Below are 60,041 nucleotides of genomic sequence, written 5' to 3'. Positions count from 1 at the left end.
TTCAAGGTCTGTAATATCAACATGATTTATGAATTCGAGTCCACCTGCTCAACACGCACAATAGTTTTAACTCTATCAGACAGAAAACATGTGCTGTGTGTTACCAAGATGTAACTTAACAGAGGACATTTTCTTCCCATGGAGCATAACACGCTTACACAACTCATCTCTCACCACAACGTTTAGGGCCTGAGCTCTGGTTTTGGATCGGTTACATGTTTAACATAGAGCAGAATCACTTTTCTGCGATGGGGGGGGGGGGGGGGGGGGGGGTAATAGTAGAACAAACAGACAGATGACATAGTGACTGATCAGCTGACGTTGAAACAGACGTATGACATTGGAGCAGCCGAGAGGAGTGCCCAGTCAGCCCGTCAGGCCTGCGTGGCAGATGGACCACCATGAAGTGCAAGGACATAGCCAGTCTTTTCACAGGCCGCGGCCGCCGCCACCGCCACCGCCTCCTCCTCCTCCTCCTGCGCTGCAGTTAATAAGCACCTGTTAGACAACAAATTAACTTGTTGACTGTAAAAAAAAAAAATAAAAAAAAAATGGACAGCTTTATGCCTCTTTTTATGATAAGGGGTTTGATTATGGGAGCTGGTATTATCTGTTCATTAATGTACTCCACATTCTGATACCGGAGGGCAGCGGGGCGTTGAAAAGATATGGTGTTTATTGTATGACGATAAAGTGAAGAGAGGATGCCAGGAGGGAAAGCAAGCACGGCGGTGGTGGATTAGATAGTAGAGATGTTGTAAGGAAGAGAAGACATTATCATTAAAAAAAAAAAAAAAAAAAAAACGACACCTCACGAACAAGTCGACATTCACAGATTTCAGGAGATTCAAAGTCGATGAATGAAAAAATGTAAAATGTTAACTTGTGAGGTTATAAAGCTAGTAGTTTATCAATGTAGTTATAGTCAATTTGGCTGAGTAGCTATCTCACAAGTCAAACGTGTTCAAAATGTGTCCTTTAAAAAGGTCACACATTGTGTAAGTTCAGATTTGTTTTTATTATTATTATTACAAAACAGGTCTGTGCATTTTGAAGACTGGGAAAGTATAAAAAAACAACAACAACTCAGTCTACATATACATGCAGACAGCCTATACTCGGCAACAGTGCTGTTTAATCTTCGGCAAGTTTGTGATGTCACAACTTCATGCTCAAGTCATATGTTCATCCTCAAACATTGTATGTCAAACAAAAATGCGAGAAATTAAAAAGAGAACATGTACAACTATCTATAGATTGGTTTTTTTTTGTACGTAAAAAAAACAAAAATATCTTATGAAGATCAATACCGCAAATTAAATACTGGCAACAAAAAAAAAAAGAAAAGAAATTACGGCACCTTTTGTTTCTAATTGACCTTCAACAGACTGACTTTACATCAGACCTCCTGGTGTGTCACGACGAGCACTCACAGCTGCACATAATAAATGCTTCAAGTTCAGGGTCGTGATATTATGCATGCTGGCTCGCTGTCACACTGTACTTTACTGGCACACTTGAATAAAGCAGAGCCGACGTCAATGTGCCTCCGACTGTCATAAAGTTGACTCCAAACATTAAACTCGAACCTGAATATTTTTAACATTTGCCGACACTGTAGCTGCATTTTCTAGGACTGGTTGACAAAGCGGGTAGGCAGTGATGTGAAGCATATTCTTAGGGGGGTTAATTGAGACGTTTTTCAATATTTTAATATTATAAGTGATAACTTTAGTGTATTTACTCACATGCAGGTTGGAAAACCCCCCAAAATAACAGTGCGAAAGGACAACTGAAGTCATACAACACTTAAGATACTGTAAGCCGCCTACATATCTTATGTCACTCCTGCTTTTATGCAATGTTTTTTTTATTTATAAAAACGATTTATTCACTCCTTAATTACAACACGAAAATCTGATTTGAATTTGTCGTGGTTTCTCATCTCGCGTTGATATTCTGGCAACACTTGGAAGTTCACCATGTAGCCACGAGGTTGTATCCACCCACAAGACCTCTGTCACCTACTCTCTCTTGTTTTTTTTCACTTTGTTTCTTTAAAATCATATGTAAATGTGTGTTATTTTTTTGTTGTTGTTGCATTGTGGTTCTTTGATATGGTCATGTCTTCCATAAAACACTTTAAACTGCCTTGGTGCTGAATGGAGGATGTAAAAAAAATAAACCTGCTGTGCCTCTCAGTCCTTCCCATCTCTCTCCTATCTCATATATATATATATATATATATATATATATATATATATATATGAGTAGATAAAGGGGAATAAGTAATAATAAACACTTTGCATTACTGCATTTAAGGCAATCGAAGCACTTATCCAAAACTGCTAAAAGAATGGAAAGATGCCCTATAAATATGTAGATAGGTTGTTGTTTTTTTCCACATCACTGGAGGTTTTAAAAAAACGAAATAAACGTTCCTAAAATACCAGACTAATGTGCGTGGTAGAGAAAGTAGCTGAGGAATAACGGCGAACGAGCGAGATGGAGTAGGATGAGGGGTTGTTGTTTTTCTATTTCACTTTCGAAGTGCGATTTTCTTTCTTTCTTTTTTTTGTGCTGTGGATGGAGGTGGAGGAGAGCAGTTCAGAAATGTGGTGTGAAGCACTGATTCCTGAAGTGCAGGAAGTGTAAAGTAAAAATGATTTACTCGTTAGGTTTTCCAGCAAAAACAGAACCCCCCCCCACACACACACACACACTCCCCATATTTCTTTGTCAGGTCTCGACCAACAGCAGAACTGGTGTCTGTGTACTTTCAAAAGGTTACCCCCCCCCCCCCCACACACACACACACACACACACACACACACACACAAACAAAAAAAAACTATGACGTAAGGTACCATGCGAGTCCTGGCGGGCGCTGCAGACGGAGATGTTCTGGAGGTCTGCGGTGAGATCTACGAGCTCCATCTCGACCTTTCAGACACGCTGCCAGCGCGAGGCGAGGTTACCCCAGAATGAAAGCCACTCATGTGACATGTGGGATCTCCCCTGGCACGCTGTAATTCAACAGGATCGTTAATATCAAAAACAAAATATAACACAGGTGTAAGGGCCGCGCAATGCGTGCCAGATTACCGACTTTGTTGCCACAGTTGCTGACCGTATGTCTGCTGAATCTGAAGCTGCCGAGGATGAAGTTTCCTTCCCCGTTATGAAGGGTGACATAAAGGCGTAGACATTATATAAAATAATACAGGAAAAAAAAAAAAAATATGACGGCACACATGAGGACATACTGACATGAATTACTACCATCTATGAATTTACACAAAAATGCATCCAAAGTTGTTTTTCAAAGTCATAAATCTTTCCCTAAACGGTTTATGTTAATAAAAACTAATTCAAAACATATTTCTCACACATTCATTTCATTATTTGTACAAGTTTCGCTTCAAAGATGCTGGTCAACATAAGGCAGCTAAATGTAAACTCGTGTTATATTTACCTTAAAGTTCCACTTTCCTTGTAACAGACCTTTCCTCTAGATCTGCAGCCTGGACCATATGAGGATGTCGGTATCGGTGGAGCAGCACCACCTAGTGGTCTTATTATGTAGCATGCAACGTGGACGTGTCCGTGCATTTTTTTTTTTAAATCTTTTATTATTTTTGTAAGTTTTCTAATAATTACCAAAAAAAAAAAAAAGGAACACAATTATTTGAAAAGCAGATTTGAAAGTAGATACAACATATGAGGAGTTTAATCCCAAACAATGTCTCCAATAGTATAAACAAAAGAGGAAAACATCCTGGCTTTCTAGAAAAGAGCAACGTGACATACTGCTGCACCCAAACGGATCTGGTTAAATTGGTTTTTTTTTCCAATATCGGGTGATTTTATCGGGTGTTTGGGAGTTCAACTTTCATATATTGGAATGACCTAAAGACAAGAAATTACACAGTACAGGAACAACAATATAAAAAAAAAAAAAAAAAAAAAAGGAAACACAACCTGTGAACATTTTACGCCATGTGGCTTCTGTGACATACATAGTTATTTTGCATTGTTTGAGGAGTACAAAGAGTATACGTTACAGAAACCGCAGAGTAAAACCCAACTCCGGTGAAGTTATTTTTCAAAGAAGACAACAAAAACAAAAACATCCACGAGATCCCCCCCCCCCCCCCCCCCCCCTCCCTTCTCCCCTCTCCCCTCTCCCCTCCAGGTTTCAGTTCAACAATCTTCATCTACGTCATATCAAAACTGTCTCAACTGTACACGGGAAAGATTTGTTTTCTGTGAAAGGTCCTGGAGGTTTGCCTTTCTGGCACTTTCAGTATCAGAAGACAGAAACACAGCTTGAATATATTGTTCCAAAAAAAACAAAAAACAAAAAAATTCAGCACCGTAACACAAACTCGAAGTGCCGTCTTCAAGACCTTTACAGTTAAGCCAGGAGTTTTTCAGTGTAAAAGTAACGACACTTCTCCGAGTTGCCAGATCCAATGTGGCCGATGCGCCGCGGAGCGGAACAGGAACAGGAACACGTATTCGCAGATTTGAAACAAATTTGTATTTTTTTATTAAGCCTTCAACGAAGAAAAAAGGAAATATCAATGTCAAAGTCAATTTTGGACTTTTCTGAGTGTTATTTAAACAACACAGCCTCGACTTCAAAGATGTTCTGAGAAGCTTTAACTTGCTGCATTTTTTATTTTTATCCCCCCCCCCCCCCTTCACCCCCATCGCTAACAGGACGTGTGAATTGAGCGAAACAGTTCTGTCCTTGGGGTCCATTGTGAGAGGCTTAGAGCTACGCAGTGCACTGTAGAGGCAGAGGAGGAGGAGGAGGAGGAGGAGGAGGAGGGGGCGATGATGAAGAGCAGAGGACCATTAACCATGGGTGGTGTCATCCTCCACAAAGTCTTTGGCCTGCTCCGCTGTGATCACATCAATGTGACTCACCTAAAAAAAAAAAACACACACAGAGACAAACAGTTAATGAACAATCGATGCCTCCATTTTAGCCGCTCTAACTCAGCAGTAATTGTTTGTGGTGAAACCTTAAAAATAGAGTGGAATTTTTTATTTATTTATTTTTTTTAAGATGCTAATGTAATAAAAATCCACGTGAAGAACAAGACAATTCAATTGCATCAAATCTTGACGGGGAGATGGAACCCAGGTTGGTTTCTGTTACTACAATTAACGGATGTTCCCTTAACGCCTCACAGACCGTCAGGAGACGCTCGCGAGGCTTCCTGTCACTGCAACTCACAACTCACACGGGTGTGGCCAAAAAAAATAAATAATTCAGAAACGAGTTGTTCTAATGTTCAGATTTACTTCAGTTTTAAACCGACGTATTTCCAATCGTGAGGCTGATGAGATTCACTCCGGCGCAAATTTGAGACCTAAACTAAGTGTATTGGACTCTGCGGATCCTGCACGGCCGTCCGTGAGAAGCGCTCCTCGGGGTAAGATCAAACTTGAAAGATGTCCGTGCGATGAGGGAGAACCTCAGGTGGCACCGACGGACTTGAAAGGAAAGCCTCACCTTGTTTCTGAATTTGACGCCGTAGAACTTGTCGGCAGACTCGAGCAGCTCAGGCCTGAAGGTGGTGGTGATGAACTGGGCGTGTCCGGCCAGCTCCACGATCATGTCTGAAATGTTCACGCGTCACAAAACACATCACTCTCTCAGGATCAACATTTTCATTTTTTTTGTTTTTTTTTTGTTTGCAATTGACAATTTTCTAGGACAATTTCAAAAAGAAACCTTTTTATATATTTGTACAATATATATTGAGTTCACTTGTACAATGACACAGGAAGAACCAACAAACAAGGCATTTTGTCACCTATCATTTTCATAGGTTGGATAACCGAATATTTTTTTTGCAATATAAAAAAGAGCACATTTAGACATTTCAATCAACATCTCTTCAAAAAGGCCATTAAAACCAAGCTTTCGCCGAGAACATATCGTTTACGCTCCTTATAGAATGTTCCTGGATCGGGTTAGATTGAACTCGTGTCCGTTTTTCGCGGCACGTCTTGATATGTTCGATTCCCCTTCATTTCATCGACGCGCACGTTCGTAGGGGCGGCGTACCTGAGACGGCCTTTCTGTGCTGGGCGTCGAGGGCCTGATCGATCTCATCAAACAGGTAGAAAGGAGCCGGGTCGCACTTCTGGATGGCGAAAATCAGGGCCAGAGCCACCAGAGACTTCTGACCTCCGGACAGCTGCTGCATCTCTCTCATCTCGCCCTGCTTCCCCGTGAAGGACACCTGCACAGAGGGAACTCTTTCGTCACCGAGCAGCTCGTGAAACTCTTTTCGCCGGGTGATTTTGGATTGACGGATGAACCGTCTGCACCGTCACGACAGCGCTGAGAATGATTTGAGATCGATTCGAAGTGTGAAGAGAGTTGCGTGTCGCTCATTGCGTGACCCGGCTTCGCCTCGTTTCTGCTCGGTGGGGAGACGGCACCAGTACTCCTTAAAAATAAATAAAAAAAATTAAAAAAAAAATTCCATATTTACGGATTCCCAGACGAAAACTCAAGGGAACTCTCGAACACTAAAGGTACTTACGATACGTGACATGATCCGGATGTTCACCAGCGCCGTTGGAATACTCGCATAATGTGAATAATTTGAGACCAAAAAAGATTTTGCTCACTTTATGTAGAATAACTTTTAGGTGCAGCAGCTGCACATCATTTAAGTGCAAATAATTTGTTTTGTTTTTTTTGTTTTTTTGGTCAGTTCCCATACTCATTAGTGATATCTTCACACATTATGTAAATGCTCGAAGACTGAAACCGTCTCGTGCGTCATCTTGCGCAGATGGTCGAAAAGCTCCGAGACACCTTTACAGCTCCTTTGAATGAACGGCAGCTCGTTCGTGTCATTATAACAGCGAAATGTCTCCCTCACTCTCGCCGGCCCGCTGACTCCACTGGTTCACAGCTACCAACATAAGTTTACAGAGTGCTGCTCTGCTGCTGTCAAACATCCTGAATCCCGACCAGCTCCCTGCTTGGTGCGTCTCCTTAACCGGGCCGCCGTCCCACACGGTGATCTCAAGAGGGACTTGCGACACTAAAATGTCCCAAAACTCTGAACCGTGTGCCGATTCACTTCAGTCAAATGATGCTGGTTTCGTAGGGGAGGTCACGGAGTACGTTTTCATTTGTTTAAAAGGATCGATTTCAGGCGCCCCCGGCGAACACGACAACGTTCAAGTCACACTTGACAGATTTCTGGTTGCAACGCGTGACCAAAACGATCGTATTCTTCAGCCGTGTTGTGGCCTTTTTCTTAACACTTGACATCACGTTAAGTTTATCTTATCCTGATTACAACAACAACAACAAAAACAAATCAATGAAGGTGATTATTGTTGTTTTGTCTGTCTAATAATAAAGAAATGACATTCTTAGTCAATCCAGACGAAAAGAAAAAAGAAACTGGAAGTGAAAAAGCCCGTTACCCTGATGCCGACTCCAGTGAACTGGTCCACCGAGGGAACGCTGCTCTGTGACCCGGATCCTCTCTCGCTGTCTCCACCCCCCTCCTCGTCCTGAGACTGGCTGCCCTCAGCGTCACCTTTCTTCATCACCAACGTAGCTTTTCCACCCGGCACCAGTTTCTGGAAAACCTCGCTGAAGTTCTTCGACACCTGGGAGGAAGAAACGATGGCAAGAAATGGCACCGTGAAGTTCAATCACTTTACGCTCAAGTTGTTCGAATGCTCAGCTTGCGTGAGACCTGAAGTATCTGTATGATCATCTGAAACTTCAAAAGACTAAAAATATATATATATAACACTAAGACAGCACATATTTAAATGTAATAAGGATGGGGAAAAAAAAAAAAAAAGCTTCTTATTGATGTAATATAGTTCTATAAAATAATGGTGTTTTAACTGAAGCGCTTACAAAATAAAACTCTTGCTTTCTTGTATTTTGTCACTTTTTTCAGTCCGTATACATAAAATCTGGTGCCAACCTAAAACCATCAGCTGTGTCTCTCCTCACAAACTCATCATCCTAAAAAAAAACAACAACAAAAAAAAAACCCAGACTCGACTTGTCTGGCGACACAATGACTGACCAAAAGCAGCAGCTCGGTTCATCTCCCCGGAGGCTGTGGTCAGAGTGTCGAGGTGCACCGTACCTGTTTGAAGGTGAGCTGGATGGCCTCGTACTTGCGCAGCTCCAGGACATTCATGAGCTCCATGATGGACTTGTAGCCTCGGTCCAGCTCATCCTGACGCTTGATGAGCTTTTCCTTCTGCTCGGAGAAGTTGACAAACTGGTCCAGAGCTTTCTTGTTGACATGACTGTACTTCTTCAGCTCGGTGTTGCACTGCTCCAGTTTTCTGAACAACTGTTGGGGGGGAAGGGAGGGAGTGTTACATAACTTCATCATTAGCCGTGGGGAAGATCAGACCAGCAGTCTGTCAGGATATTTAAAAGTACTCCTCAAAACAGGCCCATTTTCAGAGCTCGGTCTATATTGCAGCTTGAAGGTATTATTTTTGGATCTATTATTAATAGTAATGTACGTTAGTAGACTGTGGTTTTTTTTTTTTAATTTTTTTTTTAATGTTGTTGCATATGATTTGATCCTTTTTTTAATTTTTTTTTTTTACCTTTCCTGGTAGAGAGCTTTTAAAACACACCAGATAAACAAACATGATCATTATCACAGCGAACGAGGGGTCAGTCTATCGCCCAGCCACCACGAGGAGCTCACGTTGAACATAAACGCCCGGCCCCCGCTCGCTGCGCTGACAAGTCACACAAAGTTTCTTAAACAATATGACCGTGTCCTCGGTGTTGACAAAAAAGCTCATTTAATTCTGAATAGCTTGCACTCGTTACTAATTTATTGTACGCTTCAAAGTAAACAGCTCAGCTCTTACTGACGGTATACAGCATTTGATGACCTTTTGTCATCAAGTCGCAACCCAACCTTTTTCTTTTACTTTTGAGTCACTCGAAGTAGTGCAGTATTACATAATGCCTTCACGTACTGCTAACACTTTAAAAAAAAAAAAAAAAGGGCTACAAATGTGCAACTAGGGCTAAAAACCCAATGAATTATATGGCAGGCATATTTCAAACTAGTTTAAACTAGCGATATTTATCAAGTTTCAAGAATCCAAACTGAATCGTAGGAAATATGAAAAAAAAAAAAAAAAAAAAAAAGGTCACTTGAATAAGAGCCGACTACTGACAATGTTATTTTTTTGTCGTACGGTCATGAACGACTGGTAGCAAGCGGCTACTGCATGCGAGCTGGGTCATGGGAAACGTATGTCCAACAAAATAAAAGAGAAGAATTTATGTCGACTTCAGAAGAAAACTTAATATTTAATAAATATTTAATAAGACTTTTCAATTCAGTGATTTTAACATTGTTAGAATTGTGTTGTTTTTTTCCCAACGCCAGAAAGTCGTCTGTAAACCCTGCGAGTGTTGGTGTGTGCTTCAGTTCCACATGTTGACTTAAAGGGGGATCTAACTTCAGATCCATTATTACGACTCATGAATCATGAACGTATTAATGACAGATTCTTTTCATATCAGGATATGACATGGCCTGGTTAAATTAAGAACCACTTTAGTCCAGCTCAAAAGCAGCACACTCTCTCCAAACTCTCCAACTATGAGTTCGTCCATCTGACTCACGAACGACAAAGGGAACATGAGCAAGTGCCATTATGACTTGGCCCCCTCATCCACTTTTGCAAATCAATGGCATCATCTTGCCCCGGAGCAGCGTCCCGTGGAGAAAGATTAACTATATGGAGTGTTTATGAGACAGCGTGAGGCTATTTCTAGCTTCGTCGGGGAGGGGAGTTGACACGCTCACACATACACAGACACACGCATTGTACATGCTCAGACACTTATGAAAGATGCAGCCAAGTCCACTCAACTCAAGGCTGTGATTTGTTTCAGTCAGCTGCCTCTGGGAGCAGACAGAGAGCACTAACTAGTGTCTGAGTCACTGGTGAGTGGGTGGGCTGTGATGGTCTCAGGCTTTATCCCCGAACAGATCGGGGTCTGGATGCGCTTGTGCACGACGAGGGAAGTGAAAGAGGAAGCACGGGAAGACCAACCTCAGAAATAGAAATAGCTCTTGCGTATTGTTAACGCTGCCGTTGTTATGGCCGACGTGTGAAGTCAAATCTAAGGTCACGTTGCGTTTCACCCTCTTCCAGCTCGATGTTTACAGCTCTTAAAGCTACTCTCGCCGAGCTCTACGACCTCATTTTCATCCAGAGTGCAGCCGTTTTCAGTAGGACAAAAAAAAAAAAAAAAAACACTCTCTGCCTGACACTGAACAGCAGAACCACGGTTATCAGCTAGCGAGGGAACATAAAGGAGCATTTATCAGCTGAGCCAGGTATCTCCCCTCAGGAGTTGGTGGACAGCAGAGCAGAGAACGCACGCAAACTCATTTTGGCCCTAAATCAATAAGGCGTACGACTCCGAATGAAGTCTGATGTTGCTCTGCGACTGCTGAACGTGTGGACGTGCAACGTATTCACACATTCGTCACTTCAACTTTATAAGTGAACGAAAAGGGGAAAATAGTTCGTTGCTGCTTTAACTGTCTGACAAATACGTTCAAGTTCAGTTAGGAGACATTACTGGAATACATGGAAGTCTCAAAAACACTGTACACCTCATGTAAATGATCCTGTTGTCGGCTGGTGGACGGAGGACACTTCAAAGCCTCGAGGCCGTTGTGTAATATTATTGACCACGGTGTGCGTGTACCTGTTTGAGTGTGAGGGTCTGGTACTTCTCAAAGGCCTCCTGAGGCAGCGAGCCGAGCTCTCGGATTTTCTTCATGCACTCCTCTTTCTTCTTGAGCAGCATGCCCTGTCTGTTGGTCATTTTCTCCAGCTCCTTGGTGTCGTGGTTGATGGCATCGTTCTGCTCCTTCTCAATGTTCTTCCATCGCTCCATGCTCTTTATGTGGTCCTTGATCTCTGCCTCGGTCTTGTCAATCAGAACATCCAGATCTGGAAAAGGCATCGGAGGAGTTGTTAAGAGCACAGTAGACGCGACGGGTTTCGGTACAAGTGAGACGTTAGTGTATGCATCACTGGGTCACAAAATGAGTAACTCTGTCGCACGCTGGATTCTCTGGTTTTCAAAAGGTACTAAAAATGTACTTTTCAACAAAAACAAAAAAAAGCCAGGACATCATTTTCATTCAGCAGTCCCAATTGCTCCATTTGTCTTTACAGCATTTAATCAACTTCCCCCACTTCATTATAAGAATGAGACAAAAGCAAATCAGGTTGTTCATTAAGACATAGGTGGTAAACTGTCAAATAGCCAAGAACAAAATGCTTGAATGTAATACTTACTTAAGAAAAGATCATTATGTGAATAGGTCTTTAATTAGTTATTGACAATGATAAAATATGAATCCACGCAAATTAATGCTATTCAGGAACGAGTACTTTCTCACAAGTGCTTTCTATCAACCTCATTTGAGTCACAGCACCACGAGAACATTTATAAAACTGTGCGACTGGGCCATCGATGCAAGAACAAACAAACCCCTCACGGTAAGTCTCACCATCTGTTGTTATTACCAACCTAATGAGGACAGTCTAAACTTTCTGTTTGGACGCCTCATTAAAACAATAAGTTACAACAAATCATTACATCTGTATCTGTTTGGAAGAAGTTCTTTGAACACATTTTGTTTTAGGTTTTTTTTTTGTCTGGCTTTTATTACAATAGTCACACAGATGTGTTATAATGGTCTGCATGAAATACAAGAAATGATGGTGTTGGCTTCAGTTGATTCTCTCAAGACGACTAAGGCTTTGTTCAGGCTGCAGATAAATCAGATTTGTTTCTCAAACCAGATCTTTTAGGAAAAATCGGCGGCAATAGAGACGATATCGGATTCGGTTTGACCCCGACATCAGCAACCTATCTGCAAGGGTTGCCGTGGTAACGACGTATGCGTGGCTACGCTGATAACGTGGCTTTCAACACGCAAAAGCAAAGTGCCAGCAGACAATTTATTTCAGCGTCTGTCTACTAACTGTTGTTCTCGTTGTCCTCCGTGGTACCAAACTCTCCACTCTGCTAGTGGGTGCATAGACTCAGCTCACTCTGCCCCTCTGAAAATTACATTGTCATTGAGTGTTGCATTACCAGTGACGCAAAAAAATATGATCTGAGCCAACCGAGCGTTTGGACTGAGACGCATCTGTAGAAATACGATCGCATTAAAACCACCTCAAATGTGGTTTGGATCCGATTTGCAGAAATTGCATTTCTTTTTTTCTGCCTGATTTTCAAAAATCAATCTGGATAAAATCTGGATGTGACAAAAAACCTGATTTGGGCTGGCAGTCTAAACAGGGCATAAGTAATATCTACACAACAATAATAGCTCCAAAATATTATTAGAATTGTTGCATTTAAATATTTCTAATATACATTTCATTCATTAAAAAGCTATTTCAAAAACTACGTGGTGTCCATAAGATTTAGTTTTCAAGGTGGGAGCTGGTACAACTGCCCAATACTATATATTGGGCAGCTCCCACCTTGAAAACTAAATCTTATGGACACCACGTAGTTTTTAAAATGGATTAGATTAGAAGAACAAAGTCAAATTAAATTAAGACCCAAAAATTGTGCGTCAGCTGTTATTCTGACCCATTGAGACACACATTTAATGACCACTGGGAACAACAACAACAACAACACAGTGCTGGCTTTTGATCAGCTCTGCTGGCAGAACTGGGGAATATATTGTGTTCAGGTGTCCTGCGGGGTTAAGAGTGGTTTTAAGACTTCCACTACCCTCCTGTTGTGCGTGTGGTGAAGGTCGAACAATACCTTCTGATCGGGTCAAAGTGTCTTTGACACGTTTGTTGATGCCGTCCAGCTCCGAATTTGTGGCTGTGAGCACTGTGCCTCCCTCCGTCTCTCGCAGCTCGTTCAGCTCCTGTGTCGATGCAAATCAGACATCAGCGTTGGAGCGTCGAATCCAAGACTCACTATTCACAACACGCCGTTTCAACACGTATTTACTAAATGATCCAACTGATGAAAACAAACTGAAGCTGCAGGTTTTATGCAAGAAACGAGATACAACTTACTTGAGAATATCGGAGAAAAAAACAAAATATAGATGAATATTACATTCTTGCATGCATAGCCATACTAGGAGACTGATGGCATGTTGGTAGGGTGTTTAAAGGGACAGTGTACCTGCTCCACTTGGTCAAGACGCTTCCGCAAGTTCTCATTAAGATACGTTTCCACTCTGGTCATGATGCCCTCCAGCTTGATTCTCTCATTCAGCAACTGTCTGTTATCCTGTGAGAGGACAAAGGGATCAACACGCAGAAATAAGTCATGTTCGGTCTTTGCTACGTGTAGTTCGACGAGGCGTTTAGCACATTCCAATTCCATATCTGAACGTTTATTCTTGCTTTGTGTAAATGGAAAAAAAAATGTGCTGCAATAAGCGATGCCGTCAGAGGAATTTGTCCAAGAGCCAACTTTGAATAGCTTCTTCCCTCGACGATATCTTTACTGCTCTAATGTGACAGCAGACTAAAAATGTTGCTAAAAACTGTGTATATGCAGTTTCTGGTAAGTCTTACCTGTTAACTATTTATAAAGGATTATTGTCACTGCACAGTTTGCCCAAAGAAATGGTGCACAAACATCCCTTTTGTGTGAATTCACTTATGTCCAGGCAAATGCAATAATAACAATAGCTCATAAATACAAAACCAAGCATTATGTCTCAACCAATATAATTCAACAACTGCCAGCACTGCAGAACCATACATGAAAGACTACACGGTGTGGGGGCGAAGTTGTTGCGCAACGCTAGCTGGAATGGCTTCGAGTTCATTGAGGGGAGAGCTGAGAGCAGCTGGCAGTGAAAGAGAAAAGAGGAGGCAATGCTGGATCACAGGAACATCCCACACACAGCTGCTGGCTGCTACTCTCACCTTAGATCGTTTGAATACAGTAGCAGGAGGCGGAGGGCGAAGGGAAACGGAGAAGAAAAAAAACAAAACCGCAATGTAGGTAACCGGCATATTCTCTGAGCTACACGTAAGCATGCGTGGATGCAGCCGCTATTTCAGCTTCAGCAGTGTCCTCGAATATGTTTTTTTTTTTTTTTTTTTTGGTAGTTTTTTTTTTTTTTTTTAAATCCTAGCTGCAGGATCTGTAAGTAGTAAGTGAAGTCAGAACAAGCAAAAAGGACAGATCCACCCATTGAACACTGGAAGTTATTGTTCCGTGTACTAGACATCATGAGATTAAAAAAATTATTTTAGTTTTCAGATTAAATTGAATTTTACCAAATTATCAGATTTTTTTTTTTTTTTTTTTTTTTTTAAGTAATTAGATAAAACACTACATCAATGGCCAAAAGAAGACTTTCCGCACAAAGGATCAATTGTGGTATTAAATATATAATCATTTAGAGTGTCAATATGGGTTATCATTAAAGCAGTAATTAATCCGAACTCTTAAAACCTTCAAGGAAAATTTGAATTTCTAGCTGAATTCGGGAAAAAACAGTCACAACAAATGTCCAAGAAAATACTACAATGCTTTTGGCATCAACAAGGAAAGTCCTAAAGACCAATCCCACTCAGAGGAAGCCTTTTATTTCAGTTTTAAATGATCTGTCCAGGATCTTCAATAAGCAGTAACTCAAGGCACTAAAATACTTTACCGCGCACCATTTAACATTTTCTCAGTTTAACAGAAATCCATCCTGGGATTTCACTGGCTGTGTGAAAGTGTGATAAACATCCTGCATGTACAGACGCAGATCATATTCTCCTGACCTGCTGCAGCTGACGAATCTCATCGTTGAGGTCATCCACACGCCTCTGGTCCTCCAGGCTGAGCTGAGAGAGCAGATCTGTGCCCAGCTCGGCCTTCAGCGACTCCCTGGTGGACTCCATGGCATGGAGACTGGCCTCCAAACTTTGGAGACTGCGTTGCTGGGAAAGGAAGACGAGGGAGAATGAATTGGAAATCAGCGGACGGCACAGAGAGACAATACTGGGAACAGACTGAACCTCCTTCACAGATCAATCAAAAAACAATTAGGAATTTAAACAATTAGGAACTTTCAGAATTAAGAATTGAATCCGGTTGTTGCCGCCTTTGAACTGTGGGCTTTTACACGAGCTTAAATCATGACATTGTAACAACACTACTGTAGTATTACCTTGGGCATGAACGTCTTCTCCGACTGCTGTCTCTTCTCCTTCAGCATCTTCATTTCCGACAGAATACTGTCTCTGGATGCCTTAAACTTCCTCTGTTGCGTCTCGATCTGCTGCATCTGGTTCATCAGTTGGTCAATCTCATTGTTGATGCGTGGAGGCAGCGGTTAAGGAAGTTCACGGCAATGCTTGGAGGAGCGTTTAGTTCTTTATAGTACTCATTTACCAAAGAACTGTCGACTAGTCGACTTCGGACTTTTCATTATTTGCCTAATTTCCTGTGACACAGTTTCCTCAAGGCTTCAGCTGTCTATTTAAGTTCTGTGTTAAGCTCCAAACCTCAGTGCCCGAGTACAACGACTGGATTGCCGTCAGGTAACGTTCAGTGCGATGTGCATTCAAAACATCAGTTTTGATTAGATTTTTCCTGAATGATAAAAGTAGAACTACAGCTTCTACAGCTGCAGCTCAGTCGCCCCAAAGAACAGCGAACATCGTCCTCCATCGCAGCAACATGACAAATGAGTAAAATTAATCAACTTTACAAGAGTGCTGATAAAATACGTGGTAAAAGAACAACCATTCAGACACAACCGTCCATGTTTTACATTTGGTTGTTAATAACCCCACTCCCTGTAACTGGCAGTGTCACGAAGAGATTCACAGTTTGATTCAGATTCAATAAAAACGCTATCAAACTGCAGTCTCCAGGCAAAGCAGACCGTTTTGTAGAAGCTATTAACATCAAAGTCATCGGGGCAGAGCTTGCTCGCTGTTTAGTGCAATCCAGAGCGCTTTAATAAGGTGATTGGGTTTGCAGGGGAAGATGGTGTCATCACTGATATCAAGGCAGGGGATTAAGAAGGCCTGCAAATTGTCATCATTAACCTAATTTAATAGACAGGCTTATTGATCTTCCGGGACGGCAACACTCCTCACGGAACTCAATGAACACCGACGCCGATCAATCTCGGAGGACTTTCCTGCATGTTGACCGCAGCGGAGTAAATAAGACGGCTTAAGAGCATCTAACGCTTTCTTGAATGTAAACAGCTGACATCAGCCCACTAACTGCTCTACGTCGAAATCCTTTTTAAAAAGAGAAACCTGCATTGATATCAGCAAAGAGCCCTCCAACTCTTAGGAAGAAATCTAGGTGCAAATTTAGTCACGTGAAGTCGCAACAGGCGGACGCGCGCTGCGCAACCTCAAAACGACGACGTGGTGGCAAAATGAAGACGGCTGCTCTAAATCGAAAGGGGTGAGCGAGGTGCGTCGTCGTAATCCCGCGCTTATCGACGGGGCAGCAGCGGAGAGTAGATAACAAAAAGGCTTTTAAATAATTGATCTGTCCTCTGACTCACTGCTGCGGGAGTGAAGGACGAGCACAGTCTCTCCCGCCCACTCGCATACGTTCGTAATCACCGGCCGCACACGTAGCGGCGGCGTCGATATTACCGGCGCTGAGTGAGAAGGGACACACCATCACGCAGGTGTGCAAACAAGACACGTATTCCTATCGGGGCGGAAGTGACCTTATTCATAAACACGCTTTACATGTGAACACAAATCCCCCCTGAGCCACTTGCTTTGCCTCGATGGGCTGCCGGGCGGTGAGTCACGGCTCTGGCCGATACGACCTAACAAGCGCTAATCTTTCTTGAACCGCTTAAAGCTCGTCACTGCAGCAGAGTCAGCTTCCTGCTGGCTTTGAGGTAGCCACATAACCCAGATTAATTTAATCCATCTTTTATCTTTTCTTTTTTTTTTTTATACAGGCTCAGCAATATGACATCACCCTGTAGGTGTTATGACTGTTATCAGTAGAGTTCCTTGTTGGTGGGAAAAGGTCTTGTACACTGCCCGGTGGCAAAGGAATTCAAATATTTCTTCAGCAGCAAACTATGGTCGTAACAAAATATTGACGGCCAAAAATAACTGATGTTTGCACCTCCATTTTTCCAATAATAGTGCCAACAGTTAATCAAACCTGCTGTTTAATTTCAGCAGACCGACACTAAAGCTAAAGCCTGATTTGTAGCACTTGCCGTCCTCAAAGTGTCATTCTATGAAATCAAAAAAGTAATTAAAAATGAAAACTAATTTGGTAAAGCTTGTTTGAAGTGAAACTCATCACTTTGAGATTTAATGGGGGAAAAAAAAGAAGGTGATTCTATCCTGAAAAATTAAATGCTTTCCGGAAACTGACAGATAAAAGAAACGGATTTCTAACTTCCGCCACTTTAAAATATTAAAATTGGCGGAAGTCTTTTAAGTCAATAATTAATTTTCAAATGGAGAATCCTCTAGTTTGATGTCAAACACTTTTTTTCCCCTCGGTATTCCTTTGTGACCATGCCCATTTTGCTATAATCAATCATTCTCAAAGCAGTAAAAATTGTCTCTGATGAATTGTTCAGTTGGTGACGCTTTTACAAAACTGTATGACTCACTTTCCAGCATAGTCGTCCTAAACTCAGCCAACAGAAAATGGGTGATAATTAGAAGACGTCTGCAGCACAGCTAGCCCTGCAGGCTCTTTTTAAATAATTTAAAATGATTTCGCTTGCGCTCCAATTTCTCCTCCACGGAGAGCGCGTCGAGCCAAGATTTCCATGCGCGCATTACTGCTGTACCGCGATGACGAAACTCATTTCATGCTCAAACAGGAAGGATATGTTCGATGTTCCTGCGTAGGTTCTCGTTGAGCTTGGCCTCCAGCTCGCCCAGCTCCTCCTCAGCCTTCCTCATGTCTTTCTGCAGCTCCAGACGAGACTTTCTGGTATCGTAGTAGCCTCCGGTTAGAGCTCCACGGTGGCTCACTTGGTCACCTAGCAGGTCACAACACAATGTACTAAATTTAAGGAACACACTGTATAAAATGCTACTACGGTATTAGCCTCAGTGTTGTGTTGTCAGCGGACATTTACAATTCTTTTGACATTCATGAGGACTGTGTAATTGGAAGGATGAGAGCCAAAACATTTACACAACAATACTCCTATTCAACATTTTCCAGTCACATGGACCATCTGGAAAAGATGTTTCACAATGTTTTTAACAACTTCTCCGGAAAAGCAATGCGTCAACAAGATACCACAAATATTGCAGATGCAGTCAATAACAAAAATGTAGGCTACATGAGCCCGAAGTTACCACTTCCAAAATTCACCAGTTAAATGAATACCAATCTATATAGCGTTAAACTGACTCTCATTTTATTCATATTTTGGTTTAACACGAACAGAAGCTCGCTGATTTCCTTTTGACCCGATACTCCACGTCTGTTTTGGGTCGGAGCTGCCGCCTTCCTTTTTATATTCTCCCTCCCAGTACTACATACGTGGGAGCTGTACTGTGCATCGCAGGTTAGCTTACCCTCCAGAGTTATACAGTCCATGGTGAAAGCTCTAGCCAGCTGGGTGGAAACCTCCATGCTACGACAAATCAGCGTCTTTCCAAACACGTGCTTGAAGGCCTTGTCGAAGTTGGTGCTGTAGCGCAGCTTGCTGATCATGGGGATGGCATCCTTATGAAGCAGAAACAAGAGACAGATTTTTACAAGCATCCTCATCAAGCAAAAACTGTCTGTTGAATGGGTAATAAAACTTTAATGACTGGAAAAATGTAGTATGCTTATTATGGCCTGACATAGCACTGGGAGGATGCGTAGAAAGCACATGAATACGGCTACTTTCATGTTATTGTTCCAGTGTTAGTTCTCCCCATTTGCCGGCTGAGTCTAAATTTACTACACAAGAAGCACGTACATTGGTCTCCGGGTAGGCGGTGTCCCTGACGTCCAGCTTGGTCAGTGGCAGGAATGTGACTTCTCCAGGCAAGTTCATTTTGTTGAACTCCATGAGTATTTTAGTGCTGACCTCGTCAGTCTCCACAATGTGGTAGAACAGTCTGGTAAACACAAGTGCTCAATTTTACTACAAACAACCATCAAATATCCGTACAAAATATTTTAATGTGTTCTGAAAACTACTAAACAATGGAGCTTCTCTTTTCTTTCTTTTTGATTGAAATTAAAATCAGTTATAAAGTAATTATAAACCTCAAGTTGTACAATATACTGACACTACAGACGAAGGAACGACTTAATAATACCCACATTTTCAAACGCTATATGTTTTAATTGGTACGCTGGCTTCCAGTGCAGCACCGAGCAGCATCCTGCTTCTCATACCCACAGGACACATTAGCTTGCAGAAAGTGGAGCCCCTGGTCTTTTTTCTTTTGAACTTTCACACCATTAAAATGTCTGGCAGCGAGATTTTCACGATAAACAACACCGGGAGCTAACAGTGAAACTGTAAAAGCAATACGCACCTGGTCCCAGCAGTCACCTCCACACAGGTGTAAAAGGCAGGCTCGCACTCAAAGTTGTTCATGACGATACCGTGGTAACCATTGATGACATGCTGGTTGATGCCCTTCCGACGGAAATGCTCAAGGACCTTGTTGATGCTGTCAATACCATTCAGAATGGCCTGGAGGAAAGAGGATTTATTATACATTTAATGTTACAAAATAAATGAATCATCATCATAAAATAACAGATTTCTGACAAAAACATCAACATATATAAACATTAATTTAACAGTTGTAAGATTAAAAAAAAAACCTTCCCAATAAAATACTTTTATGTTTGCATAAGTGCCCATTTTAATTCACAAAATGAGCCATGATTGCTGCCGAACAACAACATTATTGTGAAAGGATTCATAAACAGATGAAATCTTTTGAAATAAAGAAACAAACTGCATGCTGAATAACAAAATGTGTTTCTACATGCAGCCTCCATATTTATGGTGGCTGATATTGAGAGGTACTGACAAAAACAGAAATACAATATTAATATTCTCATTCTGTAAAATGAAACTAAACTATACACTTCAAACATAAAATGTGAGCGAGGATGGATCGAGTCCATCAAAAGGATGGAGGGAGACAGGATGAGTCAGCCGGGACCAACGTAAGAAAAATACATGCAGGAGGTTCGTCCATGAAGGTACAAACAGCCTCTTTCATTTCTGCAGAAGTGATATTTGATTGATGTATATGCCCAGAAGAAATGACTGGATGTGGCAGAGAGGAGTGAGTCATATGTAAATTTAGCTTGCTATCAGAAGGTGCCAGTAGTGAGGCAGATGAATGATTCCATTTGATATACCTATCCTGACAACTGGCTGAGTCACAAAGTGAGTCCATCTCAGTACTCAGTGGGCTCGCTTTAAGAGCCAGGCGCTTTTTTTTTTTTTTTTTACTCTGGATCCGATTTATCTGCACTTACCAGTTTCCTCTATCACAGTTCTTCAGCAAGTCAGTGCATGTGTGATGGTTTAAGAGATGTCTACCTCTAGCTGACAAATGTCATCCGCATTAAAAAAAAAATTAAAAAAAAAATAAGGAGATAAGGGTGCGTGTGCACGAGTAAAAGGATTAGATTCGGCGTTATTTTCAGTCCTCTTGATACAGAAATTCCATTTCCTGTCCTCGCACACAAACACACAGTCGTATCTTTCACTCGGGTCCAGACGGAAGCATTAGGCATCCTGTTGTTCTATTATGCAAGTCAATAATCACGCAGTCATGCACAGTGACACGGACCTTGCCGGTGGCTGCTCTGAGGAGCTGCTGTTTCTTCTCCAGGTCCTCTCGTTTGGCTGCCAGCGCCTGCTGCTCCGCGTTCTCCTCACGCCACAGGTAGCTGGACAGACACAGACGCTCACACACTGGTACACTTATGTCACCAGAAAAACTCAAACCCGACTGCACGCCATGATACTCGCGGAAAAAGTCGCTGGCGATATGAACACCCAGGAAGTGGAACATTATGCTACGCTGGCCGTGTCCTTTAGAAATGTTTCTGATGTGTATTATTTCACAAGTATTGACAAACAGCTTGCAAAAGGAAACTTCAGTAGACTTTGCACCGAACGGGTGGTTCACTTCCGAAAAATGAGGTAAGCGGATAAAGCAATCATCGCTTTCATCATGCTTTAACATGATTTATTGACATTTCTAATTTGTAACAGACACGACTGATTAATGATTTGCATGCACGCAATGCAAAGTGTATTAAATATTCATTCTTTTCACGTCCTCATTACATAATATTGGCTTTTGTCTGAGATTGATATATTCACTCAATTCTTGTTAAACAATCACATTTAAAATGATCAAAACAATACAACTGCAAAATAGTCCCCTTGTTGTTTTCATTAGGGTAAAATTATCATTTGTCATATTTGTTGTTACAGTGCTAATAGCCTGCAGCTGTGGAGCCTGCATCTATTAAAGCTGTTTTTATTCTGCTTTTTCACCCATTAGATCAAATGGTGGATCACAGCAAACTGGAGAAACCACGATGGATTCAGAATCACGCATAAAATATTCATGAAATATGTGTAACTTAGTGATAGCAGGCAGGGTCTCATCGCTTTTAATGGTTTTCAGTTTTACAAAATGTTCAGAGTTGTGCTCTTTAAACTCAAGGCAAACTGTTGCTGAGGCTTGCATGTGAAAAGAAGCAGGGAACGAAATACAATCTTTTCACCGTTAACCTGCTCCACAACTCTTCCACACTGAAGGACCTTTTATAAGCAAAAACCTCTGCAAGTATCATCCTCTGCGTTCCATAAATAAACCTCATTGTTTAAGTGGCCGGCGAAGGCCTGCTGACGTTCACAGCATACGATAAGCTGGTGTGCAGCTAAAGGTTGTCAAGCAGAAACAGCTTATTGGCTTAAAGGAAGAGTGAACAATTCAACCTTTCAACTCAATGCAAGCTGCAGGCATGACTCACGTAAAGATTCAGATACATCATGTGATGCTGTACTGCTCAGCACAACAAAAATAAAACCCATGAGGCCAAATGAAGGCTGTTTTTTTTTTTTTTTTTTAAATGAACTGAAAGATGCGAGGTCAAAGAGACGGTTAGATGGAAAGATGAGGTTCTTACTTTCTTTCGCTCTGCAGCTCATCTTTCTTGTTCTTCACTTCGTAATACTTTTTGTCCAGTTCCTCGACGCGGGTCTTGACCTCGTTTAGATCTTGATCGAGTTTCTAAAGACACAAGTTGAAAGTGGGTCATACTGACTCCCCCTGCAAAGAGGTCACATCCAAGCTGCAGAAATCGTTTACAGCAAAAAACCCATTACGGCCATTTCCAAGTCAATGAGGAATAAAATGAGGCAAAACGTTACCATCAATCTTCCAGCTTCGTTTGCAAAATTAAAAAACCATTTCAGCAGCCAGATGTAATTTTGCGCTAAAAAACTGTGAATATGTTCAAGTAGCGGGAGAATTGTACGGCTAATAATTCCAATTGCACAGCTACAAAAGATACTAAAACCTCACTTCAAATCTTTGCCATGCAGAACTGGGGGAGTACTTGAACAGTTTCGAGCCGTCTTACATTGTACTGCTCGAGGTTCTTCTCCTTGTTCGTCTCGGTGTCCTCCAGGTCTTTGTGGATGGCTGCAATCTGCCTCTTTTTGTCATTGATGGCCTGGTCCAGAGACTTCAGCTCCTTCTTGATCCACTTGTCTCTCTCCTCCTTGGAGGTGAACTGACTGCCGCGGCCCTGCTTGGCGTACAGGTCGGTCCTCTCCTGTGTAGCTTGGGCCAGCCTGGAAGGAGGCGAGACCCACGGAGCGGGTTACAGATTCACACCACCAAGTTCAAACAAGCAGCTGCATCGGTAAACGATCTGAATTCTACCCGCTTCCCAACAAATTGTTCATGCAGACATGCTCACAGTAGACGGTTACATGTTTACAGCTCATCTTTCCTCTACTGCTTTTGTTTTGATAAGTCATGTCATTCAGAGTATAATCACATGTAATCAACATTTTGTTGTGTCCTGTGAGAGGATCCGATTTTGAAAGTACAGACAGGTTTGATATATTATGGAGGTGCTTAATAGGAACACGAGGGGGAGGAAAAAAAAACAAAACTGAATGGAACCTCTTCAACTCTCGGTATCAAAATGTATTCAATATGCGATGATGTGACTCATCGAATTATGCGCGGCCACCAGCTGCTCGAGGAACCGCAGCTGACAATGAGTCATCCCTACCTGGAGATACCCCGCTCCTCCTTTTCCTTCACCATGTTGAATTTGGGTTCGGTCTCCTGCAGCTCTTTTTGCTTCTCTTCAATTTTCTCGAGGAGCTTCTGACGCTCCTTCAGCAGACGTTTCTGGAAGAGCAAGAACAGACCACGATCTAATAAAACCTCAAAATGAGAGATCTCTCAAGAGAGGAGAATAAAAGGAAGAGATAATATAATTAGAGAAATATTACTGGGTAATACAACGACGGAAAATAATATTCCTCAGTAACAATGATAATCTGTTGAGTAATTTGTGATAAATGGATCTATTCTGTATTTGGCGTAGACCTCGACTGCAGAATCACCCTATTAGGCCACAATAATACGGTTACAAACATTACATAACACATTCATTGTTGGTAAAGGAAAAATGAGGCGAATGTCCCCGTAAGATGAGAAAATTGTTGCAAAGAACTGTCATAACAACAGTGATTTGAGAATGAGTCAGATTTCTAAAGCTGGATAGCCATTAAAAAAAAAAAAGAGATGAAGGCGACTTGTGCCAATGAACGAAGAAAACAAAACAAACCCTTTCCACCAAATCATTAAGGTCGCTGTGCCATCCCAGAAAATATACGGTAAACCAAAATCTGGGTTTGCAAGCTGGTAGCACGAACATCCAAGCTCACCAGAAAGCCTGTTGTAGTAACATCAGTTCAAACCGCGACAGCACTTACTCGCATCTCAGTCATTAGGCTTTTCTGTGCCATTAATCACAGTAGTTATTTGCCACTTTGTGATTCACACTTCTCTAATTTACATATTATGATTTGACATGCGCTAATAAAAGTAAACTGCCAGTACCAGTGTGCAACAGCCAAATGTGGTGCTTTTTTTTTTTTCTTTCTTTATTTTTTCTTTAGTACGTCCTGATGGTTGGCTGTCCTCCCACAGGTATATAAAAAAAAAAAAACCTCTATATTTTCCCCCTGGTTTGATCAGCCGCCTCAAAGCTGATGAAACCAGGACCACCCGCAGCCAGCGAGGCTTTTCATTTTGCTCCAATAACTTTTGGCTTTTGTTGCGCCAGCCGTGGCCAGGTGGGCTTTAATCCAACCACCAGCCAGCGTGCTGCCCGGGACACCATCATGCTTCACACACAAACTGAGCCAATAAAGCCGTTATGTATGATTATCATCTTCATACTCACACGTGCACACAAGCGCGCGCGCACTCATCACGAGGCCATATGGAGAGCGATCAGTGCCAACTCTATAACATGATTCCTGGCAGGAAGTTTTGTGTACAGAGGACCTGATGGCACAGAGTCTGATACGCGAGCTGCTGCTTACTCTGTTTTGGTTCTCAAATCCTCCCACAGGGCATCTGCACACGTTTCTACACATTAGGGCTAGAGGGACGTGTACTGATACCCGCTGCAGCGTTACATAAACAAAAGCTCGCAAAATATAATATTCAAAATGTTAAATGCCATGAACTGTGTTCTACTGTTGCGTGCAGTAAATGGAAGTAAATTGTATTCACACACCTTAAAACAATACATTTCTAATACTAACAGCTGTAATATACAATCTATTACCCAGCCAACATGCATGAATACCGAAAGAGCAGTGACGGCAACCTGAGACTGAAAACATACAAATTTAAGTGAGTGCCGACACCATTTCAGAGTTAATTAGGATATGGCGTTAATAATCGCTTACGTCACACATTTGTGGTTAGAAATGCGTCAGTGGTGTGATCTTTGTATTACAGCTGGAACCGAGTTAATACGGTTGTACTTCAAAACAAAGCCTGGTGAACTCCCTCCAAACGCAGGTGACACATAAATGGCGTATTTTGGTTGTGCATTGTGCTTTCCGAGACCGAGCCGCCCCGGTAGGAATGTTTATTATGGTAACGTTACACTGTTTTCAATCACTGCTCATTTAAATACTCTACAAAAATAAAAGCTTGATGCAAATCCAAATTACACAAACGATTACAACCAAACTACACTCGCGCATTCCAACTATCCGCCTCAAAACTGCCCACGTAATGATGCTCGCAGCACAAGATCCAAAACAAGAGGACTCATCGTCATGACAAAATATTACGGTCGTCGTGACAGAAGACGCCCCACACACACACACACACACACACACACACACACACACACACACACACTCAAGCAGAAACTTGTAATTACACTGGATCGCTCCTCCTCTCAGTCAGTATGTTCACATTGGCCATCGGGTTGATTTGATTTCTTGTGAGTTTTGGCGTCATGCTAAAGTTTTAAACTTTTAATAGTTAAAATAAGATTTTAAGACATTTTACAGACTTGAATTTCAAACTATCAATTCTATACATTAGGACAAGCTCTTGGAGAATGAGTCTGAAAAAAACGTAACTCGGTGCTTTTTGATTAGTTATTGACGTGATGATCAATCAACAAGAAATGACTTGGTGATAATATTATAAATTAATCATTTATCCAGTAAAATATAAATTTGCTGGGCACAGTGTTCCTGTTTTGTTTTGCCATTCTGGGAATAATACAACCATGAACTGAATAATTCGGATTATTTTGTGACGATTGGTCAGAATAGGTCCGTTTTAAGACGACCATCCTTCTCTTCATACAGTGATGGTGATGGTGAAGAGAGAGGGCGATTGTAGTTGGTGCAGCGTCACGTGTTCAGTGACGCAGATGGGAGGCTTCCGTACCCTCTGTTCGCTGTTGCCTGCCAGCTCGTCCTGCAGGTCCTTGGCCTTCAGCTCGAGCTTGGTCCTCTGCTTGATCTGCTCCTGGCGCTCGGCCGACAGCTGCTCCCTCTCCTCCTTCATGGCAGAGATCTTAGACTTCAGCTCTCGCACAACGCGCTCCGTCTCCTACCGAAAAGGAAGCCAACATACAGAAACGGTTCGTGAAAACGACCACTTACTTCCTCTGCGGACATTAAATGACGGTTCAAAGCCACCTGCTAACAAAGACCAAGAGGAAATTAGGTTGTGAAGCTACAATTCAAAAGCGGTTGATAAATGTATTCCCATGCTTTTTGTGTCTAAAGTTTTTAGCAAGTAGGGCTCGAAAATAAATTCAGTGATACAATTTGTTTCATCTCCACACAATCAAACTATTACAACATCATTTGGCGACATTGAGATTCACAAACTAGACTCGTCTGACAAAGTTGAATCTTACCCAAAGCTGTCAAGTGTGACACAGTAAGAGCAATAACATTTTAAATGTCTAAAATTTAGACTCCCTTAGCACTTGATGAGCGATAACGCTGTGACGATTACAACAATGTTAATGTTCTTCCTCCAGATAAGGATTTCCTTCTTGGTGATGGAGTTCGTTACCTCGACTTTGTCTCGGGCATCCTGCTGAGCATCACGCAGCTGTCTGGATTTGTCTCCACAAGTCTCTCTCTTGCTGGACAACTGGAAAACACCCAAACAAAATGCAGACGTCACGGCACTGAAGCAATAGGGAAAATGTTTTTGCTGCACAGCATAGAGAGAACATAAATCTTCCATTTGTTCATATTTAAACGACGATGACTCATCTTCTATCACTGAGCTGTCAATTAGGTCTCATTGTGCGTCAATCAAGTTCAGGATATTAATATTTTGTATAATTGTATATATGTGATATTCTTAAATGATACCTCATCCAGTTTGGCGCGGGTTTCGTTCAGCTCCTGGTTGTAGATCGTGTACTCCAGAGCTCTTCTCATCTTGTCCCACTTTTGGTACTGAGCCAGCTCTTCCTTCTCGTCCTCCAGGGTGTGCAGACGCTCCTCGATATACTTCAGCAGCTCATTGATCTTCTCTCGCTTCCCCTCTGTTGGAAAACACACATTTGGTTGTTTTGTAAAACATTCACTAACTGCAGACATCATTTGAAGGCATTTTTTTGATACGAGTAATTATTTCACTACGAATGTTGCGACTAGAAAATGTTGTAAACCGGCATGTTTTTTTGTTTCGGTACAGTGTGTACTGAACATACTTTGCCTCAGGCTAAAAAAAAAACAAACTTTCCAAGTACATATTTTTGAACAGTAAAACATTTTAGTTAAACTCAAACATGTGCACAAAAAAAAAAAAAAAAATCATTCACAGCAGTCCAAGATATAAATGAACGGTGTTATGAAGCTTTTACCCGTCTCCTTCATGAGAGAGATGCTCTCCTCTTTGCGTTCATCGTACACCCGGGTCCCCGCCACCTCTCTCAGCAGCTTCAGGCGCTGGGAGTCGGGTGCTGTGGCCATTTGATTGATCTGCACGAAACAGTGAGATTATGCACGAGATGCAACAGCAAACTGTTTGGTTTTCCTGTCAGAAAGCTACATTTGGCTGCTTTTTTTTTTTTTTTTTTTTACAAATCAACACTAATTCTGCTGGTACAGCAGGTTATGATTTTAAACCATGAGGCCGAGCAAACAGCATTCATTTTTTTCAGCCCTGCGTGGACACTGCAATTTATTACACTGCACTGAAAAAAGACAAAAAAGAAAAAACACATCGCAATAAAGAAGTGTGAGGTTGGCACCCACTCCTTTCTCACCTTTCCCTGCTTGACGATGTAGTATGGGTTACTGCGAGAGAAGCCGGCACTCTCCAGAAGGTTCATGACATCATTCTTACTGCAACAAGAACCGTACATTGAAGACATGAGATCACAGAGTTGTGATTTCCTGTGATTACAGAGACGTGGACAGTCGAGCCACTGCAATACTTACGTAACCATCTTCTTGTCCAAGAAGTACTGGTCCTTCTTTGCGCCGATGACGCGGCGGAGGGAGACTTCTTCTTTGTCAATCTGTGAGGGAGAGGTGGGGGGGGAGTTTGTATTAAACACTGTTCAAGTTGAGAATCACACGCAGCCGCAGAATTGGCTGGTTATGTCACAGTATTACCAGGCTTCCCAATTACGGTTTTACACTCGGTAAAAAACAGCCCATGGATTTCTAGAGTGTTATAAACATCCGTTCTTCACCATCAAAATAATGAGCACTGTGTGTACTCGAGGCTGAATGGTTCAATCAGTCGTCGTAACTGTCATCATTCATTTTAGGGGGGAACTCTATATAAAATTAACTTCATTATACAGCGAGTGTAACACTTCCACTGGAAGCTCGGACTCAGGATGTTGATTTAACGATACACAGTTTTTCTTTTTTACAATGACTCTAAGAGTCTTGGTATAAACGCAAGTGAAAATTGGACATAATACTCCACAATATTTTTTTTGAATCTGGGGTTAATTTGTTAAAAGCATTGTGGGGGGGAAAAAAAACAAAACAACCTGTGCCAATATTACTGGACATTCAATTATATGCGCATTTAAGCTTAAACTGACCAATTCCATTTACCAATTATTCATCAGGTACGGACAGAGAAGACAGAGTCTATTTGAAATGTTTACTGAAACGATTTGAACAGTATCACGATGGAAACAACCAGCATGTCAGTGATTACATTAATACACAATGTTTGCCATTCCTACCGGCAGTCGGTTGTCAGAGTTGTCAAATATAATCTCCACAAAAGCCGAGATGACACGTGGACCAGTTCCCTCCTACAGTGACAGGAGATGAAAAACATTTTAACATAATGGCTATTGGCATATACATTCATCAACAGCCTTGCTTCCCATTGTGCTTCAATCTTCTAAAACGTGAACTGTTAATTTTAGCAGCTAATCCCATTAAGACTTTTATACTTCACATGCATTTCGTTACACTGGCTTCTACCAACGTAAGCATGGTTCACGGGATATTTCTTCACAACCACGATGTCAATCCTTTTCATGATCTGGGATCTGTGTCTCACAATTTGCCTGTACTTACGTGGAGCAGGGCCAGGCGCTGCTCGGGTCGCAGGTGGCTGAATTCATCACTGAGCACAAACTGGATGGCTAAAAGAAAATAAAAAGAGGGCAGTCACAAATTGAGACGAGAAATACGAACAACACGGAGCAGCTAACTCTGAATGTGAAATGGCAAAATTCGTTGGGGCTCACGTACCATAGAAAAAGTTACTTTTTCCGGACCCATTTCTTCCAACTGTAACAGTGGAAGAAGAAAAAAAAACAAAAAACCACAATGTTAAAATGGCGGCTTGTTATAATGGCAAACTTATTTCGGTCTGCCAGCGTGTGTAGGTGCAACTATCCAAGGCTCCAGCATGATACAAAACGATGAGTGAAAGGTTGAGATGAGCACAAACTCACCGATGACGTTGTGCTTCGGACTGAAGGGGTCCACCACAGTTTGATCCCTGTAACTTCGGAACCCCTGAATGATGACCTGCACAAGAACCAAACTTTATTAAAACTATGGATGAGCGATATGAACAAAATCAAATCACCATATATATATATTAACAAATACCTTGATATGACTATTGCAACAATATTGTAGGCCTGACTATTAGTGTTTTAACAAAATACTTGCAGTTTTTTTTTTTTTATGATTATTAATCAGTAATGTTGAAATAATGACAAAGTGGGTAAAGGCAAAAAAATAAATGATTCAACTGTTTGATAAGTTTAAAAAAAAAAAAATGGCAGCACTTTACTGTGATACAGCCTTTTGAAACGAGAACGAAAAAAAAACAACACAACAATTATGACATATCACATTGTTACGCTTTAACGATATCCAAAATCTAAGACGTTATTAAGTCTTATATCACAATACGATCAAATATCAACATATCGCCCTACTTAGAAATATCAGTAGAAGTTGTGGTGGGAAAATCTTTGGTGCGTTAAAAACAGAAAAGCTGCTTCACCATACGTGTGGTTCATTCAAAATTACAACCAAATCCAGAATCACATGACAAGACTCAACATGTGCAACATGTGCAACACGTGTAACATGTGTAACATGTGTTTGCGTCGCAGCAACAAAACGTTATGTGTCAGTTATCTGGGCCTCGACTGACGGGCCCTCCCCCCCCCTTTTTTACGGGCTAACGTCGGTTTCATTCAAGGACCTCAGCGGGCTCATACGTTTTGATAACAACATTAACCATTAACCATTTTTGACCAACACAATACTCGCCAAAAAAAAAAAAAAAAAAAAACGTTCAGACGCGCGAGTTTAACGTTAGCTCCGTGCCGTTAGCTTAGCATCCCGATAAGTGGGACGGGACAATTCAAGATGAATCGCGCCCGCTAACATCGGCGAGCAAGCGACTTCACGAAAGCCGTCTTTAGGCGTGCGTTTGCTACTTTACAAGCTGGTCGACGTTTATACTTTTCGTGGAAAGCCTTTCGGTGTCGACGGAAAGCTCATTCCGCGTGATTAACGCGGCGTTAGCCCGATTCATGTTCGGCCGGAACGAGTCGGCACACACGCACCGCTTACCTGTTTGATGTACATGGCTTTGCCTAAAGCCGGGCGTCTCCTCGGCAGAATTTGGAGATAACAACCCCCCGCCCTCCTCCGCTAAACGGGAGAAGCCAGGAATTAATAACCCAGATTAAACGGTGCAATTATTGCATTTAAAATTTGTAAAAAAAAAAAAAAACAAACAGTGCGGCTAAAACAGAATAACATGGAAAATGGCGGCGGGGGAGTGGGGGGGGCGGGATAGAACGGATCGTACCATTTTGTGAAAACGGAGTTGTAGCGATCAAAGATGTACCAAATTGTGCACGCAAATGATTTAAATTAGACAAAACTTAACAATGGGGGGAAAAAAAGAGACAAAAAATTGTGTTCTACATACGCTTGGTCACGACGTATTTGTGCGTCAACAATAGGTTTGACACTCTTGCTATTCATTTACCTCCCTCTTTATATATGTGGTACAGTCTGCCTGTCCTCTGGGCGCCAAACACGGAGTCGTTGCAGTCTTCCTGACAGAGAAGCAGGATTATAGATATGATAGATTGTATATAGCTTCTACCAAGTAGTCAAACAAAACAGCTGTTTATTTATGATTATAAAACATTATAATGTCTGTCATTGGACGTCACATTACTGCTCTGTTGCTAACGGGAATTTCGACTTTAATTTATCACCTGTTTGTTTTCCAGACTTTCAGACAATATTGAATATTGTCATTATCGATGAGCTTTATAGATTATATTCATTTGATGGCCAAAGATGTGTGCAATATGCAGTCTGCCTGTAACAAAGAATACAAGCAAGGCTGCTCATCTAAATCTGTTTATAGGAACAAATTCAAAGTCACTGCAGGTGTCACTGTTGCCTCTTCTTATTGTTTTCAAACCTGCCTGGACATTGTTTATTCTTTGAATTGTTGTGTTCCTGTTTTTGGGGAACAGGTGTGAAGTAGGTTACATGAAAAGGTACACTTGCAGTCTTCTTTGACTTCTCTCTTATGTACCCACCAATTATACCACAACAATGATTACATGACAACATCATTTTTCGTGGTGAAAACATTTATTAAACACATCAATATCCACATTGTTGAAAAAAAAACAGACAGTAATTTTCAAATAAATTAAGTTTAAATGCCTGACTGTATTTGTGAATAGGCAAGTAAATCACAATATCAACCTAAGGCATGTATATTGCAGTTTATCATCGTGCTGTGTTGATTCATCACTGCAGTTCAGAACGCAGAAAACAGCATCGACATCTGTAGCCCACTGATCTTACTGGCCTCAAGTCCTTTAGAGAGAAAACTATTCTTGTGACTCTTTGTTTCTGTTGCTGATCTCCAATCTGTCTGCTCTTCTGGTTTCAACACCAGGCACACAGAGAGCATTGAATTTTTATATTTTCAAGTAAGACTACAAGCAGTCAAAGTTCATTTTTAAGGCAGCGCAGTTATTGGGCTCAGTGTGAACTGGTGGTGGACCGGGGCCTGCAGGCAAGAGGTAGGGAGGGAGAACAAGGATGGCTCAAAGTTTTTGGTGTTAAAGGTGGTGGCGAAGTCATTGGCAAAAAAGGAGGCGGACTCCGGGGCACAGGGTGTGGCTGGTTCAGGTGTGGCAGCGAGGGCCGGGGCGTTGGACAGGACCTCTGACTCAAACTGCAGCAGCTGACCCATAAAACTGAAGTTGGGCGAGATGACCGCCCGGCGCTGCTTGATGATGTCGAAGGCTGCATCCAGCCGCAGCTGCTGTGTCCTCATGATGTAGGCCATGCAGATGGTGGGTGAGCGCGAGATGCCAGCTTCGCAGTGCACCAGGACCTTCCCCCCTGATTGCTTCACATGATCTGGAAGGAAAAGAAGCAGACAGGTCAATGCTAACGATCTGTGGAGAGACAGGGGCATGGTTTCTCTTTTTGATCATCGGCAAAATCAAATACGATAAAGATCTTGCGTCAAATAATTGATTATTAAAATGACAAAATATAGAACACGGCGTTGTGTCAGGTTTTATTTTTGGTTTTGATTTGTGTATTTGTAATTCATATTTTTAATATGATGAAGAGGCTAAAATAAATCAACTGTAAATAATAAATAAAAAAATAACAATTTAACTGTGTAATTATTGCCTACTCTTTACCCCCACTCACTAATTCATGTGAACACGATCGAGTTTCTCTCTCTCTGTTTCTGTTGCTGTTTCTCTCTCTCTCACACACACACACACACACACACACACACACACACACACACACACACACACACACACACACACACACACACACAGACAAGAGCAGCAGCAGGATATTTTGGACAAACAGGAACATCCAGCTTGTCAGTACACCTAATTTAGCAACCTAGAAATGTGCACATATCCTATACTGGTTTCAGTGGTACACAAAAAGGCACTTGTGAGGCTTGTCTTAGTCACGCAGCTATATGAGATTTATTTTTTTATTTTTTTGATCATGCGCTGCTGTGGGGGCGCAGGGTGCTGCTGCAGTGTTCACTGTGGCACAGAGATGTGTGTTCTAATTTAGAGCTGCCGCACTCCTACACAGTCATCAGTATGTTCTGAAGCCTACACGCAAATCCACTCTCACATCTAAATGTCCCGCACGACACGTTTCAAGATTTCGGTAGTCATAAGAAGTACTCCAAACACCTACATGTCTCTTTTTTTGGTCTGTGTAAGTCTGCTCTTCCTGCAGACACTGAGTTCCACAAAGCCACCGACACCTACACATCTCTGTCAAGTACATAGAAACATTGAGGGGCCACTTCTGACTGTTCCTGAGAGCCACTGCAGGCAGAACGACTGATTTCTGACAGCTCCGATCCTCGACAAACCCCATGAATGAATCATGGGCTTCCATCAAGAGAGGAGGCTGCAATGAGAGAGGGACAGCTGCGGTGGGTGTTTTAATGACCATCCTCTGGCTGGAGACGTCATGACATGCTCTAGGGGCTGTTTTCAGGAGGTCAATAATATTTATTATCTCCTCCCCGGCTTCACACCAGTCGCTGGGTCAGAAGGGTTTCCGGCCTGCTGATTGATTTAAATTGGACACCAACGGCTGTGATTATTTGTGTAAACTGCACTCTGATTTTTGGAGACCTTCTCTGAATGTAGGCTAAACCTGCACCTGGAACAATTTGCTGCCTTATGTAATATACATGATTACTCAAAAACACCCTAAATAGACTGCCTCCCTAAACAATGCCAAGCGCCAACAATAGCAGCCTCCCAATACAGGTCAACCAAGCTGCCTGTGGGTGAGCTTTGTCCTTGGTTATGCCTGGCTATAAATAGCCATCAGCACATTGTGTACATCTTTTGCTGCTGCTATTATCCAGCATCTCTCTCCTCTCCCACACACTCTGCCCTGCCAGCCTCAGGTCCATCAATGATTCCACCTGCTAGCGATAAACAAATGCACTCCCTTACTGTGTATCAAGACAGCTAGCACTTATCCTCCACCCAACCACCATAAACAACTATGTGTGTGTGTGTGTGTGTGTGTGTGTGTGTGTGTGTGTGTGTGTGTGTGTGTGTGTGTGTGTGTGTGTGTGTGTGTGTGTGTGTGTGTGTGTGTGTGTGTGTGTGTGTGTGTGTGTGTGTGTGTGTGTGTCAGTCAGCCTCCAGCCTCCTCTGCCCGGTCATTACTAAACAGGGACAGCTCAGCCAGTTGTCACACTGACTGGCCACACCCGGCACCGTGTGATTTGGCCTGGGAGGCAATGACGGCATGGGAGCGTCTTATTCGAGTTAAGACGTGGGGGGGAGGGGGGGACTGGGGAGGTTGGAAAAGAACGAGGGGGGGGAAGTGAGCAAATCCTGAATGAAAGCAGACAGGCTGGATATGCTGGAGGGGGATTGAAGGCTGACGATCAAGTTAAATTGATTACAGCAGGGTTCCTTATATCCCTCTATTTGTGAGTGGCAGCAGGTGAGAGGCAGCGATAAGGTCGGTTTGAGGCTTATTTGAGGACAGAAATAAACACACCTATGTATAAATGTCATTAATTCTCTTGGTTGTTGTTTTTTAGACTCCTTTAGGGGATGTTGCAATAAAAATACACATTGGCTGGAGTTGATCTTATTCCTGGATAACACTCCATGTTGGTGGTGGTATATTTATTTCCCTTCCAAGATGGTTTAAGTGAGTGCACTATTTTGAGAATTAAGCTTAGAGACTTAACTGCTTTATATGATAAACGATCATAAATAACTCTATCCTGACACAACCTTTTGGATGCACCAGAAAAAAAAAAAAAAAAAGTAAAGAGCTTCCACAGAACGAATTCCCTTCAACTCACCTATAAACTCTATGGCCTCCTGGAAGTGGGAGCTGATGTCGGCCATGTGGTTGTCCTCCACTGGGATCCACTTGTAGTCATAGTGGCCCTTGGCCGGCTGCAGGTCCCTGCGCGACACGTTGAGCAAGGCCGTGATGTGAAGGTCGCTGAGATAGTCCTGTCTGGAGGCGTGGTAGGCACTACCGAGGTAGAGGAAAGGCAGGATCTCTACAGGTTTACCCTGAGGTGGAGGAAAGGGGGGAGAAGAGAGATGTGAGTCAAGTTCATAAAGAATAGAGCACACGGCCTTCCAATGAGACATAACACTCGACTGCTAGCCTTGATGCGTTTTCTTTTAACCACTCAGCCCTGAGAAAAAGACACCAAGTGTCCAAGCACCTGCCGGCAGAACATTATGTTCATTTGCAGAAAGAAAAAAAATGCACATAGATGCATCAAGTGAGAGGAGTGCCCCTTTTTATGTTAACCCGCAATGTGTCAAGCACAGACAGACGCAGTAGTGTTCTTTGAGATCTGAAGCTGCCACATGCTTTCTATTTGGCCAGTGGACAAGATAGACGAAAGGTCAGAGATGAAAGGCAGTTTTTTTTTTTTTCAGATGGGGTGTGCTGATATCAGCTGGACATCATTGAGTGGCCGTTTTCTTTTTGAGCCACATATATATATATATATAAAATATATAAAATATATATATATATATATATAAAAAGGCAGAGGGAGCAGTGAAGGTCAGAGAATATCATGAGTAAATCGAGAAAATGGTTTGATGGGCTGATGCCAAATATAGGATTTCTCTCATGTCCCCATGGTTTAGATGTGTATGTTTTTCTTTTTGGATGAGGTTAAAAATAAAAAAAAATAAAAAAAAACCTAACAGTAGCTGTGCGCCCTGTGGCTGCGTGGGAAAGCACAGAAGGAGGGGAAGTAAAAGGGTGTTTCCATACCTGATCATAATCTGGTTTGTGGTGAGAGGACTTCTCGCTGTGGCAGTTGACTCTTTTCTCGGTTTCAGTTCCGCTCTGGTCAGTGGTTTTCACCTCAGTGCAAAGTTCAGGGTATTGCGAATGGAAAGTCTCGTATCCTCCTGAGAGAATCAGGACACAAACATGAACACATATAAGTAAATAAGCTTAGAGTAATACTACCTCTACTACCCTCCCTCCCCCCCCCACACACAGCTTGTGAAATGGCAGCGTTTATGAAACAGTCTTAGCACCGGATTATAAACCTCTATAACCTGATTATAGCCGCGTAATTAATTACAGGAGCGCGCACTAAAGGACCGGTAATCCGTTTAGGCCAACATCCTGAGGACGGAGAGGTTGACAGACGGGGATGGATGTGTTCCAACACATTCTCACGACCAAGGGATTTATTTAGCTAAAAGAAATAGTTCACAAGGGACTAAATTTTCTTGTTCCCCCCCCCTTTTTTTTTTTTTTATTATCAATGAAAGTCATTGCATCCTCCAATTTGCCTGCGTTTCTCCCGCACTGACTCATCCGCTCCACTGACGCATGCAGAACATTTATGTCTCCGAGAAGTGAGAGAAAAATGTCTGCTGCTCTCAACAAAGACAAGTAAAATATATTATTTACGACACAGCCTTAACACTATCAGTGTTATTTGAAAAATGTGGCTTTGATAACACATTCAAGATAGGGGCTTGTCCTCCTCTGAAATAAAATGTTCTCTTATTCAATCAGTTATAAATTTAAGTCTTAAGCTTATTAAGATTATAATAGGCTATATTTAAATTTCCCTTCTTGTGTAAATCAAAATTGGCCTATTAGAGAAGCCTCCTTTTTTATTCTACGGAACAAGAACCATGTAAGAAACGAATGAAGGTTCGATCTAAAGGGCGATTTTTTTATTTATTTTTTTATTTTTATATATATAATTAAAGACATGATTAAATAAAAAAAACGTTCCTACACAGTTTGATGAAACGTGAAAAGGTGAAGCTGTGAATCGTCTTGCGGGCTGTATTACATGTCTGCTTTCAAAGCCTACAGTTGAAATAATAACTAAGCAAAGTGATAGAACATCTTTACTTTTTTCAACAAAAAAAGAAATGAAATAAATTCCACAAACTCTTACCTTTCAGGAAACAGATGTTTGCCCCGCTCGCTAGATGGGAGAGGGTGTTTATTACTATTTGTGCTACACTGTCCTTTTTCAGCTTTTGCCAGTGGGACGTCCGGTCGTCCAGAGCTACGATAGCAGAAATGCTCCCCTCCCGAAGCCGAAACAGAGCCCTCTCGTCCGGGATGACGAACTGCAGAGGCACCGGTCCTCCTCGGGATCTCCGGACCACCACTGAGTTGAGATTGACATTGACAGAGCTTTTGATGTTGGAGTTTGTAAATGAGAAGTAAGGGCGGCAGTCCACAATAAGGCAGCTCCCACACTCCTTCCTGATGATTTTCCTCAGATGCCGGCAGTCAATGCTGGATACTTTCATTTTGACGCTCAAGAGTTGTTATTATTGCCTAAAGAATGAAACTGGATTTCGGGCAAGCGAAGAGCCCCGTGCGCGTCTGTGTCTACATTTCCTCCAAGGGGATTCCGGCCGATCAGTTTTATGTGAATGGGACCTCCGGCGCGTGACGTCAGGAACCATATATGGACACCGGCGAGGTGTGATCTCGGGAAAAAGACGCCCACAACTATGACTCGCCTGTGACTCCGCCTGCGGCTCTGATAAATAAGAGACCCTACTATTGCGTTGTGTTTGATTCAGCCATTGCTCACAGAGTGTTCTCTGTCGGCTGCAGCACCTGTTCTTTCGTTTGCAGCTTCCACCTCGTGCTCAGCGATCATTTAAACCCAGAGCGTTTAAGAGGAGGAATTTAACAGGTAATTTAACAAATTCAACTGTGAACCCCACTGACCAAAAAAAGATGCAGTGTTTTAGGAAGTCACACATCCCAGCCAGGATGACCAACCTCTCTATGAAATAAATAGAGATGGGCTATATTTGATGAGTGACAAAGAATGCATCACAATCCAAATTGAGGTATTACAGGAATATCAAACCATGCAATCTATAAAACAGCTGCAACTGTAACACTATTTCATTTTTAGTCTCTTGATGTTTATTAGCTTAATGAATAAATGGTCAGAAATGAATGAAAGATGCCCAGCGAAGTTTGTTCTGACCACATGGTGACGCATTTAGCTCCACTGTTTCATCTGACCTAAACTCAAAGGTTAAGAGAAAAGCTACAAGATTGGATGGTTTGCCTAATAATAAAGACTTTTTTTGTTTTTGTTTAATTTAAGTAGTTGTAGATTATCTCATAATTACCAATCATCTCCTACTCAGCTATCCAATTAATCATTTAAAGGTTTCAGCTCTAATGGGATTTGACTGTCAGATCAAAAGAATATGAATGTTATGGCAGATAACGTCACTGTTGTTCACTACAAACACATTGTACAACCACACTGAGACAAAAACACACAAAAATATGTCCCCGATATGACATCAAAGACACATATAATCACACTGCAATGCCAGTCTCACAATAATAAAAGTTATCCTATAAGCATATCAGTGAGAACCACTCCCATTGTACTGTAAATCACCAAAGGTGATCTTTTAAGTCTTTTTTTTTTTTTTTTTTTTTTTAAGGCGATGAATAATCTTTCATGTCTTACTTAATGATATGGGGAATTTCAGGGAGAGCTCAGACGACAAGAGGCTGACAAAAGCAACTTCCGTTTAGTCCCATGTATAGCCCAGTGAACCCGCCTTATATCCCTCAGCATGTAAGCCTAATCCTCCAAATGAATTAACAGGTTTAAACGTCACACACTGCCTGACTGCACTCACATGACATGCAATCAATTCCGACACACAGCTCAGGGCATGTTTGGGTTTGGTTTGCATTCAAACTACGATGACTGCAGCTCTTAATCCAACCAAAACCATTTTAAATTTATTGTATGTCAGACATAAAAATCACAGAGCAATCGAGTCGAAAATGCAAAAAATGACACAAAAGTGGAACCAATTCGTTGTCAGCTTTGCTTGTTTTTTCTGGATTTGTTGGCAATAAGAAAAATATATATATAAAAAAAAAAATTCATCAACATTTTCCTTAAATAATTAAAATGTCATATCTCTTTTGTTCAATCCACATAAAAACTGCCCACGCATGTTACGGAGATGAGGCACTGAAAGCCTCATCGGGAAAATGAACCCAACAAATAGGCGTTAAATCGTGTTGTGTCTGCTATGAATGCGTGGGAACGATGACAAGAGCAAAACAGAGAGAAAGAGAGAGAGAGATAGAGAGAGATAGAAAAAGAGAGAAAGAGAGAGAGAAAGAGAGAGAGAGAGAGAGAGAGCAGCCCTGAAGAATGGACCGATGGCGAGACAGACTCAGCGACAGCTCACGACACAGACACCAGAAACAAACAAAACAATAACAAACAAGAGAATAGACGGTTCTCTCGACCACACGAAAGTCTCATTCAGTGATGGAGAAAGGACTCGGCATGTGGCGCTGCGCACAGATAAGTTATCTGTCTGTGATTGGCTGAAGGGGAAGCTGAGGGTGGATGAATGAGTGCAGTGGACAAGATAGATAGATAGATAGATAGATAGATAGATAGATAGATAGATAGATAGATAGATAGATAGATAGATAGATAGATAGATAGATAGATAGATAGATAGATAGATAGATAGATAGATAGATACAGTAGATAGATAGATAGATAGATAGATAGATAGATAGATAGATAGATAGATAGATAGATACAGTAGATAGATAGATAGATAGATAGATAGATACAGTAGATAGATAGATAGATAGATAGATAGATAGATAGATAGATAGATAGATAGATAGATACAGTAGATAGATAGATAGATAGATAGATAGATAGATAGATAGATAGATAGATAGATAGATAGATAGATAGATAGATAGATAGATAGATAGATAGATAGATAGATAGATAGATAGATAGATAGCTGGATGGATGGATGGATGGATGGATGGATGGATGGAGAGATAGAGAGTTGATGTTGGATGGAGAGATTCCTGGATGGCGGCAGAGGATTAGAGGTGACAGCAGGCAGCGTGCCGTATGGTCCAGTCTAATCTGGGCTAGTGACATCATGGCTGACGAGCGGGTAGGCCCACCATCCGTTTCCGAGCCCTCATTTCATTACTGGGTTTGTTAGTGCCGGCTGTAAAGAACAACAGTGGACCCAGAAGAGCCAAATTAACACTGCGCGTGGTCAACTGGCTTCCGACTCGAGGCTCTCAGTCTGGTTCCTCCATACATGTCCTGTGTTTTCTCTCTTCGCCGTCTCTCCCGTGCTTTTCCCTCTTCTCCCTCCCTCTCACATGAATGCTTTGTACCCACACATAGCACTCTTAACAGGATTGCTCCAGTGACTCTGTAGTATGGCTAATACATTAAGGAAGCAGGTAGGCCAGTTTTTTTTTTTTTTTTTTTTTTAAACCACCCACAATCTCGCTGGCAGAGAGCTGAAGTCGGCCGCTCGGCTATCAGGACTCAACTGTGACTGCGCCCAACGCAGCGGTTTCACTGAGTGTGTAATCCGCGTGGTGATGTCACCGGGTCACAGGTGCGACAGCTTTTTTTTGTTTGTTTGATGCTCCAGGTTGAACTGATCTGTGAATACATGGAGATATGGCCCATCTATTATTGTCAACCAACTCTGATTAATAAACACGAGCTAAAATAATAAAAATGAACAGGCACAAAGAGATTTAAATGTGATAAGTTTCTGTCGTCCTCTATGAGGGAAACTGAATATCTTTTTGGACTGTTGATCAGACAAAACACGAAATTTTAGGCCCTGCGATGGTGCATCACGTGAAGATGATCTCTGTTCTTTTATGATCTCCCAGGACATTACGTTTCTGTGGACATACAGTACATGACAGTCATAAAAACAATCCTCCAGCATTTGACAATAACCCCGAACAATCGACATTTCCTCGAGCAGCAATGACTTCACCAATAGTCAGAATATAATAATGATTCAATCTAATTCCTCATGACCTTTTACATCCCTGCTGGGTCGAGTGTTATTGTGTTAAAAAAAAACAACACTTTAGACAATACACAATAATGTACATTTTTAGATGTCAGCAGTCTGTGGTGTTCATAGAGATTTTGCAGTTTAGTTTTGGTTTTGCTGGCTTCCAGTGGTCAGTGTTTGAGAATTTCCCCCATGTTTCCAACACATTTGTCATAGATTCTCAAAAACAGAGCCTGTCTATTGAGTGTTCTGAGTAAAATCAGCTTTTCGGCCTCGTCTGTGACTGATTTCTTGCAACACTGATCCAAAATGTTATAATGTTGAAAGAGTCACTCTCTTCTGCGCTTCTTTACACAATTGGTTGACAGTCAGCCAACATATGCCTGTTTATGTGCTGCACATAACTCTGTCACAAGACTTTTTTTTTTTTTTTTAATTTACACCAGACAATAACCGTTGGCCAGACTGCATTTGTGCGGTATGTAACCATGTCAGTCACTTCCTGTCCAGAATGTCCCTTTTTTTTTTTCCACGTGACTTATAAAAAGAACACGTACACAATAGGACCACTTTGCTGGGACATGTACGCCCGCTCACCCTTCCTCCTTTCTCAGCTCCACAGGTGCTTCCTGGTTTGCTGACTGAGGCTCCAGATGATGATGCTGTTTCCCAATAAGGCCAACATTACTCACCTCGCCTCAGCTGACCACTGAGTGCTGCAGGTTGGAATTCCACTCAGGTACAGAAAAGGACTCAAAGAAGGAGCTTCAGTCTAAACTACAGTTAATAGATTGCACTTGTTGTATTTGCTCACCGCAGTCACTTCTGGTAATGTCTCCCACAGAATTAAAAAAAAACAACAAAAAAAAAAACATCACAATGAACTGATAAACCAAGTGTAATAGTGTGTTAATACAGTTGTTAGTTGTTAAGAGCACTGGCATGAAATTAAAAAGACCAATAGAGGAATGATGATGAGGAAATGTCTGTGAATACGCATTCATTGTTGGCAGACAAGAATAAATCATATTCAAACTCCCTTAATAGAGTTCACTTTTGCCAAAATGATCTGAACATGATTAGAGATACATTCCCTAAAGCTCTAAACCATTGGCACTTTAAATGATGTTTTATGTGTTTTTTCAGCTTGTGTTTTTCCCACTAATGCACATTTCGCTTATTTTAACATTCTTGGCTTCTGAATTTCCCCAAAACTCTTTAAGTTTAAGGTATATTTTGTTTTTAACTTATCTTTAATAATCATGATAATTTGTTTAAAGGAAGGTTTTAATAATATGTTGTGCTGAAGTTGAATTGTTCACTGAGGAAACACCTATCCTGTCTTGGCAGGAAAGTTGAGTCCACTTGACAAAATAAAATCTATGAAAAAAACAAACAAATTCAAATTCAATTTCTTTCCACATCAAATGTATTTCAGTGTAAACTAGGAACTTTACGTGAAAATAGTATGCAAAAGGGGCATACAAGTTGGAATAGTTGTAGCTATGTTACTGGACAGCGGTTGGTTTAAATGTCAGCATACACAGAAGTGTGAACACACTGTCACACACTTCAGTTATGTGGTCTAAAAATATTAGTAAAAGAAGCAGCTCCAAGATTTAGCCTAGCAACTGCTAAGCAACCCTGAAGATTTTGTTATGAAGACAAAAATACATTGATTGCATAGAAAAGTATAAATATTCAAAATCATTTTGAATATTTTAATAGTTTTAGTACATAATTATTCTTATTGACTTTTAGCAACTACAACATAAAATGGAAGGGGTAAGTCTTAGTAAAGCGGGTCAGGGGTCACATCAGGAGGTAGTTACCTTGGCTAATGTTGCCAGCTGGAAGGCTCGAGTGGCTCTTTGCTGTCGCAAATCGGCTATCAGGCATTTAAAACTCAACAATCGCTACTGTGTACGTGAAGGCTTCAATTACCGCAGCGCCACATCGGCCCCGTTGATGGCGACGGTATGAACAGGCTGCTGTTGTTGTTGTTTGGCCCGCTGGTACTGTTGTTTGTTTATTTATTTGGAAAGTTAATATGTAACTCAGAGCAACTACTAAGCTACGACAGTGAAAAAGAAATAAGGCTGGCGCCGCCCTCGCTGAGTGAGATCAAAGCGAGCAACAACAAAGTCCGCTGTTGTGAGTAACCACACCGATAAATCATATCACTCCCAGAGCTCCAAGAAACCTCTGGCTGCTGGAGTCGATACAGAACAGGAATGTTTGGTATTCCTGGGATCAAGTCATGATATGACGACCCAGATGACACATGCTGAATACACACACGCACACGCACACGCACACACACACACACACACACGCACACGCACACGCACACACACACACACACACACACGCTTGAGTCACACGCCACTTCCACCCACTGCTTAATGTCATGTCAGGACTTTTCGAGGCAAGCCAAACTCTTAGGCAAGATGAGGAGGAAGAAAGAGAAAGAGTTTGGCAGATTAAATGAGTGATAATTCATCATTCCCCAGTCATTGTTCAATAGAAAGTTCCTTCCCCATCTCCTGGTGAAAACTCCATTGCATAGAAATAGTTAAGGCCTCGGGGGGGGGGGGGGGGGGGGGGGGGGGGGTTGACAAATTTGGCCCGTCCCGGTAATGCTGCCGAGATGACGGAGCCGCGGGAATTCATCGCGGTGAAATGACGCGTGAAATGTGGAGAATGTAGAGGAAAAAACAAACCCACCTGAACATTATTTATTTTTTGTTGTCTTTCTGTGTCCAGATGTTCCATGAAACAGACAGGCGTTTCCGGTTATCAGGAGGCCGTGACTGCAGGTGAAGCAGAATCGCACACTGTACCGGGGCTGTGAATCACAGCATGACCTGATTATTTGAAGGAGGAGGTGCAGAGCAGAACACACGTTTAACACATCCTGTAAGAGCAACCGGGGGAGAGACGATTATCGAGGAAAGCTGACAACGTGCTCGTCGCGCTCACCACGCGTTCATATGTGGAAGCTGCTCGTCTGCGTTCTTAATCTCTGCTCCGTAGCCTGAATTGACGAAGTTGTTTACATCGGAGACCCGGCAGGAACGTGTGGTGAAAAAGTAATACATCACTACGCTAAAGAGCAGAGCCATTTCCTGTTATGGTTTGTCAACACGGCTATCTGCTGTTTTGCAGCTAAAATGTGTTGCAATACTCTGCACTCTGCTAGCTCAGTGGAGGATTACAGCAGAAGAGCAACATGAGGGGCCTAATGATTGATTGTCTTTGTCCCATGACACACACTCAGCAACCAGCAGAGGAAACGCATGAGACTGGTGATATTCCTTATATCTTTTTATTTTTTTTAATTTTTAATTTTTTATTGTCAACAAACTAAATAAAAGACCAATAACCAATGAAATTTACTACCAAGTATTGAATCTCAATTGTGCCATAAATCTCCATTCCTCCAAAAGTATGAATAAAGCACATATCGTTGACTACCATCAACTCGGTGACAAGGTCCTTCATTACTATGAACATGAGTATTGTAGGTTTTTTTTTGTTTCATATTTCTGGTCCAATAGATATTCAATATTGCATATAATGTTTAAGCAACACTTACCAGAGTCCTAAAACTACACACTGTTAATGAGCACTATAAATGTCCTCCAAAGGAGCAACACGCCCTCACACAGACACAACACGATAGGTATTTGATTGTTGGAAAATATCAGCAGGAGTACGGACCTTTGTTGTCACAGTAATAAACTCATATTTTAACGTTGTGAAACGGAGCAGTTTGATTAGATTTAGGCACCAAAAACACTTGGTTAGGTTTTTGCAAAAGATCACGGCTTCGTTAAGAAAAAAGATATGGTGACGCATGTAACGTTAACACAGTGTTTGGTACATTGGTTACAATGCATGTTACGTACGTTAAATACATTTCGTAAGTTAGACTTCAGTCAACCATGACTTGGTTTCACCGAGAAATGGATCAGCAGTCTCCCGTGTAATTCACCGTTTCGTTTGGTGCGCCCTCGATCTTACGCCTTGCTTCTTTGTACTCCGTCACCAGACTTCCTCCATCACTCCCGTCGTAACTTAAACGGCTACTAAAGGTCCCAATAAATGTCAATATTGGTCGTTTGTCGTTTAATCGATTAGTGTTGCTGTTGCAGGTGTGAGGACGGGCTGCAGTTCAGACAGGAGTTATCGGTGATATCGGTCAACAACGCTGTCAGACCCCTTTAGATGCTGTGCCGTTCATGACATACTGCTTTCATTTCATATTAAAGGAAAGTAGAAAACAATGTGTGCCTGTGTTTGAGTTTGACATTAGTAGAAAAATTGTGGTCTCTTGATTTTTTTTTTTTTTTATTATTTTTTTTTTTAGAGCAAAAGAAAACTGACCTGATCTGTATAAAAGGGTATTTTACACCATAAAAAGAGTCTGCTTTTTTTTTTAATTTAGTTTTTATAACGCCCTTGGTGTAGAACATTTGGGCAGTAATACAACAGCACCGCAGCCTCACCGCCTCAGTAATTATTCAAGTTGAGAGTGAGAACGTAGGCACATATAGCAAACGGTTGCCCTTCTGCCGGCCTGCTCTGCATATTCTAACACCTCCTTATATATAACAATGCCTCCGCAAAGCTTTCCTCTTGGGTTTTGCTCTCTAACTCATTTTAGCATCTATAAATATGCGTGTATGTCCCTATGTTGTTGTCCTTCTTCACTTCCGCTGAGTACAGTACAGTGGGTCACAGAGGAGAATGAGGAAGGAAGCCACAAGATAAATAAACACAAAGGCAGTACTGAAAAGAAGCTGTCTATCCTGAGGGTGTAAGTGTTACTTTGGGGAGGTTTTAAATATCACTGTAAGCCTTTGGCAGTGTGTCATCTGATGGATCACCAACTTCAAAGGCCTGCAGAATAAATCCCAACATTGACTATGTATAGTTGTGTACATCAGGCTTAAATGAATGGAATTAAATAAATCAGGTCGGATGAATGCAGGAGGACCGGACATAAAAACTATTTTCAGTGCCTGTGCTCTTGTGGCTTCTCCTTTTTACTCAGACACTGTTATGGATATATATAACACACGGGGACAAAAGAAAATGAATTAATGGTTAAAGGAGTTTCAGATAATCGAGACTTTCAAGTTTGGAGAACTGGTTTCAAGGAGCTTTGTGGTGCAGAATGAGTGAAAGTCGGTGTTTGGGTGCATGTCTTCCTCCTTCCACATCTTTTGTGGCTTTGAACACTAACAAAACCTGTTTGATTTACAGACAGGACAGCCTCCAGCTTCTGCGGAGCATTTCCTGCTGTTTGACAAACAGGTCGTTAAAACATCTTCTTCCCGCAGACAACTGGATGAATGTATCTGCAGCTCTGTGTATGTTTCAAAGGTGTATAGGTTTGGAAGCAGTGAGACTTGTGATCTCTCGCTGTAACCTGAAGATGAAGACTGGGTGTTATTGATGATTATTGAGGCGTCATTTTCAGTTGTGAAATCACTCTATAATTAAAACAAATTTGGCAAGCGATCAAAACCACTTGTTTGACTCCGCAAGTTCAGGACAATAAATGAAGCCGCTTACAGTAAACAAGACTGACGTGTTTGTACTGCAGACACAATATGAGCTGGAGTTCTGCAAAGAGCTGTTTGACCACAATGAAATGAGATAACTCTTGATGACACTGCCCCAGTAGTGTGGTGTATGTTATATGCAGGTATACATCGTATAAAGCTGCAAGATTTTAGCGTACCTACTTAAAACTGCACGAGGATGTCTAACAATATACTGTTGTTGTGTGACAGAACTTCCACGTCACTGTTTCGCAGATGGCAGGTGGATTATAACTACAATAAAATAGGTTTAGTAGGGGAAAGGCCACTCCTTTAGTGCCCTCTCGTCTACGCTACAAGGTGCAGCACAAAGTGCAGCACAAAGTGGCTTCCCATGGAAGAAGGTTGGGCTTTAAATTTGGGTGTGACCTGACTTGAACTCAGTCATTCCCTCGGATCGACTGTGGCTCTGTAGCTTTACAAGTTTTTAATTAGCTAATTGTGAGCGATTTAGGCACGTGTTATGTAATGTAGCGTACAGTACAGAAGGAGAATGGGAGACGAAGTCAAACTGCAGTCTTTGAGTGTCTTTGTAAGCCTGCCCACGAGCTGCAATCATTTTGGATAGATATTATAATACAACAAATTCAACACTTTTGACTGTAAGTTGGTGGCCACAAACCAGCTGGTGTTTGACCTCAGAGCGGGGTTTTACTTTACAACCCAACAGAGTTAACAGAGCTGCGGCTCATCGAGGAAACAAAATGTCCGTGACCTTTCATAGGAAACCAGTTCAGAAATCCTCCCCCACACAGATGTAGTTATGTTTTTAAATTTTTTTTTTTTTTTTTAATCAAAGACCGGAACTTGAAAGTCACCGACCCCCCTCCCTCCGTGTTTTACTTCCACCTTCTTCTTCTCATCCCCCCGTTGTCCAGCCCGTTTCCCCATTCTCCTCTTCCTCACCGTCCTCCCCTCTCATCACCTGTGTGGGAGGCACGAAGCCAAATCCACTCAGCCGGCATTAAACTCACTGGGACCTTACAGATTGCACGGCTCCGCTTTAATCACACGCACAACGCACAAACCCGTATACACACACCTGCACACTCAGCGGACGGAAAGGCCGAGGCAGGGATGGAAAGATCTATTGGAAAAACCGAAGGTTCCGCTAACGCGTCAAAATCTCCTCTTCTTTTGTGGAGTGAGGAGGAGGAGCAGGACAACATCTTCATCGATGGTTGATTTGGAATCTGTCCTTTTTCGGAAGAATGTGCTGACGCAAATCCGTTCAATTTTTTTGTTTTGTTTTTTGGAACAGCTGTTCCCGATTCACATCGCTGCCAGTATGATTTATTTTTAAGGGCGAAATATTTGCAGGAGAGTTTTTCACATTTTCCTGTTGTTCATTCGCCACGCCCCCCCCTGCTGTGTAAAGTTTAGACTGGCTCTGAAATCACTCCACAGACAGACAACTGGAGCCCACTTCACCTCTAAGCCTGAGCTGCAACTACACCACTAACACAGTTGTAATTGTTGGACAATATAAATGCAGATTTTGTGGAATAAATAGTTAATCTCTCCACTTCTGCTGCAGCAAATTTTTACATTTAAAAAGAAATTTGTTCATTGTGAATTTGACAATATTACATGAGTGAAATGAAACTATTTTAATAAAGAATGTATATAGGGGGGCAATGCATTTCCGCTGATATGTATATACTCCTGCAAAGTGATAATAGAAAACAATATTTCTAAGTTTCAAGAGAAAGGGTTGGTAAAAATGGTTGCTTTACAAAAAAAACAAAAAACTCTTCAATCTGAATGTATAGTACAAAAACATTGACCTCAGACTTCATCATGTGACATTATGTTGGTTATATTTGGCCGGTTTCTGCCCAGTACAGGAAAGAAAAAAAAAAAACAAATGGAAAGAAAGACGTCACGTGTTATTGAACAGCGTGTTTTGGGGGATTTTTTTTTTTTTTTCTTTGAGTTGAATGTTTCTTGACGGTTAAGGACACTGTGTATTTGAGCATTTGTATTTATTTAATCATTTTTTCAGGGCACATTGATGGACCTACACACAAACACGCACAAATAAACACGATGAAAGCGTCACCATGACAGCAGTAAAAACCCTAAAGTAAACACTTGCTAATGGCCTTGCTGTCGGTAAAATGGTTTATGGAATTGTCAATAAAATCAATAAGAAATCAACCTAAAATACTAGCAACCTGTTGCATTTGAGGCATAAAATTCAACCATCACATGCAAACTGAGAAATTACAGTGTATGATCTAACGTCACACAGTGTATGATAATCATGAGGACTGTGTTGAAGCCAACAGAACACAGAAGGTGCACAGAAGCCTGTCGTCGGATCGGCAGGTACGCAGACATTCAAGCGGGTTGTGACATTTCCGCTTTCTCTGTAATTCTTTGCTCAGTGTCTCGGAGGAGATGGAGTGGGGGCTGGGCCGATGACTCATACGCTGTCTGTCTCCATCTAACTTCCCCCAATCAGTGACAGAGGGAGAGGGGTGGGGGTGGGGGGGAATGGAGGGATGTGGGATGTCTGACTCTCAATTTCTTTATTTTTTTTTTGTTCCTTCACATATTGGCTGTAACTCCCCAGGCAGCCTTCTCAAGAAAATGACTCAGGGAGATGAGTTTGGTGATTTTTGAGAGGACACATCCCTTATTGCTGGAGCCCCCCACCCCCACCCCACCCCTCTTCCTTCCCACATCAGATAGAATGAGGGACTAATTTTATCTGGATGAACTCAGTGCCTTGATTATGAGGACCTGCTGCTTCTTGATAAGGCTGGCCTGTGGGTGGGGTTGGGGTGGGGGGGGGGGGGGTGAGGGGTGGGGGGGTTGGGGTTGGTGTGAGAAAGACTGGAGGAAGAAAGACACGCAAGAGGAAAGAAAAATAACACAAGAAGAGGCCACATCCTACCCAGGACAAGATCATCCCTCTTGCTCAAATAAAAAAAACATTTCATACGATTTCATTGACGAACCAAACGTCAACAGGGAGGACATAATGATCTCTGTTCCTCTATTTGTTTTGTATTTTCTCTGAAACAATTCTTGCAAATTAATCGACAATGTACCTTATCTATTCATGCCTTCCCAATTGCCGTTGCTCGAGTTTTTTTTTTTTTTTGTCCCATTTCATCACAGGAAGGCGACCGCCGCAGTGAAGTAAAAGAGGACCAGACATCCCGACGTGATTCACATTCACCGTCTCATTCATCAGCTGCTCGGCTACCAGCTCGCTCACAACATCTGATCATATTCAGGCAGACGTGGTGTCAACTCATCAGAGCCCTGAAGTTCTCATCACAGGACGTCAAACGCGGCTGTTTCGTCGAAGCCTGCCGGAGTTATGCACAAGATGCCTCAGGTTTACAGACTTTTGTTTTATTCGTCACGTAAAAGAAACCGGAGTTTGCTCCGTCCGACAACATCTCAACGTGGACGCCAACGCTTAAGAGCGCCTTATGAATGTCTCTCTGATACCAAAACCTAAATTTCCTCCTTTTGAGTAACAGTTCATGACAGTTTTTGAGATAGTGATCAAAACGCCCTCGGTGACTCAGCATGGTGAAAAACAACTCATTTCTGACTCACCGAGAGAGAAAACACGACCAAAAACGGTCAATCACAGCCCCCCACCCCTCCCACACACACACACCCAGACACACCCACACACACACACACACACACACACACACACACACACACACATACACACACACACACACACACACACACACACACACACACACACACACACACACACGCCACACACCCACACACACACCCAGACACACCCACACCCACAAACACACACACACACACACAAACACAAACACAAACACACACACACACACACACACACACACACACACACACACACACACACACACACACACACACACACACACACCGAAAGCAAGAATTTCTGATTCCTCAGGAGGAGAGCGTCCAGTTTAGACCTGGAAGGACGAGTCCTTCTCAACACACACTGACACCAATAAAAATCCACTCTTGGTGATGCACTTCTCTATTTTTCGCCCAGCTTCTCGGCTGTGAGGTGAAAGTTTGGGATCGAGCCGGCAGAAATGAAAAGTGAGCGTTGCAATGCCGGCGGGCTGACACTCATCGTTTTGCAGCATGATCCAATATTAAAAACGGATAAAAGAGGCAGAATTTAATGAAATGCCAAAATGAAATGCTTCAATAACACATGCTGCATATCTTGTTATTACAACCCTACTTGCCTCGCCACCTACACAGTCTGGGCATGTTCCCCTGAAACTGTCTGACGGGGCAGGAGAAGGTATGAAATCCCTGACGGAGGGAGGAAAAAATGTGGCAAGGTTACAACACTTCATTACAAAATAACCTGCGAAGCATGCCAAGGATGACGATGACTAACGGTGCCAGAACATTAAAAGATACACTTTTCCATTAATTATCAGTTGTAACGTTGCTCCCTTTGTAATATCCAGTCATGTTCTCCTTTTCATTATTCTAATCTACTTACTTTTACTCTCAGCCACACTCCCTCTGACACACATTATTATGATATCACTTAAAGGTCGACATGAGAAATACGCTCGGGTGTTTCATTCCGAGTCATTCATTGTCAGCCGGTATCAGAGAATAGCAGCTAAATGGCAACTCCCCCATCAACGGAGTAGTGACTGGTCAGCCGTGATCGCGTTTCTTGGAATAATTTGGTTTTCTGCTCTACCATCCACTCATGCAGCAAGCAAATCAACTTGTGTTTGTTTTCATGCTGTAAAAATCCACGTGATAAAAAGGTAAAAGAGAAGAGCAAAAGGTAATTTCCTGTCTCCTGAAAGTCAAGCGACTGTTACACGCTAATGGCCGTTTAATCTACTGCCGCTACTGGCTGAGCGCTTTGCTTTGTTTCCTCCCTCGACGTGAGCGGAGGCAGATACGCGCCCAGCCCGGTTATCTCTGCTCTTTGTTTGTCTGAGTTTTACCGCTATAAATGTAAAGCTCGGAGTCCTGATACAAAAGGCTCCTCTGTGTCTGTTCATTAAGGAAACGATCAATGCCCTGGAAATGAGCCCTTCTACCTGAATTGAATCAGTGACGGAGCTCAAGCCTGTTATCACGAGGTTCCTCGGGCACTGATGAAAGGGGACGAAGCAGGCAGACGTCTCCCAGCCGAGAGGAGCCGGGCGGGGTGGGATGGTCTGAAGCTAATTTCCCCTCTTAGTGGAATTCCTGCAAAGGACCCGGGAGCAGTAAGCAAAGGAGTTGCTCTCAACAGCATCCCGCTTTGGTCATGGATTTCTGACCTCAAGACCAGCGGCAAGTGAAACCTGACACACAAGTAATAAAGTAATATGTAAAATGCATGAACATCTCCTTAACACTTTTATCGGTAATCCGGTGAAACACCAAAATCAGTAATATCATTTAGTTACTGGAGTCTAATCATTTTGGTTCATATGAGGAGACGGCAAAAGAGCCGGAAAGCTCTGCAGCATTTCATCTGAGAATAGAAACTTCGTGTGTTCAAAGACAACCGACACCTGTCGCTATTTGAACAGCCGGTGAGTTTGTCACACTCAAGTTTCCCACAAGTTTTCTTGGAGATACTGTAAACCAAATTCTAGTACAATATAACCTTAAATCGAATGTAATAAAAGCAAGTTCATTCAAATTGTACCATCAAATAGATATTCGGTTGGTTGTCATTTACCATCAATATTTACCACAAATCAGGTAAGATATAAATATTATATGAACATGTTTTCATTTGGTTATTCCTACAGTATCATAAACAGAAACATTTAACAAAAGTTTGAGAAAGACTGTGGCCTCGTTGTGAAAACAAATGTACTGTGTCAAATTTACATGGATTTCAGGTTATTAAAAGTCAGTGTTTCTTTTTACAATTCCTGTCATCAATTTACAGAAATACTAAGTAATTTAAAAAAAACACTTTCTTCTAAAAAATAAGGTAAACACTTGTAAATCTACAGTATCTACGGCTGTATTTTTACAAGATTTTGTTTGTAAAACAAATTAAGAAATTCATTTGACCCAAAAATGCAAAGCTTTCTGTTATTCCTAAAGGCCCAATGATTATACAACATTAATGTATTGTATTTAATGAAATAAGTGAATCCATATTGCCACAAAAGGAACCTGTCTTTCTTTCTTAAAAAGTGGCTGTACTTTTTTAAAGATTGTGTTGATGGTAAATATACAGAATATTTCATTTTACTGCAACATGTTGTACTATTAATAGCGACAAAGGTTTCTTTTTAGATTAATTAAAAATGAATAGTTACTTTTTTGACGGTGTTAGTAAAAACATGAATTTTACAGAAAGACTCTGCTTTGACAGTTTTCTTTTTTTTTTGCATGACACAACGATGTTAATTATAAAACATAATTGTACTTTGACAAATTATGTGCTACACGATAAAACCAAAACGTAAAAATGAATATGGATGTATGGCTTTGTCGCCATTTGTTTTAATGCCTAAAACGATTTATATCCTAGGTTTATGTGACTTTAACTTACCATCACAGCTCCTAACAGCTGTTTCTAACCATGATTTCTCAAAACAGTGGTTTGAAAATCTTTTTCGTCTTACATTTATCTTAAAGTCCGTCCCACAATCTCCTCTGTGCTTTCTTACTCAGGATTCCACTCAGCCTTCCCCCCAGTCTCGGAGTGGCCCCCCAATCCTGAACCAGATACCTCTTTAAATGATAGTAGTTGAGATAAATATGAATCATATCAATAGTTTGGGGTAATATGGTCGTTTAAGAAAACCAATTAGAAAATGGCCACCACCCCACTTGTCGTTACGTGAAATATAGAAATGTCACACAACTTCCTGCTTTGGCACTGAATTTTGCCATTGACTAAAACTAAGACGCAGAACAGCTGCATATATATGTGGGAGACAAGGTTGAAGTAAACCATTCACAGTTACCCACACATGCTCCTTTATACACTACTGTGACTGTCAGGTTGACTAATATGTCAATGATTACCATCCAAGTAACCAGTATGGATGAGAGACCTGCAAGAACAAAATGAATGAGTCAGAGAAGTGACCACCCCCGCCCCATCAACACTCTCGCTCAGTGACAGCTGATGCTTTATAATCTTATTTTATCCTATTTGGTGGCAATTACCTTGCCTTTTGACTCATCCTCCCAATTTGCACTTTGTTTCACCCATCACTCCCGCTGCAAACCTGATAAATGTCAACTCGAATAGCTTCACTCTTCACTGGCGACCCTTCTCCCTCCCCTCAAAAGTCGACTTCACCTGCTGTGCGCTCTTCTTCTTTTGAGCTTGCCAATTCCACCTTACGTCAAATCGCTCAAGTTAATTGACTATCTCGGCTGTGACTGCCCCCACGCAAGCACCCATCTTACTTCCTCTCGACTTACAAACACACACACACACACACACACACACACACACCAAGCTTTCCTTCCGCCAGCGTCCATTTCATCTCCCTGCGGGGGGGGTCAGGCATCACCCGATGAGTCACCACCCGCTGCCGCCCACCTGCATTCACGCTCTCATTAGCAGCTGCTGTCATCAGAGGGGTAATGATGGCGCTGACCTCAGTGCATTGACTGTCTGAGGTCATGGAGAGACTCTGCTGAGCTGATGGCTGTGTTTTTACTGGGATTTTGCTGTTGACAAGGAGGAGCCTTGAGAGAACGTGGTGACGCTTTGCCAGCGTGCAAATATGAGATGGGGAAGGTCAAAGTCATCTTTAAAATGACGCTCTATTGGTACAGTCAACGTTATAACAAAAGATGAGAAAGAGATGAGAAAATGAACGCAAGCTGCATCAATTTAGTCATTTCACATTGTTCATGTAGCTGAGGTTAAAATATTCTTCCTAGTATATGGCTGGAACATGCATAACAAAATATATTTTAATTTGAAAGGAGGGCTCTTAATTTGAAATCTCAGTCACACCAAATTAAGCTGATCAAAACAACTTCAGTACTCAGGCAGTGACAACATTCGGCAATATCTAGGGGTTGGTGCTAGATTGGATCAGCTGGAGGGACGCACGCGTTTAACTCTACACTGCTGTTGTTGTTTTTTTTGCCGTCAATCAACTGGTCCCCTAAACCTACCCCTGATCTTAACCCCAATCTCAACCCTAAAACAATGCAACAACCAATCACAGGCAGCGCATCCCTCCTGCTGATCCAGTCTAGCACCAGCTGTTTGAAGGGCAGTCCCCATCAATGCATCCAAAAACACTGGTAGTTTTTGTTTTGGTGGTGAAGAGCTCAGCAGTTGAAATGTCTACATCATGATTTTAAAAAGAAAAGACATCTCCAGGACAACAGCTTGATGAGCTTATGTTATTTCATGTTTAATGTTATTAGATGTAAAATTTTGTGCATATCTTGAAAGGAGTAACACAGACAATGGTGGTGATTGTGAACAGAGAATAGTAAACCTACCAACGGCAATGTTAAGGGCTTTTTACACTTCTTAAAACACACAAACGCTTTGTTTCGGCCTGACAAATTGATCTGCCTCTAACAACTGGGGCAACAGGAAGTACTGCTACAAGTCAGGAGCTAAGCGATTGAATTCTCATTAAATTTCTGACCGGTGAAATTTTTCAGCCTTTACATGTCGACTTGTCACGTATAAAACAAAACTGTGGATTCAGCACTAGCAGCGCAGATTAGAAAGGTCATCCAAACATTGCTCTGGACAATGTTTAGCACGCTGAAGGGAACAGTTTCCTGTTGGTCAGTGTACTCTTCCTGTCCTCACTGAATTTCCTCTACAACAGGAAATGGGCCCAATTTTGTCAGGAGGTTGCAGGACAGGGTGGCGAACCTTTCCGACATTTCAGCATCAAAGAAGGAATCCACAGCTATTTTTTTTTTTAAATTTCATATTACCAAAGATCCTCGTTTTGAAGCTCCCTAGCTGTTCTTGCGATTTACAAGGTCTTCCTGAAAAGTGCAGCACTTCAGTTGGTTAAGTGGCCATTGATAACCGAACAGCAATCAGAAAATCAATTGCACCACGACGGGGTGCATTTGAGTCGACGTGTTCAGCTCAGGGCCTCTCAGCATTAAAGGTGTTTTTGAAGGCGAACGCTTTGACCATAATTCGACTGTAGCAAAAAATATAATTCCTGTCGGGGAGTTCACACCTGTGTGCAAAAGAAACCAGTGATTCAGAACATCAGTGAGAGATATGCAAGCCTGCCGCCTCATGTGCCCAAAGTCTGTCATTCTGATTCTTTATAGTAATAACACCCACATCTATTTCATAATGAAAGACAAACATATCATTGATGATGAGTAATCAGGAAAGATTGTTGGGTTTTCTGAGACGGACTCGGTTTCACTGGAAGTGTCACTTCCTCTAGTATGCTCGCTCAGTCGAAGTAGTGTGTTGAAATAATTTGAATTTTCTCGCAGTCTGGACCAGAGAGTCACAAGAGCAGTCACATGCGACTGAGTGAGCGTTTCTGAATGAGTGGTGGAACTTTGAACATTTCACACGTGCTTGGTTATAGACATTGTTATTTTATACGTTACTTCCATGGCTAAATCACCAAAAAGTGGCTTTGATATCGTGACATTTTCTGCCTCACTTCTGGTCATAGTGAATCCTTTTTTATATAATCTGACTTGTGTAATTTGAGCTAAAATAACTCTCTTGGCTCTGGATTAACAGAGAGAGTGATCTTAAGCTTCATATCTAACTTCTGATAAGAAAGAACAATTCAATTTCCAAAGATCGTGAAAAGATTACTCAAGATGTATAGAGCTCCGATGCCAAACGCAGTCACAGGCTGAACCCGTGGAATAAATTCAAAAATGAATAATGGAAATGTGGCAGGCAAGCAGATACAGGTGGTGACTGGAACACCAACACTCATATAATACTGATGAACCGGCAAGTAGCGAGCGAAACTGGACCAGTAGCGTCAGGGCCGACGGGGAAGGTAGGAACAGATGTGCGAGCGGGTGGAAAAAGGTCACGTGACGGAGAAAGACAGGAACATCAGTGCAGCTCAGGAGTTATCGTGCGTTCAGGCAGCTGAGAATTGGGAGAGTTCCCATTTGGGAACGTCCCACTTGCTATTTCAGAGCGTTCATAAACAGGCAATTCGTTCATAAACAGAAGATGTGCTCCATTTCTGCCGTCAGAATAAGAGAAACGTGACAAACAACCTCGTCATCAACCGTACAGACCGACACAAGGGCCGAAACGGAGCTCAGGAAGTCGATATTATTTGTACACAACATTTTTACATGTGCTGATGTAATTTAAACACAGTTCGCGAACCTGGTGGGCTAGGCTAGCTAAGTCCAGCTATTTCACCTTATTTTCTAGAGCAGGTTCATTTCTTCCTCTCAACCATGTCAAGTGACGTCAAAACTTCTTTTGGAGCACTCAGAAACTTCCCACTTTTCTCAGCGAGGTATTCCCGGAAGGATTCTCTAACTTGAAAGTGGGAATTTTCGCATTTCCCAGTTGCTAATAAAGACAATATTAAATTGTGCTGGAGCCTACGAGAACATTTGTACTTTGACTTTTTTCCACAGCTGTGGCCATCACACAGCAGCTGAAACGATATGGGTGTTTACAAACTGAGGAGGGGGCTGTGTCACAACGGCGGTAACTTCATTAATTATTATCTCTTCCTCATTATGATATTAATGTCCCCTTATCGGCCTAATTGCTTTTCTGCACGGCAAACAGATGAGCCGTCGCTCTTCTACGGAGAAATCATTGGGACCTAAGTCGCCGTGCTTTGGATGAGTTCAGGACCAACAAAGCTGTTGCTAAATTCATATTTTCAGCAAAAGTCCAAATATTGTTTCCTTTAGAGGAACATACTACTTTTTCTTACATGCAACAATATTTGCAGTAGTGGCATTACTGCAACCTTATAACTTATGAAATCACTACATTGACCGTGAAATGCAAATATGAAATGTGGTAAAACAGGTCCGCGAATATATTTTACTGATCTGTCAAACATGATTACTTTGTGACTTTACAGATAGCGTACTTTAAGAATGTGTCTGTAGCTTTAATATTTCAGTCAAAATGTACCTGCTGCAAATATTTCACGATGAATGTTTTGTTAAGAAAGCTCATTGAATAATTAGGATGAACATTTTCACAAATTTACAGCATCTGTTTACCTGTTAAGTTAAATGTAGAAACTGGGAGTTTTCCTACAGTTGTGTTGAGTTCTGCGGGTAACAACAACAACAACACAAATCTTTAAACAATCTCTTTGTTCTTGTCTTGTTACTTAACTGAATGTCCTTCTATTGCGGCTTGATTCGGATGTCTTATCACTTGGTGAACAATCCCTGTCAAATTGTCTGGAGCTTGGGTGGTGGGTGGGAGAGGGGGCGGGTGGGGGGGGGGTGTGTGAGGAAACAGACATGGTGCGGGGTATTCAGGGGCCCAACACTCTCGCCCCTTGAATCTCCCTGTTTACCCATCAACATCCTGCACAAACAGGCCTGCCTCAGAGTCAGACAACAGTGAGTAATCTCGCCCAATCTGTTCCTCCATTCCTCCGGCTTCTGCTTCCTCCCAGCAGGCCACAACCCGGAGCCAAGAGCTCATCTCGCGCCACGCGGAGCCGCCGGGCCGGAGGGCCGTGTGGCGCGTGCACACGCAGCCTACCTGGCTGTTAAACTGCATGTGATATGTGAGGAGGAGGAGGATGATGATGATGATGATGATGATAAGGGAGACTTGTGTCAGTCAGGTTGATGATGACACAGCTGATATACAGTAGCAAACATAATCCCATCTGGGAAGAAGTGTCCATGAGTGACGGAGCTGGACCGACGCTCCGGTGGAGCTTCAGTTTTACGGGGAACACGTTTTTATGCAATCCACCAAATGACCTGTTTGGGTTTGCGACTGCAGTCAGAAAATGAAGGCGCACTGAAAAGATGAGCAGCCAACAAAAAAGACAGGAAGTGGTTGCGCTGCGGGCGCTAACAGCTGTGATCAGTGTCATTTTCTCCCGAGATGCACTTGATACTTTAATATTTAAAGCGTGTGCTCTCTGCTTTTAGAAAGTGAGAGAAATGAATGGAGAGGTGAAGTTCACACATGAGTCTGAAAGTGAAACCCTCAGTGGAAAACACCTGGAAACCCGTGTTGCTGTCTACCGACTCACACTTTTCTGGCTTTTAGTTTATTTAAGCATGAGAAAGTTTCCAACTTTATTTCAAGTCTGGCAAGTTTAAAGAAAGATTGTTTCTATGAGCCACGTTTTTCTTTCTTGACCATGTCCGCAGCCTCCAAGCAACAGGAAATAAGCTTAGTTGCTTTCTTGCCAAGAGTCAGATGAAAAGATTTAATAAACTCTCATGTCGGTCTCTTAGATGTAAGGCTACAGCCAGTTGCCCATTAGTTTATAGCTTAGACTCTATAAGCCCCCATAATGACAAACTATATTTTTACGTGTTGAGTTTTGTACAGATAATGTAGTTAATAAGCAAAATTCAGAGGTTCTGGTTGACGGGTAGTATTAACCTTTGGAACGGGCCTAGCCAGCTTCCATTAGAAGTGTTTGTGCTAAACTGAGTTAACTGGCTATATATTCAGCATAGAAAACATCAGATTATATATAAAATGGAAAAAGTGTCCAGGTCTGAAAAGTGAAGCCAATGTAGACGTGCCTTAAAAGTGCAATACTACTGATGGCCACTAGGGGCTGGTTCCAAAACAATTTGGCTCCAATAGATTCTCATTCCAAAAAACGTCAGTCTCTCACATGAAATACAAAGTCAATACATTTTCACAACAACTCATTATGACATCATTTGTTACTTATAGTCCTCGTGATCAGTGTTCGGTTGACCATCCTGAAAATGACTCCATAATTAATAAAATATTAGGCCTCAGAGAGAGGTATATTTAGGGGCGTGTCTGGGGTGCTTTCATGTTTGTCAGACTCTAAGGCTTCAAAAGGAAGAAGTTGACAAACCATTGGGTGACATCACAGCTGGTTACCAACTGTTACATGGGAGAGGTATTAATCTTGTGATCTAGCCGTCTACACAAAACAGGAAAGACAGCATGTGCTCAGCAAACACCCCCTGTTAAATCAAGATTGAAGTATGTGCTTGGTTTAGTTTCCAATGAGATATTTACTTTCATTCCCTGCAGGCGGGAACGATGACGCCGACAACAAGATGACGGGAAGGGCTGCGACCTGTGACTCAGCTGTGACAGCTCTATATCAGTAACAGGACTCCTCGAAATCACCTTTCTTCCCCAACAGTATGCAAATGACCTATTTGTCATAATTTGTTTATCAATACTTGTTTTCGGTTGATCATATTTTTGCAATTTACAGTAACAGTAAATATTGTGAAATTCCTTTTTTTTTTTTTATGTA

General features: G+C 41.9%; 2 protein-coding genes across 2 annotated transcripts; both read right to left on the bottom strand.

Annotated features, from left to right (window-relative positions):
* Window positions 1–4,702: 4,702 nt before the first annotated feature.
* Window positions 4,703–30,885, bottom strand: smc3 (structural maintenance of chromosomes 3). The gene is made up of 29 exons (XM_069166706.1): window positions 30,696–30,885; window positions 29,555–29,630; window positions 29,349–29,387; window positions 29,172–29,239; window positions 28,829–28,900; window positions 28,062–28,141; window positions 27,887–27,965; window positions 27,482–27,599; window positions 26,985–27,160; window positions 26,677–26,757; window positions 26,038–26,202; window positions 23,333–23,454; window positions 22,670–22,883; window positions 22,214–22,317; window positions 20,860–20,959; window positions 19,579–19,739; window positions 19,011–19,152; window positions 18,619–18,769; window positions 17,921–18,071; window positions 15,243–15,396; window positions 14,854–15,012; window positions 13,247–13,354; window positions 12,872–12,980; window positions 10,775–11,022; window positions 8,157–8,369; window positions 7,471–7,659; window positions 6,086–6,263; window positions 5,528–5,634; window positions 4,703–4,935 (listed from the first exon to the last, which is right to left on the bottom strand). The coding sequence occupies exons 1-29, from the start codon at window positions 30,708–30,710 to the stop codon at window positions 4,864–4,866; spliced, it is 3,651 nt and encodes a 1,216-aa protein (XP_069022807.1). The 5' UTR covers window positions 30,711–30,885; the 3' UTR covers window positions 4,703–4,863.
* Window positions 30,886–31,723: 838 nt separating this feature from the next.
* Window positions 31,724–37,551, bottom strand: dusp5 (dual specificity phosphatase 5). Its single transcript, XM_069167682.1, has 4 exons — window positions 37,099–37,551; window positions 35,943–36,082; window positions 34,999–35,218; window positions 31,724–32,525 (listed from the first exon to the last, which is right to left on the bottom strand). Exons 1-4 carry the CDS (start codon window positions 37,460–37,462, stop codon window positions 32,119–32,121), a joined length of 1,131 nt encoding a protein of 376 aa, XP_069023783.1. The 5' UTR covers window positions 37,463–37,551; the 3' UTR covers window positions 31,724–32,118.
* Between the last annotated feature and the right edge of the window lie 22,490 nt (window positions 37,552–60,041).

Source organism: Embiotoca jacksoni, unplaced genomic scaffold, assembly GCF_022577435.1.
Source record: "Embiotoca jacksoni isolate LCO1_2020_lvr unplaced genomic scaffold, fEmbJac1.0.p SCAF_4, whole genome shotgun sequence".
Lineage (NCBI taxonomy): Eukaryota > Metazoa > Chordata > Actinopteri > Embiotocidae > Embiotoca > Embiotoca jacksoni.
This window is presented reverse-complemented; position numbering and strand designations above follow the sequence as displayed.

What these genes read in the sequence shown, in the direction of transcription:
- smc3 (XM_069166706.1), bottom strand. An exon ending in TTGGACAAGAAGATGGTTAC is followed by an intron (nt 27,966 to 28,061) that starts GTAAGTATTGCA and finishes TTCTTGTTGCAG; the next exon opens with TAAGAATGATGTCATGAACC. An exon ending in ATGCCCGAGACAAAGTCGAG is followed by an intron (nt 26,203 to 26,676) that starts GTAACGAACTCC and finishes CCTTTTCGGTAG; the next exon opens with GAGACGGAGCGCGTTGTGCG.
- dusp5 (XM_069167682.1), bottom strand. Translation starts at nt 37,462, where the DNA reads ATGAAAGTATCCAGCATTGACTGCCGGCATCTGAGGAAAATCATCAGG. An exon ending in AAACATCTGTTTCCTGAAAG is followed by an intron (nt 36,083 to 37,098) that starts GTAAGAGTTTGT and finishes TGATTCTCTCAG; the next exon opens with GAGGATACGAGACTTTCCAT. An exon ending in GGAGGCCATAGAGTTTATAG is followed by an intron (nt 32,526 to 34,998) that starts GTGAGTTGAAGG and finishes TTTTCCTTCCAG; the next exon opens with ATCATGTGAAGCAATCAGGG.